Here is a 70,106-nt window from a genome sequence, read left to right as displayed (position 1 = left end):
TGAATATATGTGGAAATATTATGATCTGTCGACATAATAATATACAGAAATTATAATTAGTATTTAATGAAATAATATAATGGAAGCCACAGTGAAGTAAAGTAAAATATGTGGGAACGCTGTAATCTGTGTCAGGTCTGCAGGGGTAAAATTGATAGATTGTAAATGAACCGATTTATCATTTCATTTTAATGGTATATATTGTAATAATCAATAAAGTTTTATGGATATTTATTGTTATTGTCTCGCTTATTCTGAGTTGTATACTTCATGTTTTACCTGCGGTTAAAATAGATATTTTAAAAGGTAAGGAAGATCTACATGTATGTATATCCAAATCCAACTCAAGTTTGAAACTAGGCCATACCACTGGGCCTTAACACCGAATATATATTTATCACAGAAAGTTCACTTGGCTAAACACTTGAAGACGTCCTTGATAACTCGGCCGCCCTTACCTCATGTCTCGCAATTGCTGGAAGCAGTAAAAGCAACAACTTTATTTACTTTAGCTTATTACCAGACCAAAATAAGCGAAGGAATTAGGAATACAGGTCTCTAAGGGTTATATCAGCGTTCATCTTAGGAGATCAAAGTTCTGAGTTTAACTAAACTTTCTATATATATATATATATATATATATATATATATATAACTACATGTTCAGTGGTCTTAATAGAATAATTTATCCTCATAAAGAATTAATAAATCAGTTAAATAATTATACAATAAATAGGACATGACGTTGCTCTCTTTAGATTGAGTACCTTTCTTTATATTTCATATACAATTGAGTTTTTCTGGAAAATCCGATTTAATTTGTGCTCGTAATTTTAAATTGCTAAAAAGGTACCACACGGGAGCGTTCCCATAGCTCGGAGAACCGAACGCCATATTACAACCATACTAAAACTCAAATTCAAAATGCACCTCATGTTTTTTGACCCATGAAAGTCTACTCCAACATCTAGGCGGGTCTTTTCGGCCTAGATCTCTCTGTCGGAGTTGGTCTGAAGGTTGGTATCCCCCGATCGGACTTCAACAACCGGGTTAGGCATTAGTAGTTACAAGTTATTAGGAACGAAAATATAATCAAAGGACATTTACTAGATTTTCTTAAAATCGTTAAGAACATAGTGAAGAACTCTGATACTCGGCAAAATTTTGTGAATTAAAACGTAACTGTGTGCATTAAAACAATTATCCAGTTTCTGATCAACAAGCATCTATCCAACCAAGAAACAACCAAATACGATTTTTTTAATAAAAGAACATGATGGTGCACATATAGGGCCCTAATGCCCCTAAAAGCCTCAAACTTTCCAAATTTAATAATGTATCAAACACAAACTCGTTTGTGATGGAATCCCGAAAATGGGAAAAGAGGGCTTTCCGGACCGAGAAATTCGTGACGACGAACTTTTTCTATAAATAAGGGTCATGAATAAAATTTGTATGAGCTGCGAAAGGGTTTTCGTTAGTTTCGGGGTGAAGTTTAAAGTAACGCGGGCGATTTACGGCAGTTAGCTGAAAACCATGTTGCTGGGAATGGGTTATTATGTAACAAAAGTTTGTGCAAAGCACCGACCAGGGGGTTGTACACCATATACTGTTTGGCTAAAAATTACCCTGTTTTCTTGATTAGCGGCAGAAAACAATGCGCCCGCTGGAAATGAATCGTAAATCTCTCAAAGAAGCCTTTAATAACCACAACTCCACCTTATCTAGCATTGTTCTCAGGTGTCGGAACACTCAAATTCAGTTGTTGGGCAACGGCGTGCACGCATGCCCTTGCCTTTCTGCACAATAAAATGGCCAGCATTTAATTAAAATCTAATCTTCTTAATTCCGCTCAAGAAAGCGAAATGCATAAATTACGATAAATTCACGGTTAAATAAATCACGATCCGTTTAAATAAAACTCGCTCGGTGTGTTGGCACGACTGGCAACTATTTTCCGCAGGGTGATTTTTCCCCGCTTAAAATAGTGTTATTTGCCGTTCAAAACAATCCCAACGTCAAAGTAAATCAGACAGAGACAAAAATAAAAAGAAGGGCGAGCTAAACCTGAGTAAATAGAGGGCGCATCGTGAAACATTTAGTGCTGGGCTGTTGACCACACTGGTTCCTATTTATTTCATCCAATATTAAAAGAGACTGAATGGGAAATGCACGGATTTCTTTCTACGTACACACAATTAACCGAGTCCAGAATTTATATTTTATTTTGGTTTATATAAATTTGTTGGAAAATTCTAGTAAGGTACCTCAAACAGACCCTTTATTTAGAGCCTATCAGTTAGAATTTCCAGAGAACGTCTGGGCAATGAAAATTTAAATAATTAATTTATGTTCTATAGTAGTGGAAACTTAAGCAAAGTGAGTCTCAGCGTAACGGTGAAATGGGAAACAGGAAATTTGAGTCACTAGTTAGTTTTAAGAATTGGCTGTTGCCGAAAACGTGTAACTTCTATTAAATCTGGATCCACTTCATAACATACAGAAACATTCGCTTATGTGATTCATTCGAAGGCAACTGTCGAATCGCATTTGGTGTGAACCGTCATATATGACAGATACGACTCCAACTTTTAAATATTTTTAAATGCCAACTGTCAAATGTGACAGGCGTGACGCATAATTCTTTCTCTTATTCACGAAGACGTTTTCTATAGTAGAATTTTCTCGGTAAGACGAATCCACGATTGGACTTCCCTTTAGATATCAAATGTACATTTAATTTCAAATAAAATTTTTATTTCACTTTCAAATTTTCGCTTTCATGTATCTAAGTAATGTGATTCGGTTCTCGAAAAATTTTTACTACATAAGGCGATTTACTATTTAAAAAATCCCAAGATTTTCCAAAGCGAGATTTTCTCCAGAAGGTGAATCCGAAACTTAAATGTCGGGTTAGCAGTACGAGCGTGCGGTTAGCGTGCGAGCTGAAAATAGCACTTAAGCTTGGTCTACCGCATACAAAACCAAGCGGGCAGCAAAGTGAACTTCGTTCGACTTCAATCAGCGTGCGGTCAAGTATCACCTTACGCACTTGTTATATAGGTAAATAAGTATTACATTACTCTGGATATGTAACTAAGTCCTCGTTGTATGAAAGTCGGTTTGGCTCATCCAGAACTGATATTTGAACTATCCAGTAAGAGTAGCATTGATGTCAACACATGTCTGAGGTGTATCTAGAAGTTTAATATGGGGTCGGGAGTAAGGTTTAAAAAGTCATTTACATTGATTGAATATAGATGAATCGGGAAAAAATTATATCGATATATCAATGGGTTCCAGTAATAAATTTAAGGGAGTGCTGACTGTTTCTAGGGGGGCAGGGAAACGTACAAATTAAATCAACTGTTATTTAATTAAAATTTCTCTTATAGGACGGTTAAAGTGTGCTCATTCTGATTCAGCTGAACCAGCATTCATACAACTGAGCCTCCAAGGATCCATCCCTATAGATCAAGATGACAATAGAGCACTTATTTGATCAAATCGTTTTCCCCCCATTTTTACATATTTTTTTGGCTCACTGACTCTCGTATCGCTCTAATAAGAAATTCGTGAAATGTGTCTCGTTCCAAGTGGAATATGTTCGATATATATTTTTTTTGGAAGCGATAATGACCAAGACAATTATAAATGAGTTGCGTGGGTATTAGCATTATAAATGAGGTCAGTATTTAGTGGAACCCACGAGGATTGTATAAATTTAACTTTAACATTCGCTTGTATGAATATAAATTAGACTCACAGTGCATTATTAGCCCAAATCGTTTATGAAATAATATTAGTTAACATTATTTTACATTATATTTATTGGATGTAATATTCAGTTTTACAGACTTGAAAAAGGATAATGAAGACCATTTCGCATTTGTCAAATTAATTGTATTCAACAATTATCCAATTTCGTCCGAATCGTTATAAATTTTTTTTTGCATATTTTGCAATTATACTAGAATTTTCAAAAATTGCATTTTTCATCGCTTTATTCGCGACTATGTCAATTACCAGCAACTTTTTTGCCACGCACTAAATGTAAATGAAATTTAAATAAAATAAATGATCAATATCCCATTTCCTGCAAATTAAAGTTAATATTTGAACCAGTCGTTTCGCATCGGTCCCCAAGCGATTACACACATATAATTTTCATGTCGAAATTGAAAATGTAACAATTTCACCGCAATCGAATTTGGATTCGAACTATCTGATACGCTAATGAATATTTTGGCACTGCTAAAGTTGTTTTGTGGCCAAAGCTGAACGGAATGTAATTCACGTTTACCGATACAAGAGATGTCTGAATTGCCATCAATTATTACACGCACCCTTTGCCCGGAATACGTCGGAAGTTGATAGAAGGGCTAAAGTGGATCAATCCGGGGCAAATCGTCCTGCACGTGACGGGCGAGAGGCACGAATTCACAATGGGTGTCAAGATCTCCAATTCCATCCTGTTTTGATTACGATTACATGGTAAATATTGATGTGACATAAGCCTAAATATGGTCTAGACTTTACCATAGAGCTCGCGATGAGTTACAGTAAAGACCAGTTCATTTTAATACTGCTAGGATTTAACCATTATGCCTTAAAAAGAAGAAACATTTTTTGAGAGGAAATGGGTGATTATCTTCTCGGTTTCATTCCTCATATCCCGTTTTTTCAGCCGCAACGTCTGGTACAGGGTCGTCCAGAAACTGTGGAAACGTAGTAGAAGATTCCTGGCCTGCGAGGTCCAACAACCTCGTAGCCGGGGAATTGTTCTATTCAAAGGTTAAATTATATTTTTATTTTATTTCATATTTCCGGTACAGGGGAAGGGGTTTCGTGGCGCGGGAAACAAGAAATTATTATCTATTTTATTAAAGCTGATAGCAGAAGTTACGCGGTATTTTTCTTCAACCTTAAACTATTTTAAAGTTAGAAAACTTACAACCATCATCACTCTACCATTAAAGAGCTTCCTTGCTTTATAATTATGTCGGCCTGAAAAAAATACGGTCCTCTCCTGAAAATGAGGATTTTCGCACCATCGATTTGTCAGAGTTATAATATGAACATGAAGCATAACAATGAAGACCTACGTAGATACCTGAAGCTTATGCTGAATACCACACGAGACAAAAACAATTCCTTTACAACAATACCGGTTAAAATCCTCAGTACATTTAAGGGAAAAAGGGACGCCCTTAAGCAGTATACCAGGCCTAATCCGTTCCCTTTGCGTATAAAAAAAGTTTACCCAAAAACTTACCGTATTCAAGTAAACACGTTTGCTTAACTGTGCGTTCGGGCAACTCCATTAATGCGCACATTTGTCAAGATTATGTGGCCATTTTCACAAATTGGGTCTGGATTTTCAGGGGGGATCTTTGTTGTTTTGTTTTATTTTCCAACACACTCCTAGAACGCAGAGTTATCGTTCTTTGTTTAAGCTCTAATTGGTAGTGTCCAGACATAGTTGTCATCGTAATACTAACAAATATGCAAAAACCATCACCGTTGAGCCAGACAGACAAAAAGGTTGATAAAACGACGGCGACAGGTAGGAAAAGGCCATCTATGCAAAATTAGCCAGTCCCTGCAGAAATCGATGATAGAGTATTCAACATTACACAGCTCTGTCCCTCTAATTGGGCTTTCCCACACGCGGCCAGATGCCGCCACCTGTACGAATTGTTTCCAAAATAATAAAGCCCATAAATTATCTCTTCTACGTGGAAAAAGCCGGGCCGACTCGACTAAGAATCGGGTTATAAATTTTGTTTTTCCTACTTTCATTTTAAAAAGATTTAAACGATTGTAAGTGAGATTGGAGAATTCTTAACCTTTTCGCCTCAATTGCCATTGGGTTCAAAGAAGAAGACCGAAAGTATAACAGAAATGTTATTTTTCGTCTAATTAGTCCTGGCACTGGCTTGTAGGTGAAAGGAAAGCACACTCATGACTAAAAATAAAAACTCGAAAGCTTTGTTAATTGGATTAAAGACATTCAATTTAGGTTCCTTTATTGGTCTTTAGAGACCCTTAATGAGATCTATTATTTGCCTTAAGCCTTTGTTCAACCAGTCTTTCTCTCTTTGTCCCTCTCTTTCTTGTCTGGAAGCAGCTAGAAATCAAATATTGGCTGGGATAAAATTGGTGAAATGAAGGGCAGTCTTTGAGGTGTGACTTACAGGAAATGTTAGGAAGCGAATAAAGTATTTTGGTCTTTCATTAAGCACAGATCAGATGGCGTTTGAGTTAGTAATTAACACTTAAGTACTGACATCTGTAATATTAGTAAATAACCAACGTTCCTGTAAGCGAAACGATATGAGACATTACAGCATTTAAAGATGTATAAAGCTGGTAAGACTTGATACATTTGTTCCTGACATTTTGTCCTTCTTCAATGAAGTGACCTTCAACGCTTTTTTATGATGACAATGACAACAAGCTAGCAATTGGTTCATCTGTTGCCTGTGTATGGGGGGCAAGTGTACGCTCAGACATGCGCAATTATGGAACGAATTTGGTACACACGATGTATAACGTAGTACACGCTTCCAATATAAGCTCAAAGCTGTAAGTTCTGCCTTCCTAATGAAGTTGCTGTTGGATTAAAGTTTGAATTTCTCCATAGCCTCTCTGACTAGTTTAGGGTAATCCTCAATGTGTGTACGCTAGACAAGTCCGCCCTTTTATATTTTAAAGTTATGATTTCTTGCAGAAAAATTTATGTGACTTTTGCGTTGCCTGAAAATTCTTTTAGATGAATATTTGAAATATTAGAAGGCCGTTTATCATTGTTTTCTGCTCTAAAACATCTTATATTTACCTCTTCTATTCAAAACTGAACATATTCAACAAAATCCCGTGTTTCTTCTAGAAATGCTATTACAGCAAAAACATACCGTGGATGCTTTTTTGTGACAAGAACGTCTCAAATCAAATGGATTTACTTAATTTTATTACTGTCAGATTAAACTGATCCTAAAATTCTCTTGATCCTAAACTTTGATCAAAGAAAAGAATTTATAGCCCCAAAAACTTGCCTGAAGTTTAATACGATTTCTCCCTAAAGAAACTCCCAACTATCTCCGAATTTTTTTTTATTTCGTAGTAAATTATAATTAATTCCCAACGGGGTGGCTGTTATTCGACGATTTATAAACTTTCATTGTTTTCCGTTACATTTTTCCCTTTTCCTAGAGACCTACTCCGTAGCTCCTTCGAACCTACTTCACATAAATATCAGGATTCAGCTCTTATTGCTACGACATAATTTAGGATTTCGCTGAGTTTCTTTAGCAGTAGAGCCGGAGAACGGTTCTTATAGATTATAGTGGAAATTTTACGAGGACATGTATTTGTTTCGAAAAGAGAAAACTCTGCTGAAACACACTTCAAAAGCAATCCGGCCTATTAGTCGCTTCCGAATTAAAGTATCGTTTAAAAGCTTTGAAATGAAAGCCCTTCGCAGAGCCGGAACGATTAAAACGAGATTTGCCTTTCGAAAGAGCCCTTTATTTTTAATACCGAGCGACGTAGTTTATGTGCCGAAAGAGGGGATCTTTCAGAATTGGATTTTATGATAACTTTGGTCCGGATTGCTGGTCAAAATGGATATAGACACATATCAATTACAGCCATTCGTTCGTGCACTAAGCTGTTGTAAGAGCAGAGCCCCGTTTTTTCGTGCATAAAATTGTTGAGAAAAAAGTGTAAATAATTACCATCCAGTGTGAATAACGTGCAGTACATCCATCTACTCATAATATGAAGTGCTCGAGCTGGAATAAGACAAATAGCTTCAATTTGCATTTATGCAAATAAGAATATTGACTTGAGGAAAGTAGGCTGCCAGCAAAAAATCGTGCTGACATCTGAAAATTATGACTTATAGTTGAATATAACATAAAAAATACATATTTAAGTAAATCCTAAACTCACTAAAAATTGATCAAATTATATTATACAAGACGTGGTATCGGCTACGCATTGAAGTTGAATAGTGCTGAAGGCTGTTCTAGCTTAGGAAATTACCAAGTTTTCAAAATTTATTCAACTGAGTACTGGTTTGTTCTGGTCATAATCGAATCAGCAATGTAATGACTATAAATCAACATCGATAATCGACATAACGTTGACCACAAAAAAAATCACTAATAAAATACAAAAGTTGAAAATAAGCAAACTATAAGAAGCACTGCAAGTTAGGAAACATCAGAACCAGTAAGTGAAGATATCAAAGAAGAGGCTGATAGATGAAGAAAAGTGACTTCGTCCAACTCGTTAAACCCACCCTAGAAGACGAACCCGACTGTAACAGTAAACAACTATAGTTCATTCGGCAAAAAATTGAAAAATCAGAAAAATTGACGCTGCAAAACTTAAAGTGCTCACAACTCTGTAGAGCATGATATACCGTTTTTGAGTCTTAATTATCTTGCTCTCGAATTTTTAATTAACCACCTGAAAGTGCTCTGGAAAACATGAATCGAAACACAACAAAACAGTTGTCAAGCTTAATTGTCGAGGGCGTAAAATAAGTCGTGCTTGGGGGCCTGGCACGTAGAAAATTTAACTTAGCTAGTCAGATTTCATTTAATTAACTCCAGAGTGGTCCCGTGGTTAGACCAACGTAATTCTAGGTAAAACCTTGTTTTGCTTAGATTTAATCGTGACCGTGCTATGGAATGAGCTCGAATTTGCGCAACAAGAAAACATAAATGCACCTTTCTTGCGTATATGCACACAATCAATTAGATCAAGGAACAAGATTATACCAGGGCTTATAGGGGAAGTCTTAGAGTTAGATTAACTGTAACCGCATCAGTGGAATTCATCTTTAATAGGAATGGCGTTCTTTCAAGTGCAGGGAATTCCCCAGCGGTTTCAAAATAGCCGAACAATGATTTTACGATCACCGATGGGTACATAGCAGGGATTTTATAATACTCATAAACTTAAATTGTAACAGGAAATTGCAGCGATATTGTATTTGCCGAAGGGAGCATTCTTTTATTACTTCCTCAGATCCCCGACAAGTGTTGGAGAACAAGTTCACCCCTCCCACTAAGGATTTCCCATGACTCAAAATATCGTGCGAGTATAATTTTCTTTAAAACGTTTTCGGAGAGAATTCTTCAAATTCAATTCCCACTCTAGACCACCGAAATATCCTGGAAATTTGCCTTGACAGCTAAAAACAAAGAATGAATCCATTACTTGGCATAGCTTCAACCGAAATGGAAATAACACTAATTCCAGTCACACTCAAACAAGGCACAAGAGCGTCCTTGTCTTTAATTTCAATTACCACAAATAGGGATTTATTAAATATTGTAAGCGATGGCGGTTTTACAACCAATTATTTCGTATCCAGAGGCCTGTTCCGGATTATGCCAGGCGTTAAATTTTATTTTCTCCATGTAACGTCGTTTGCGGTGTTCCGGTGCGCGTCAAAACTCAATCTCGTCGAATTAACGCGCAGAGACGCGAATACTTTTCAAACGGTGATGCTGTTCTTCTAGTTTAGGCGTAATTTTATTCGGATTTGACTAGGCAGAAGTCATTAAGTTGACTATTGTTGCCAGCTGAAATGGAAATATCTAGGGTGTGATGATTTTCTTTAAGTCGTTGTAAATGAAAAAGTTTTCATCGAAAACAAGAGCACGACGTGCCTGGTTGGGGCAAAATCAGTATTGAAATATTTATCAGATTTGAAGATCGTACATTTTTTCAATTGTGAACAAAAAACCCTGTTCGACTATATCACGTGAAATTCTCTCGTCATGTTTTAAAGCTGCACCAAGGAAGAGGCCCCAGTTTCACGGAAACTGTTGCGAGAGCCAGATTGAGATTTCCCTAAATCTGGGAAAAAAGATGTACATCTTGACAAAACTGTACTAGACGTTTTCTCAAACTTCTCCCATCACAATTGCTCTAAGAGTTCTCCGGGTGTCAGCGCTTTTTTTAAATATGTACCTCGGCCAGTATGGAAATTTTTGAAGTGTGGTTCTTAAGCGAAAGTCTCAGTCATTCTGTTAGAGAGTTAGAGATTGCAACTGTTGTTAAAATGTATCCATTCTTATGAAATGCAGGTATCATTAATATTGCCGCAACTGTCGCATTTCAGTATCGCCTAATATTTGTATAGTCGCAGATTCAATTGCCCTTTCGTCACCTTCAGTTAATTTGCTTGGTTATGTCCAATTACTAGTATTATCCCTCATAATTCCCACGATTTGAGGAATACTGACTAGAATAGACATGAGAAAATGGCATTAGGACGTTTATCGATTACCACACAACATATTAAGCCTATATCGAGCTTTTCATCTAAACTGGGTCTCGCGTCTCAATTCGTGCATGTCTTCGATGCCTTATTGCATCGCACATTCGTTCAATTCCTTCAGTTCCCGCTTTATCCCGGAAACCCGTTTTATTTAAATTGCATCCCGATATCGGGGGATTTCCATCGACGATATTTAAAAATAAGGCACGATTAAGATATTTTTCAGCATTCGCGAGGCTAATTTGCATACGCGGAAGTAAAACGTAAGAGAGCTAAGAGCCACATTTCAGGATCTCATATTTGAAATCTGAAATTTAAAGCCCCCGCTTCACTTCCTGGGTAACCGGAACGCTCGTTTTAAAAGTCGTTGGTTAATGTGAGATTTTTAATTCTTTGACATAAGCTTGCGGATTTAAATGGCAGAAAGTCTGGAGGTTATTATTATTCAAATCCGATGGGAAAGGATTAGGCTGAGCCGTCATAGAAGGCATCTTCGATGCTCAATTTAGCTTGTCAAACTTGCAAGATTTACATAGCCTTTGTTACGAGACGTCGACGGAACTAGTAAAGTGGAACTAAAATTAACTGCGTAATATGCCAAACTAAAGTAAATTGCCCTGTCGAAATTCGGGCCCAGTTATGTTGATTAAGTCGTTAGCGTGACGCTATGGTTACGGTTTAACCACCCTAAGTTACTCTAATCAGCGTTTCCCTAACTTGTTTGGCGACTCGAGCCACGACTGATTCAATTACGTCTCTGTCTTATATCGAGTTACCTTACTACAGCCATTTTTTCCATTGTCTTCCCAAAACAGCAAAAAAGTCTATAAGAAAAATGCTAATTTTATGAAGGGAATAAAACAGATCTGGAAACACATAATATTCATGAAAGCTGAAATAAAATAACATGAAGGACTGCCGTATAGATCACTACAATATTCCAGTTTGAAAGAGGTCTTTTTAGTTTTTGGATTTCCTATTGCCGACCTCTAGGATTTTATTGTTTTGTTTGCGAGCAGCTACCGAATGCGGTTTCCTGTATTTTATCGTCAAGAACTAGAGAAATATAGGACTTTTTTGGGTCTTTCTCTTAATAAAACTAAATACATATCATTGGAAATGCTTTTTTGAGGGTGCTTGAACTTTAACTGGGACCCTCCCATATTCCGTTTGTTATTTACTGACGTTTAGGAACCTTATTCGTGGAAAAAAGTCGTCTAGAAAAACAAGATCGTAGAGTAAAAATATAACAAATATAATAAATGTACTAACTGTAATAAATATATAATCTTATAATGGAACACAGACGGTATCATCTACTAATCGGATAACAGAGGCAGTAATACCGTAAATGTGAAAATTGCAATTACAGCAACACTGTACGTACATCAAAAGCTGGCTTTATCGAATTGCAAAAATTTAAATTAAAAAGTGCCCACCCCAAAGGCGCTAATCCAATTTCATGCAAGCATAAACACCCGCCGGCTGGCGGATGTCCCAGTTGTAAATCAATTGTAATAATTAAGGAAAAAGCACAGCGAAAATTTTAAATTCAGATTTTAGTTGATTAGTACCGGACCCGGGGAAAAAGCGGAACGTTAAGAGCCCCCTTAGAACAGTATATTAATTTCATTAACAACTTTGTTCATTATCCCTTGGAATAAGAAAAAAATACAGCCGTGTCACACGATAACGCTGCTTGGCAACATCGTTTAATGTTACGACTCTATTCCATTTCTAGAGCCAGAATCTTTATCGCATTGTACATTCATTTCCTTCAATACGCGCGCGCCCTCGAAATCTGTTCAAAATACATTAACTTAGATTGGATTCGGGTATTGGTGTCTGCGAACATGTAAAATGCAAAGCGAATACGAGTGACGTGAAAGTTATTGAATCCGAAAGGATTATTTGGTAATTTTGAGCCTCACACTGTAAGCAGTTCTCCGAGAATCGATAAACTTATTGTGACGACAAGCCAATCGCGTATTGTCAAGAAATTTCAAATTTCCAATTTTCTCTTCTGCTTAACAGCAGTAGTATATACTCGGGCTTTCACTGAAGACGACTAATATTGCCCTCAGATGTCAGTTTTATTTTATTTTTACCTAATTTTTAATTTTTCTATTTACTCGAGGTGTCTGCAGCATCTCGAGTGTTTGTGTGGCATTCTGACGAGAAATTTCACGCTGTAAAGGCCCGGAGCGTCGAATGGAATTGAGTAGGTAGAGCAGCGAAAGGTTCAGTTGTATAGTCACAAGTATTTCATGTGTTAAAACCAGTAGAGTTAGACGATAGAGTCGGACCAAAATATGGAAAACGGAACATTTAGATAGATTTTCAGTAATTTCAATATAATTTCGTGAAGTAATAACCATGAACCTAAACGTAACAGAACAATAGACCAAACTTACTCTTGAACTGTTGGTCCAGCAAATCATGGAAGCCCCGCTTGTGGTACCCCTTTTTAGTTTCAAATTATAAATTGAAACGGAGTTTTTCCCTTAAAATAATAATTAAATTTCATGGCTCCGGAACTTGGTTTTGGATTGGCTTCGTGGATTAAGTCTTCAGAGCTACAATTGTTCATTGGCTTCATCCCTCTAACGCTTACTGAAAATAAAAATGTTAAAATTCTCATCCTTCATCACTCTAAAAGACAAGTGAAGTTATAAATCGCACAATTAATTTCTTTTATTCTCTATATATCTGTAATATAATAATCATTTCGAATCAGTGGAATAACTGCAAGCAGATTTGCTTGCAAATCTCCATTTCGTAATTTTATTACTTACTTCATATTCATTTTACCTACTTCTGCATAACCGCTAAAAATTCCAAACTTATGTTCCCCAAGTGATCTAGGCAGAAGTACAGCGTCTGGCCCATTTCCATTTAAAATTTCGCCCTCGTCCTATGTGAACTTTTATTAAGTTCGTTTGAAGAACTTTTATTAACCTCTAGGAAATAGTCGAAACTCACTAAAAAATTATTATTTCCTTCCTCAAACCAGCCAGAGCGGGTCGACATAATGCTTAATGCTTAGCTAGTAAAGAAACCTACCTGTATGATTTTTTTCAAGTTTTTTTAATAATATTTTACATGTTATTCCTTTACAATCAAAAGGGATAGGAAAATGACATTTATGTTTTAACTGAAATAAACAGAAAATTTACATTACGAGTATAATCATAATTGTAAGTTCAAATGCTTAAGTGAGAGGTTTTTTCTTTCATCTAAGGGATTCTAGCATGCAAAATTGCTAATCAAATACGCGTTTTCCCCAAAAGGCTGGAAAAATGTGTAGCATAGATATCTTTTTAAAAATAACTGAAAATAATTGAAAAAAAATTAAAATTAAAAACTGTGTCTGCTTTATTGCGAAATAAGATTATATCCTGTACGATTATAAAGGTTCTTAAATAAATAGGTTGAGTTTAACGAACCGGTGAAGCTTTTCTCGATTTTGATGATTCTTTCAACAGATAGGAAGAAAATCCCTACAGTTTAATCAGTTTTATGCAGCTTTCAGAATAAATTTAAATTTATACGTATTATATAGGAATAAAAAAATTATATCTTATTTATCTGGATTAAAAGTGCCCTGTGGTGAATTCAGCTTTATAGTGCCATTCAAACAGCTTACATCTAAAATCATTTTAAACCTAAGTCAATGACGACTAAGTTTTCGGTAGTAGTTATTATTTGATTGGTTCTTGGCACTCCAGTATTTTGGCCCACTATATAGAAACAAAGAAGTACCTTAAACTTATAGCTTCCCCATTTAAATGATACATATAATTGCTTACTAGGCTCTAAAACGTGCATTCTAGCTTCTTCAATTTCGAGTATATGAACTTCCAAATTTGCTTCAATTTTGGTGCAGACTTTTGGTTTATTCTTGGTATAGGTACCGCTACTCTTGCCGACTACTCTTAAATTAAATGGTATACAGAACCAATATTTTTCCACTTAGAAAGGTATGTAGAGATTCCACTTGTCTCTAGAATGAACATTCTAGATTCTTCAATTTGAAGTATAATAATTTGGAAATTTGCTTCTACTTTGGGGCATAATGTTTGCTTGATCCTCACTCCGTTCTCCGTTAGCATTAACAGTGGTACGAATTTATCAAATTCGTCTACATCTTAGCGAGAGGCTCTTCAATTTGGTCTTATGTGTGGAGTATTTTTAAGCAACTAAAATACATAAAATTAGTTTTGCTTGCTCTTATTATCTCCAACACTTGCTATAAATGAGCTTGTCAGATTATTTTTCACTCTAGGTTGAATGTATAAGAAGTATAAGGGGTACAAATAAGTTTCTGCCGTTTGATATCAAAAATTAGGAATTTATTGTGGAAGAACGGTGCATTATGTTTTATTTAAAGTATTGTCCATCGCTAGCCACTACTTTTTCCCATCTTTCTGGAACATTCGAATACCACGTCGGAAAAACTCTTCATCTTTTGAGACTATCCATGAATCGACCCAATCTTTGATATCTTCATATGATGTGCTGCTCCGACAGAGCATGTGCCATCGAATGGAATAAATAATAGTCGGATAGGGCAAGGTCTGGTGAATATGGCGGGTGGGGTAGAACTTCTCAATTAAGTATTTCCAAATAGGTTTTGACCAGCACCGCAACATGCGGACGAGCCTTATGTAGGAGAACAATTTTGTCGTGTCTGGAGTAGTAATGAGCGCGTTTTTCCTTGAGTGCTCGGCTCAATCTCATTTATTGTGTTCAGTAGAAAATTCCAGTAATGGTTGTGTTCAGTTTGAGCAACTCATAATATATGACATCAAGCTGATTCCACCAAATACACAACATGAGTTTTTTTCCATGAATATTTAGTTTGGCTATCGATAAATTATATGCTGAAAACCCAAGGCTTCCAGAGGGATTATTGATATCCATACAAATCATTTTTCGATAGATTAAGAAACATGGGCATATACAGAAAAAATCTTCAAACCGGACCTATAAAGTAATATTGTTCCAGCGCACCAAACTAATCAAGCCAAACCGCCCCATTTGCATATTATATGTAACGTTACTAATGCCAGCATTAGGTATTCGCGCTCTTTGTTCTCTTTAATATTAATTATTGTGCGTAACACAACATAGCCAAACGTATTAAGCAAATGGTGCCATTGCGTGCCTCAGCAGATTAAGAAAATGTCCCTCTGGACCTACCTACCCCATATACATCACTTATTCCCACACTGTACCTCTGACCCAACAGCATTGATATGCACATGGTGAAAAAACATACAAAAAGAAAGAATGAGTTTAATGTATACTCTCTGGATTGGTTTATATTTCTGGATCAGCCCAAGCCCTGTTGGTAATCAACAAAAAAAAATCAAATGGATATAATCCAAGCGTATTGCTTTAATTCAAACCTTGATAGAGACTGCGACCAATAAAATCGTTGTCTGGTTCAATCACTGTGTCTCTGGTTCAATCACTGTAGGAAAATTGCTCTCCCTTTGAGTCCGATGGGATTTTGTCAATGGGTTTAGTGCTGTTCACATTTCCCCTTCCATTCGGAATTCAATAAAGATCCGCATAAAGAAGCGGGTCGCCGATGCAAATTAGGGACAAATAACCCCCGGACAAGTGATAAAAAAGACCAGGGGATGGGGAAGCTATGAAAATATCTAGGACATCATTGCGAAAGTTCGGAGCTTAAGCGGTTTATTGGGGTAAAAAGGGGAGAATGTTTTGTTCTGTTATTACGGCCCTTGGTTAGTCTGTAAATCGCTGATTTGAAGCCACGGAATTTCCTTAGTCTCATGGTTTTTTGTTCGTCGAAACTGATCACAGTACTCAGACGTTAATAAGGCGAAAACGTGAATAATCTTGAAAATGGAATTGGCTTAAATGAAAAATATTTCAAGTTCTCCCTAGCGAGAAACACTGGCTTTTTTCGACATTTTTGCAGTTTTTTCGAATCTAAATAATAGAAACCAAATAGGATATACTCGGAGAAATAACACTTGTATAGAATATAAATTATATTACTTTATCTGCAAATCAGTCCCATACATTCCAATAAATCTTTATTTTTACATGAAGTTTGCTGTAAAGCGGTTATTTACATTAATATAACACTATCGATCATTTGTCTTGTTTAATCATATTATATTACAGACGAAGAAATGAAGAAGGGAATTCGAACTAAAATTCTGTTTTTAAGGGCATTTTTCGAAAATATCCGTCCTGTTATCTTGACTATAAGAAACCATTCAGCTTAATTACCAAAAATGTACAAGTTCTCTAGAATTACACGTTGATTCGAATATTGCGTCTAGTTTTGGTATAATTTACAAGTTTATAAAATACATTTATTTTCTCTAAAAACATCGATATTTTTAATATATAAGTCAAACCATTAAAAGTATTTTTTTTTATTTGCAACTTAATGCAATTGTTTGCAGTATTCAAAATAGAAGATTAAGGGAATTTCCTTTAGATTGATCGAAAAGTTTATGAAAATTTACCGATCGAGTCCTTTTCTCCCTTTACGTGTAGTTTGTTCGATAATAATTTCAAAATAAAATTAACTCTGCGATAAGTTTATAAATGAAAATTTATCCAAAATGTTTTATTTTTTTAACTGATTTTTTCTGCATGTTTTGTTTTTTAAGTTTTATGCCATTTTTCCTGATTTAATGCACATCTTGCTGCTTTTATCTTCAATTGCCTAATTTGATTTAGTGTTCTACTGAAATTGCTGAAAGTGGCACGGTATGTTGCATACAGAAAAATAAGCAAAAAGATATGAAATTTTGGAGTCTATAGGAAATCTTTATATAATATTTTGCTAAATAGTTTTTCAAATAATAAGCAAACATATTTATGAGGACCTACAAATTGCAGGGAACTTTTTCTCTATTTTCTAGAGTTTTTTAATTCTTTATTCACAAGACATTCAAGTTATCTGCACTTTCGCAATTCTCAACAGCTGTATGAACTTTTTCATAAATCTCCACAGAGCTTTGCGAAAACTATCACTACAGATAATTTTATGTGTTATTCAGAAAAAGTTCTGTTAATTTATAATTTTTCTTTTCAGATTCCTATTATTGCAAAGTTTCTCAGAAAGTTTTTAATCTGTTTTTTAGCTGTCTGGACAAATCAGTTCAGAACTCACCGTGCAGTTCTCAAAAAATAGAATTTGAAGAACTTCTCTGGACATATAAGTATATGCTATGAAATATTTATTTAAAAAAACTAAAATGAGTCATTTAGGAATTTTATCACTCTCAGCCTTTAATCTATCTAATTATACCTACATGGATCAATTCGGTATCTACAATTAAATAGACTTTTTGCGTTTAAAAAAATTAATCCATCTCCCGTAAAGAAATGCTATAGGATAGTAGCTCTACACTCGGATACCATATACGAGAAAACAGATTTGGAAACGTTAATTTAGTATTAAAAATGGACATGGTCTCTCAGCAATCTTGAAACAATCAGGTCTTTATCGTTTTTTTTTAAGAAATAACAAAATACAGTAAAATTTACCAACCCATCTCCAAATATAAAACGATTGAGAGAGAGGAAAAATTATCATAAAACTGCGAGTGACGACTTGAACTAGCAACTGGAACCTAAATAAAATCTAAAAGTTAAATTTAACATAAAATGTACCTAAAGGAAAAATTCACTTAAAAACTTCTAAAATTCCAGCAATATTCCCGATGCCTTCTTCCTCTCCCGCCTGTTCTATAGCGAGAGGCAGAAAAGGCGATATAGAAATTTAAACAAGTAGTATTATACAAAACCCACAATCATTCAATATTTAGACAAATGAAGCCCTTTGGTTCCCTACAGACCCTGGAACTTTAAATATAGTCGGTCTTTACGAGAGCAAAACACACTCAAGACAGCTCTACTTCCTCTCAAGGAGTAGAGGATGTTAAAGAGAGTAGAATTGCAACGATCAGACTACACCTAATACATAAATGATTCCAAAGAGGAACTAGGATAAGTTGAAGTACCAAGAAAACTGGAAGAATTTTTGGGTTATGCAGCACAGGAAGTTTCTAACGGAACCATCGACGTACAGAGCCCCATTTCTCAAACGGTTAAGCAGACAACAAATAAGACTTGCCATAGCTGTTTACTAGTCTACTTATACAAAACCAAATGGTTTACTAGGTCAAAATGGCATAGTTTCCTATTTAGCTATTTTGAAAGATGGGTCTAACGAATATAAAGTGATTTGAAAGCATTAAACAAATATAAACACTGGTATAGAAAAGAGAATAGTGTTATGACAATCTAGCTTAATATAGCCAGCATTGGTGTAAAAATTATGTTCCGAAATGCCTCACAAAGTGTCTTGAAAGGCATTTCTTACCTAAGATGTGAGGTTTTAATTCATATTTCAATCTCAAAGCTTGAAATTGCGATATCAATTATTTTCGTTAGGTGTGCTATAAAATGGCTGTACCGCACGTGTGTGGCAAAAAGCTGTACTATCGGCAAATTAAAATGACATATGTCGTTGTCAACACTTTTGTGGATATTTGACATTGAATTATGTATGATAAAATTTTTTGCCGCACGTGTGCGTATACCGCACCTGCATATTTATTTAATTCTACTTCCAGAAAAAAATTAAATTAAGACATATGCATTTGCAAGAAAAAAATTGCATACAATACATGCGTAATTATTTTACCGCACTCAATTGCTAACCTAAAGTCCGCTTCACATCACGTTCGGTCAACTAGCGTGCAGTAAAGAATCGTATTCCGCATTTGATAAGTAAGTAAATCACTGTGAAGACGGAATTCTATCCTTCGATTTATTTGAAGGATAAAATGCAAACAAGACATCATTGATATTCGTTTTATGGCGTTATAAAAATTAGTTATAAAACTTTTCATTCGATTTAAAATTTTATGAGGAATAAATTTTACTGCAATATAACAGATATTAATAAATTCTTATCCTTCGTCTGACTGAGGAACAAATAGTTTCAGGATTCAAATTCAATTTCCTTTCGTAATTCAAACACACGATATTTGTAGGAATTCATTGTGGGTGTTGTCTTAATACATACGTTAGAAGTCGACTAAAATTGCTTTGATAACTATCAACAGTTTTTGCGTGTTCAAAATTCAACTTAAAATTAACTTCTATTATAAAATTTTAGCAATAATGGCGAAACTATGAATTTTTATTGGACCCACATTTAAGCAACATTTCTACCTGTTCTTTTACATCATTTATAAGAAACATCTATATTGACTTCTGGAAAATCATCATCTATAAGTATGTAGCATAAATTATTGTTTAACTGCATTTTTGAGACTTTCTTCTTGCACAGTTCATCCTAAAAAAAGCTCATAAAACTCATCAATTAATTATTCTAATTAGATTTAAAAATATGTATTTTAATATTTACATCCCAAGTGGATTTTGGCCTAAAACTCTTTATCCATTTGTTATTTAGCTTAATCTCCTTAAGACCAACAACACCAAAATCCCCATTGGTATACACGCCTTCGCAACAGTTGCAGCACTGGATGTCCCGATTCCAAAAAAACCTTCCAGGGTGCTGGGCTCTGCAACAAAACCGCATGAATTTCCTTTCAACACTCTTGAACTTAACTCACCGTTTTTATTATAATAATGCCGTATATCCGTGAAAGCAGCATCTGGAAAGCACCGAAAAAGTTATAAAAAAAAACCACAACAATTAAACCAACAAACCTCTATCTGATGTCTGGAAGTTGAAAGCCTTGGACATGGGACTCCAACCAAACTTATTTCTAGCCTGTACTTTGGCCTCATATTGCTGGCCAGGCTCCAGTCCGCGAATCACATAGCTCATAGTCTGGAATCCGTTGTTGGACACTCTGGACGCTGGCAGAATTACATTTCTCCAGTCGGAGTGACCCTTGGATGACCGGGAGTAGCCGAAACCTACACTGTAGCCTACAGCTGAGTACGTTCGACTTTGCTACAAGAGAGAATTAGCGTTTTGAGAGAACTCTAGTTTAGCTCATGACAGTCTCGAGAGTATCAGTGATATTGATAGGAGAAACACTGAAAACTTACATTTTTAAATACTGATTGTCTATAATTTTGATCATATAAAGGCTGGAGATGCTCATTGTCACTCCCCGTGAACCCCTCCGGAATTCTCCTGAACAGCAACTCGTACTCAGCAATAGCACTAAGGCTCTCAACCTCCCAGCTGATGTTATAGCTCTCTCTGTAGCTGCCTACTGAAGCGCTTTTGAACGTGACCGCCTTCGGTTTGCCTTATAGTGGAAGGGCCAGTGTTTTTTCATTGTTGTGGATAAATTTAAGGCAATAAATCTTACCAGTTAATTGGATGCTCTTCCTCGTTTTCCCCAGCTGATTGTCCGCAACGCAAGTGTAATTTCCAAAGTCGGTTCGATGCACTTTACGGATAACGAGCGTGTATTTGGACCCACGTGACTCCATTATCCTTCGTTCTGTTGTGTCGAGCTGCATCGTGTCACGATACCATAAAACCTGAAACGAATTTTATGGTCTTGGTCGCGTTTGATGGTAAAGGATTACGTTGTTCGTGATAAGTAACTAGTCTAGTAAAGATAACTTAATTCTGGAGTTAGGTGGGATTTATAGGACTGGAAGGTTTTATGTCCTATTTGCTGGAAAAGTAGAAAATCTGAGAAAAATGCGGCTGAATTCTGATGGATGATTCAACAATTCCAGTATTCGCAGGTTTAAGTTCCACTTCAAATTTAATTTCAATTTGGTGTCTGGAAGTCCTGCCAATTGCTCTAAGGGTAGCTCAACTGAACAATTCGAAAACGAAAAGGAAGACACTAATTTTAAATAATGATGGAGAAGATAAATTGCTATTTACTAAAGCTAAAATCAGGGAGAAAAGGGGAGACAAAGAATTGATAAAGCATTTCAATCGACTTTGCATTTGGTGTCACTTTGATTGGCAAAGTCCTCATTAATCATCCAGCGCAAGTTGACTATTCAGTCACAATCGAAAATATCAATCAAAATGTCACTTCATCCCAATGATTTGGAATGACTGGATGTAGCAAACAGTTTCCAGTATTCCATTAAAATTGGTCCTATTTTTAACGAGCCATTCGGCAACATAATTGATGCCTAGACACATAAAGCAGGCACCATATGGGACATTTTTTTACTTGTGAATTTAGGTTAATTTTGCTTTCTGTTTCTACTTCCAACATTATGAAAAATGGCATTCAAAAAAAGAAAAAATAAATAAATACAAACGAGAAAGAGTATTTCTGATCCCTTTGGTCATCTGATTTGACGGGGGAATTTGATAGGTCCTGGTTAATGGCATTATTTTAACACCTGAAAAACCTGCCTGAAAGATCTTCCTTAGATGATGTCATGATACCATTAAAATTACTTTCCGAGTTTGTTTTCTCTACTACCAACTTTCGCATTATTAGTTAATTGAACAAATATTGCAATTTCCTGGATTTTTAATGCATCAAAGGCATAAATCAAATAAGATATCAATCAATTTTCGATTTGTAACTGTAATGACAAAAAAAATTTAATAACCACCTGAAGACCAAAGCAAAGAAATCTCAGTAATTACTGATTTCGCCTGAAAGCCACATTTGTCAAACCCTTAAACGTAATATCAAATTTCATCAAGGGCCGCATTAAAGAGAAGGAAAGGCAAGCGAAATTGCTCATTTGCGTGACAAAAGAAACTTTGTCTTTTCGAGCGTTCGCTGCCCTAAATTAACTATTTTTTCCCTTATACCTAGCAACATACATCTTGATGCCTGTAAATTGGTGTCGAGCGAAGAAGTAATTTAGATTATCAGAAGTGTAAGAAGAGACAACTTACAAGAAGAAAATGTGCATTTAAAATGCAAAGAGTAGGAACCTTGCGCACGAGAGCGTTTTGTTGTTTTGAGAATTGGGGAGAAATTTCGAAAGGTTTTTGATGCGTTGGAAACATTAAATTTTTGTTTAGTCGCATATTTACAGTTGTCAGTAATACACATTCAAGTAAATAAAATATACATATATACAGGGTATTTCAAATGCGGCCCTCACCATTGGGATCTCGGAAACTAGAAGAGATACGAAGAAGATTAAATGGGGGAAAAATTGCGTTATCTAGCGCTTGATCGAATGCCATTTTCAAAATTTTAATTTTCCGAGTACTTCCGAAGATATCCGAGAAAAACTAAAAATTGGAGAATCCATTTTTATTTTTTTAGCGTTATTTGACAAGGAAGGTTAAATCCATAAGCACATTTTCATTGCCACTTTTTCTCAGCTACACGATGACATATTCAGATTTGCCATCCGACGTTTCGTCTTTCGGCTACCATTATCAACTTTATTTTTTCTTATGGGCGCCATATTGAATTTTTCGACAGAAAAATAGTGCGTATCATTCTAATTTCATTGATATAAAACTTCTTATAATTTACTTTTCTAAAAGTCGAAATATTGAAATAAAAAGAAATATTACATAGTTGGCCTTGACTCCATCGAAAGACTTTCTTTTGTTCGCGATATATGACAGAACTCCTCCAACGAGATTAGAGCGTGTGCAGGTTTCCAATGAAAATGAGCTTCAGAAATGAAGAGAAACGAGATATGTTAAGACTTTATATTACAAATTTGATAGAAACAGTACGAAAACAGCTCAAATGTATTTTGCGTTATATCCGGGAAGACAACAGCCGCATAGAACATTATTTAAAACTTTGGATGAACATTTCAAAAGCACCAAACTAACCAAACTGACTAAAAACCTAAAATGAAGTATGAAAGCAGAAGGGAAGAAGATTTTCAAAGGTATCAAACTCAACTAAATGTTCATTTTTAGTTAAATATTTCGGCTTTTAGAAAAGTAAATTATAAGAAGTTTTATATCAATGAAATCAGAATGAAACACACTATTTTTCTGTCGAAAAATTCAATATGGCGCCCATAAGAAAAAATAAAGTTGATAATGGTAGCCGAAAGACGAAACGTCGGATGGCAAATCTGAATATGTCATCGTGTAGCTGAGAAAAAGTGGCAATGAAAATGTGCTTATGGATTTAACCTTTCTTGTCAAATAACGCTAAAAAAATAAAAATGGATTCTCCAATTTTTAGTTTTTCTCGGATATCTTCGGAAGTACTCGGAAAATTAAAATTTTGAAAATGGCATTCGATCAAGCGCTAGATAACGCAATTTTGCCCCCATTTAATCTTCTTCGTATCTCTTCTAGTTTCCGAGATCCCAATGGTGAGGGTCGCATTTGAAATACCCTGTATAGCATTAGAACTGCAAAAATCCTATTCATGTAAGATCAAATTCCTTCAAAATAGACGAGAAATTCTAAAGATTCCAAATTACTTTAAAGATACGGAGACTTTTTATTCCGAATGATTTAAAAGTTGCCGAAAATTTGTCCAGATAGGACCAAATTTTCCGCTAACCAACCAATACTTGTTTAAGGGTTAATCAAAATTATGACTCAGATTAGTTGACCTTATGGGATATTTAGTTATTTTCTGCACGTCTATTTTCAAATCAAACTAACTAGTTGAAAATGTCCGATATTTTCGGTTCAAGTCGATCTCCATTATTTGCAAACTCATTGTCACACGATCCGGGTTCCTGCAGAACTTCTGAATGTTCCGGTCCGAATCGATCCAAATTACTCGAAAGTTCCTCAAATTTCCTTTTCATGGCGATTACTTAACATTTACGAAAATTTGTCCAGATTACTGTACCAAATTATTGGAGAGATGACGAAAAATTAAAAATATGGAAGCAAAACTGGAATCTATCAGTCTGAAGAGGATTTCACAGCCGGTCGAATTATTCAAAATGGAAACATTCCAATTTTTCACTGCTTGAAATTGCTACGAAGTACAATAATTCCTATTGAGATCTGTCTTTATTCAAACCTCCTATGAGTTCAGGTTGAGATGCGTGAGATAGAGAGAAGCATAAAGACCCTTTTATTTCCATAGAAACAAAGCCTTCCGGGATTTCGTTATTGTATTCTTCAAATCGCTATGTTTTCTTCCTATAAAGGCCGAAAGGCAAGAAACTGTTCAGCGAGCCACGGCTGACGATAAAAATGTATAACACATTCGCATGGGAAAGTGATTCCTTATCCGATGCAAATTGCTGAAGTGAGTGATCGTCACAGAATATTTGAAATTTCGCAAATAAAACTGTCATCTCATAGATTTTTCTTTCTCAGAGAAGACTGCAACAAACTTCAAGATGTTGAATTTTATTATGAAAACAGTTTTCCATCCCGTCTGGACATTCGACTTTTCCCTTCTCGAAAATAGACGTTAGACAGCTTTGCGGCTGCATTTTGGTCTGTCTCGTTAATATTTTACACATGACAGAAATCTAATTCTCGGATATGCATCGACGCGTCAGCTAGTAATCCTTTTTGGGATTCCACTATAGGATAACTTTATCCAGGTTGTTTCCTGTTTGCTCCTGCTGATTTTTCCAGCCCCGCCCGGGAAGTTGATTTATCGTGACTCTATACTCTGGCCAATACTACGAAACTAAGGCCGTTAAATTTATTTCCTTGGCCGGGTCCGAAGAAGTATATTTAATTAATGAATTAAAGGCCTTAAAAGAGATTTATTTCCCTTGGCTTCTATTAAAACGTTTCCGCTAATGCTGGCAGCAACGCACGGAATACAAAGTAACGAAGATTATCGCATGTTATTAGGGAAAAATTAAAACTATCTCTTCAGTTATTGGGAGGCTTTGTGCTGTGCCCTTTGTAACTGCCAGTGAATTATTATTAATGTCGTTCGCATAAACAGGGCGTGTAAATGAGTCGGCATGCGACAGATTTACACGCTAATTGTTTGTTTGTGATCCAGTCTACATGAACTATAGATGAAGTTTATGTGTTGCGAATAAATTCCTTACCTCTGGCTGATTTTCCCCATGCACTATACAGACCAATTGAGCTTCCAGGCCTTCGGCTGAATGCACTACAGGGTTCTCAACGGAAATCTCTGGAGGGTCTGGAAAATATTAAAATAAATTGCCAACATGATTTTTTTCGTATACGCAAACTGAATTCTCAGTCATTAGGGGTAGAAAATCATGGCAAAGTTTATCGAATAAAACTTTTAAAATGAATTGTCGCATTCACCGGAAAGTGGAACAAGGATTGGGTTTTAGTTACATTAAAATTTAAATGTTGGATTAAATCAGCCCTAATGCTGTTATTCGCTGACAAATTCACGTATTATTTATGTATAAACCCACTGAGGGGGAAATCAATCGTGTCTAAATTACTTTTTTAGAAGATGTGAGTTAAAAAGGGGGACAGTTTCATGTCATCATAAAAGTGGGCTTTAATCGATTGGAGGGTCGGTGGCTTAATTACTTTCTTCATGACTGATTCTACGAGTACCACTATTTGAGATTCTGCTTAGAAGAATATGTGTGATAGCTCACAATAGTTGAGATTGAAATGGCAATTTTATAGACTAAATTAGTTAATACAAATTGATAAAGATAGGTACATTTCAAATTGTCGTAACTTTGCATCACTGCGCCCAGTACATATTAGGAGGATCTTAGTGGCCTCCGTTCCTGAAGTATCTTCACATTCTTAACAGCTGCGATGTCAAATCCTACATGTCGAACCTTTCAATGTAGATATTTAGACCGTGAGTTGCTACTTTATTCTTGATCGCGGTATTTCTGTTGGCCCAAGCGGCAAGAACATCGCATGTAATCACAGTTTCTAGACCATTTCATCATCCTGTTAGCGTGGAGGAGACTCTCGTGCTTTGGGTGATAGTCCGCGGTGTGGTTTTGGTGCTCAACGTCTCTATTGTTCTTGAGTTATAAATCACATTAACATTCCGAAATATTGCCCTATGGAGGAAACAAAATGTTTTTATATCTTTGTTTCCTGTATTACTTGAGTAATAACTCGCTTGGTGACATCTTCATTCGCCGCTGCAAGCAAACAAATTCTTAAGAGGTGATTACCGAGTGGTTGACAAAACATCTTCGCGACGAACAAAGGGGATATTAAAAACCGTCATTCGGGGTTGGGTCTTATTAATCACCTTCAAGAAAGCGCCTGGGCGTCGAAATAGTGCCATGAAAAACGTCCCCTTTCATTTCCTTAATAGAATTCGATGTGTTTTTTTTCGCAAAAAAATTAGTTCGCCTGTGGATTTGTTTTATTGCCCGCGGTGGCTTTTAAGCGATATAAAACTTAGATAATTCCTTGCCTGTCAGAAAGATAAATTTCCTTTCACGAAGGCCGTTTGTGACTTTTCCAACCGGGAGAATTTGTCTAATTGATGTTTCTCTTGATTAATGAGCTCGGGATTTACAGGATTATATTATTCCCCTTGTTAAATTGAATTTTTCGGTGTTTTAACTATGTGATCTGCAATTCGCAGTTCGCACTGGCGCCCGGATAATTGATGACAATGTACGATCGCTCGATAATTCGCTCGAACAAAAAGCCGGAGCTCCCATAGAAATGTTTAAAACATAGACGGATTCAATTTTGCATAGCAAATCCCTTACAACCGTATTGTTATCTTGACAAGAAAAATTGATGGGTAAATCAATAAGCGGCCATAAATAAAAATATTTCAGTCCGGGTTCGAAACTGAAAAGCTGGGGCGAACAATAGCGATAAGCGCCAATAATTTAGCGGAGAATGCAGCGGTTTTATCTCCTGTCGTCAGTTGCAGATCCGGGGAAACACGGCTGAAATATATTATGCGTACCTGAGATTGACATTGTAATCATACTGGGGGTGGCTTCGTCATTATGCCACTTTGACGACATGAACAAACAAAAGCAGAAGCTTGAGCTGACAAATTGTCAACAGTTTGCTTTTAAAACCAGCTTATGTATACTTCAATTGAAAAGACTCTGTCGCAGATACGACGACGCATTATGCGCTCTAATGAGTCCCACCACCTTTCAAATTTCCATTGAATTCCCGGATATAACATCCATGCATAATCGATTTCCGCTTTCACGCTAAAGTAAAAAAATGGGAATTAAAAATTTTCGTTTACGGAGGCGGGCATATCACCCACGAACATATTTAGCTATTATAGCCCGATTCGAGCAAACAACTTTATAATAACGATTGGTAAATACCTAAGCACAATGGAGCTTATGCATTACCTTCGAGCAAACCTCATGGTCATTTTTTGTTGGTTTCGAAAGCGTTATAGTAAACACGTTTCGATGTCAAAAAATTGGTAAATATAAATATTTCCTTGTTTTTACTTGGATTGTTTAAGTTTGATAAGGATCTAATGACTGTCAGAGATTGACAGAGGGAAACAAATTGGTGTGACGCTGACAAAAATAGCACTGACACTCACTCGAAATTATTCGTATTTCGGAACGTGTAATCAACACCACGTTTCATTATTAGACTCTGAATTTCATTAGGTGTCCGGAAACGAGAAAGGTGTATTTCCTCTGGGCCTTAAGGGAAAAGTGTAGTTTCAGTGTCGTCTAATAAAAAAAGAGTTTTAAATATCTTTAAATTCTCTTGTTACAACTGTTTTCTGTATATTTAAGGTGGATCGATCATTCTCTGTTCTATTTTTTGGGAGTAGCGCCTCACACAAGTAAACCAAAACGAAAATTACCAATAATTCTTAAGACGTTTGCACTGCTTCAAATTATGTTGAAAGAACACGAGTACACGCATTGCACAAGTGCTTTTTTAGTTTAAATCGCACGAGTCCAAGGTTGACGGTCAAAAATTACAAATTCGTTTTCGTTGCGCGAATTCTATTTAAAAAGAAAATTTCGTCAAGAATTCCCCTGGAAAATTGTCGCGTTAATTGCACTAGTGCACACTGCTGCTGTAACTCGCTAGTGATGATTCCAGCGTACCCATGAATGATGAATGAAATACTCGCGACAAAATGTCTATTAGTACCTGTTGGTCACGATTGTTAATGATGAAATACTTGATTTTTCATGTACAACAGGTGGCAAATGAAATTGTCTCTTTATAAATTATACAACCGATACAATCAAATTTAGTTGTGTTTTGCTTTATGTTGATGGTGTGGAAATTTTTCCAGTGGTGGTTTGGGACGACTACTTGGAACTGCAGAGCGAGTTGAATGGTCGCGAATGGTTAGATCCATGGCATAGATCACCCGACTCTCATTCATTTCAAGATTCTTAATAATATTGGTAAAATACCGTGATTTTCTTCACTCCATTACACTTCAATTCCTCTCAAAGTTGTCTGCAATGGCAAATTGTTTGAAATTAATTTCCATCACACCTCATGGAATATTACACCAATGGAGTATACAGTCCTTTATCGCGTTTATGTAGATTAGCAAATGATTATTGTTCTCATGTACTATTTAATACTAATCTGACGTAGCTCAGAAATAACATTCCCGATTCAGAATGATAATTAGATGATTGCGTTGATTTGGATGTAGATATAGTGGTTTGGTATTGTGGTGACATGTTGATTGCAGCTTTTTGTAATCTCAACACTCTCTTTACTTCACTGACTTGTAATTAAAGTATGCTCAGCCTAATTTTCTTCTAAAAAAACATTGTAATTCTCGCACATTGCACATTAATCGCCATTAATCCCCGATTTGCTTTCAGGGCCTGATGACAATGCTTTTAATAGGAATCCCAGGTATGACGTCCAGCAGGTCTGTTAAAATCGGCTTCAAATATGTCCACTTAGGCTTTATTTTGGATTTCTAAAATTCTGGATTGTCCTATTTCCGAAGTTCCCACAAATGATTACCAATATTTTAGACGCAAACAATACGTCAAAGTTGTAATGTCTCCTTAGAAGAAAAGGTTTGAACGTAGTATATGTATGTATTCTTTAATATCTACTTGCTAGTTTGGGTAACCCCCAATAAACCTTTATTTCTTTATTTTTCCCGAAACAATTCTATACTATTTTCTGCTTCGCCAGGTTCAGCCCCTGAATGATCCAGGTTTTCTGTCTCCACCTTCCGAAGATTCAATATCGACCACGATTTATCCATATCAGTGGAATAATCAGCGAAGCGCGTGTAGCTAACCGCTGTTCCCTTAAGTTATCGGGTTAATTAGTGCCCACGGGACCCGTTAGTTTGAGATACAGCTATTACGCTGAAAATCCACTGTTTGATTTAATACCTTTTAGTTTCCGTGAGCATGCAGCTCCTTCTTTAGAGCCGTTCGTCCATTTATCAAGTGGCCAATTACGGGGTTTTAAAGTGAACACTATCGGGGCAGCCAAACAATGCGGGGCTATTTTCAGTAATGCTACTCTCTAAGTTGCCGCCATTGCTGCCTAATGTTTACGGAGACATATTTATTCTTGTCACCTCTGGAGGGTATTGTTCGCAATTAGCTTTCCAACATAATGTGCATTTCCAGAGAAGAACACTATGTCAAAACATTATTGACAAAACGGCGGAACTGATCTCATTTTTCTTGTGAAACATTATTATTTGCTTAGAGTCACCAGACTGATTCTTAACATTCATGGCTCGTCTTAAAGACACAAGTTTGCCGGCCCATTTGTTCCGTGTAGAACTAAAGGATACAAATCAACCACGCTTAGCGATTCGATCTAGTCTAGAACTAATCTCTTCCTTTGACACCGACCTGCTCTATAAAACCAGCCCTGCACAGTTCAATGGTTTTAGCATTCTCGTTATGGCCGAAGAAATTTAAGGCCATTTTGTATTGATTTAAGAGTAAACTACACGATCCATTATCATGTGGGAATCGTAAAAAGTAATCGTAAGGTTGTTTTGCGTCGAACGGTCTAGACAGTCTTTATTAGTTTACCCCCAGAAACATTTCTGTAATGGATATTGACCTTTAAGGGCTATTTCTACTTAAATTGTCTTTCAAACAAAGTGACTTTGCGGGAGGCAGGCGGTATAGTTTATTCGAGAAGAAATTTGTTTTAAAACTTCTCTTAAACATAGGTAAAACCTCAGAAAAAGATAAAATGTCTGAACTTTAAAATAAAATTTTACAGTCCCTTTAGGTACATTACGGCAGGTACGAGTACGTCTATGCTATATTTCTGCCGGTAAAAAGATATTTCTTGTAGCCAGAAGCTGGCTTAATAACTGAGTAACCGCGGGCGGTTGAATATTATCCTTGGATTTGTGTATTCTCCATTACTTCTCGATTCGGTGAAACGATATTGCAATAAGCTGGAGGTAAAACGTTTTCCATTTGGTTTTATTTTCCTCTAATGGGGACTGTCTAGATTCGTCGATAAAAGACCCGGAGAATTAGCAATATCGCCCTGGGACTTGAGTCAAACCCAGACATGTAAATTTTGATGTAGAAATATCACTGTTTCCAATGCTTGAAATATCATGCTTATAAATCCATGTTAAAGGTCCATATAAGATATGACTAGTGTCACGAGAATATCTGAACAGAGCTTGAATTACGAGTTTAGATAACACTAGAGGAAATTAGGCAATAAATGCATCTTTGTCAGAAATGTGATACTGTGTCACTTCAGACTATTCAATATTAATTGCATTATGAACTAATTACTTACAGAGAACATGTAAGACCACCTGCTTGAAAGCTTCTGGACCGATCCCATTGCTTGCGGTGCACTGGTAAGTTCCAGCATGATGTCTGTCCACTTTGTCCATCGTCAGGACAGAGGCGATGACCGTTTGATCTCCTCCAGGTAAAAGGTTATTTTTCCTGGACCACGTTATTTTGGGCGTGGGGTTTCCTTCAGCTCTGCACTCAAGGAACACTGAAGAGCCTTTCTTCACCTCCACCCGGCCGTTAGAGGAAACGTGAATGATTCTTGGAGGGACTGAAAGTAGTAATAACGAGGTATTATTTACTTGAAGGTCAAGTGGTACTTGAGGACACGTAATTAACTTTACGGTAAGTAACTACCGTGAAGGTATATGTGAAATAAGGTATATGACTTAAGTTATAAGCAGTTTTAATTGTCAAGAAATATACAGGTAGTACCAATGACCTAAAAGGAATGTATGTAGCAAGTAATTGCTGACATTCTACAAAAATCGATCATATTTTGTGAATGAAGTGCCGTCATGTATTAGCATTCTTGTGAGGTCGTTTTACCATCAGAGGTGCCTCAAATGCCGCCGTGGATTAGGGTCTAATTTGCCAAAAAGAGCCAACGAAACTGTAAAAAATAATGTTACATCCACTTCTTCTACTCGTAGATCATTGTGTAGTATATATTCGAGGATCCCATGAAAAATATCTTAAAGGAAATTTCACGAAACAAAGGCATTGAAAAATTGCAGCAACAGAAATTAATCTTCTACGTCAACGAGTTTCGATGAGAGATGTGTCCTTAATGGAGTGTATACATAACCACCATAATATTTAAGTTGAATTGAAAAGGAAGGCAGGGAGGGATGCAGGTTATGACATGAAAATCGCCTTTAGCAAAAATTTAACAAATAGTAAATGTTGACCTTTGATAAGGGCCCAAACAGTACCACCTACACCAATAGATTTCAGTGCGGAAAATTCCATAAATACGGAGAATGAATACTGAACTGCCGACATAAATAATAAAGAAACCGAGGCCAAGAGGAACTGCATTTGATAACATGAAAACTACAATTAAAGTCCAAAATAATATATGACAATGTAAATTTAAATTAGACTGACGACGTGAATGCAAATGTAGCTTTGTACGAAACACCATTGTTTTTTTTTCAGGACAATCTGGAATTTCACATTACTTTTGGTTTGACCGGAAGCGAGTCTGATTTTAATTGAACTGAAGATTTATTCTCTGTGAGACAAATTTTAGGATTCGTGCTCTGTAAAAGAAGGGGAACATGAAACAAACGCACTTTCCCAGCTTCAGAAAGAGATTTTTAAATAATTTCTCACCAGATCGAGCCATTTTGTAGAGGGGATGGGCTGAGGAGCGAAAAGGATACCGCCTCCTCTGCCAACTGAGAGAATACACAATAATTGTAATTTCTAATTAAAATTGATTAATTTAGTTTACATTTAAGTAGCTTAATTTGACCAATTTTTGAAATGAAGAAACGAAGAAAATAGTCAAGTTGATCCTGAAAGCCTGGGGCGAGCATAACAAAATAATTAGAAATACAAAATCGTCACAAGAAAACCGCGATTTACATCGCGTAAACGGTTAGAAATAATTTTGAGAAACGTTTCGTTGTCTGACTGTGCTATTTCGATAGACTGACCGTATGTCCACTCATCGGCTTGAAAATAGACATAAAAGATCCGATTTCAGCATTCAAACTATTAATTCACAATTAATTTTCCAGTCGCCGAAACGCGGGCTTAATTCAAGATCTACCTACGCCATTCAGGAGGGCTGGCTTTGTTTCTCCATGCATGCGGCAAATCTCTAATGCGTTGCAGTTGAGCGGATTTAAATCTCCAGAGAATCAGGACGACAATATCACACCTCGATGAACAACGTCAAAGCCTCTCGAGCTGTCTTTTGAGAGCCAAAGTTGCGCTAATATCATAGATAGAGCCGCCTCTTACCGATTCAAAACGTTATTACAGTTAATTTGCCCTTACGATACGACCGAGTAAACAGGGTCGAATTTCGCTTTATGTCCCATAGGCAGGTCGTTGGTATTAAAGAGGTTTAGAGGCTTACCCAGGACCTCCAAGGTGTGGGTGATTTCCCTGGGTTCAAGGGTGCCGATTTGGCAGACGTAGTCGCCAGCGTCTTGTTGGCCCACCTCTCGGATTTCCAAGTTGAAGCCGTTGATTAGCTGCACCCTGGGATCAGGAGACACTTTAACTGAGCCTGCAGATAGCACCGCTATCCCTTTCTTCCAGGCTAACACGTAAGGACCTGGAAATATTGAAAATCCTTAAACACAGGAAGTGAAGGAGATATATGAGAAGCCATAGAGAGATGCAATATTGAAGCGCTAGTCTGTCATAGACATAATTTGGCCCTTGAATTTATACCTCACAATAGATTTCCTTGAGCCGACACCGACGCGGCGATAAGAATGTAATTTCAACATTCGACGCACAGCCGAAATTTTAAACATTCCTTTCAGCTTTATTCGTTTTCCGCGGTTAAAGGAAATATACTTATAGTAGCGGAAAATAGGTTTTCCGCTCGGCTCGGAGAATGAAGCAAGTCAACCAATACGGGGCCTCGAAGAGCGAATTGATTTTAAACTCTCGAATAACATCCCTCTTCGATCTAATTTTACGAAAATATTTTATTTTCATTTCTTTACGTATTCGGCATATGACAGATATTACCGAGGTGAATAAAGGAGAGAGTCAACTTCGAGTTTTCATTGAGATTAAAAGCCCTTGGGGATAGATAAAGCCCTTAAGCTTCAAAGGGCAACTCAAAAATTAATCCCTAGTTCGGAATAATCGAAACAATAATAACGAGGGAATAATTATTAAAGGGCAGTTGAGTCAGCATTAGAAAGAAGTGAAAACTGGGATCAACTTCAGTGAACAATTTGTTTACTTGGTGTATCATGACTGCTTCGTCAGACCGTCTCGACGTCCCTTTCGAATGCTGAAAATAACGTGAAGATTGCTCCCTGATTAGGGTGACTAATATTTTGAATATCAGTTTGATTGATATGTGACTGATACTGAAAGACTGACTCTGATGAACACTGATATTCGTCAAGGGGTTTTTATTTTTGTTAGTCTTGAGCAATTATTTTCTCCTTCTTGAGATCTATATTTCATATTCGTTAATTGGACTTTAGTCGCTGCACTCGTACATCTTTATTTCCTAATTCTTTATGAACTTTCTATTTTTAAGAGAGGTCACTTAGTGTGATCATCCTTTTTCCATTGAGTCACAATTATCTTTCACCGTGGTGTCCCTGTATGCGCTTCTTCTTCATCATTCCTTACCGCTCTCAATTTTTTACTGCTTGTTCAGCGTTCTTTATGTTTCAATGCTTCGTGATCTTCGGAGTTTTATTAAACTTTCTTTCTCTGCCGATTGTCTAGGCCTCCCTTTCCTAAATCAAAAAGGTTGCCATTACTCACTTAATGCTACTCAGCCATGAATAACAAACTAAAATAAACGATTTACTGTCCGTTCTTCAGACAACTTGGCATTTCAAATTTCTCCCCCAAGAAATTCGCCTTCGGAATGTTTTACCAGCAAACACTTAAAAACCAAGTTTATATTCCTCGTGCATCCCGAAACCATTCATTGCCGTTTGATTGAAATCTTATTGCTTGCTCTATTGCAGAGCCTGAATTTCGTTAAATTGCCTTTGGACAGTATCTTTTATTCCTTTTAAATAGTTCCAAGTCGTGATATATTGTGATAAATGACCGACCCCGCTTGCCTCATTCTATACCTGACCTTTTGTCTAGGGATGCACTTTTTTAAAGATTTCACATTGGACTAATATTTGTCCTTCGATATATATATAGTATATATATATTTATAATATATATATTTCAGCTAGACATTGAAGTATTACTTGTACGTTTAATGCGCTTTTTTAGGAAAAGCGGAACTCCTGGCTGCAAAAGCAAAATGTATGTTTTTGCAAGAATAAAGGGCCATTATTCACTTACCAGGATTTGTCACTTCGCAGGGCAGGACGACTCTGTCCCCGTCTTTTACTTTAAAGACTTGACTGGATGTGAGGAATGTTGGCAATGTGGCCGGATCAACTTTGATGTTGGCTTGACACGAGCCTGTAACGAAAAAATGCGGAAAGTCGAGAAAACAATTTACTTCGATGGGGACGAAAAGAACATTTTTCATTCCGGTTTGTTGCTTAAGAAAAAATAGAATGCTTGAAAGACACTTGTCAGCCTTAAGATTTTTTTGCAATAAATACCCTTAACATAATCTCCAATGTGCCTTGAAGGCATGATCAATTACGTCATCCCCCAAAACAAATCCATCAAAGCTAATTCTAATCCCGTATAGTGCATTAAAAATTAGGCCTCGTTTCACACCCCGTCAGTCTATTTGCATTAGGGGAGTTGAGCCCTATGGGCTAATCAACGACACCCTTCCGGGCACAGTCTTATCTGCGACTCTAAGGAAAAGGGCATTGTTAAGGGGGTGAAAAGCTCTGAATGCTATTATCATCATATCAATGCTGAAGGGCCATGGAAACGCGTTTATGTATTTATGGCATTATTTCGTATTTATCTCTGAAGAACAGAGAAATGTGTTATGAGTCACTGTCGAATTTGAATAGAAGATTTACAATACTTTCTACCTGAAATAATTGGATTTTTTAGCATTTACTACTACGTAGCTTAAAATCTCCATTTGTTGTTGTATCTAAATTAGAGGTTTTTTCAGATTTCTTTACTGGGATTCCAGATTTAATATTACTTGTGCTGGAAAAGATTACCTGGATGATATCTGAAATTAGTCAAACTCGCAAGAGTTTTTGAAACTTTCAAACAAAAGGCCCAACACAATCAAGTTTTAAGCCCGAGAGGGCCGCATTTTGATACCTTCGCCCTTGGTGGCACTTCAATCTGAGTTTTAAAAAAGAAGAGTCTCATACCTTTAAGAGGGCCTTTAGAAAATTATTATTTCCAAGCAGTATTGCTCAATAAAACTTGACTTCTGACTTTGGAAGTAAAAGAGCTTTGAACAATTTCGCAGGAAAAATCATATGAGAAGAAAAGCGTAAGTGACAAATCACCCTTCGACTCTCGGATATTCGAGAGCTTTCACTGTGTAAAATAATTCAAAATCGAAGTGTTCCGGCTTTGCCTTTCAGTTAAATGAAGCAGAAAATTGAGTGCAAATTGTGCAAATATCAAGATCCAAGGGAAAAGAACCGTTGTAAAAACCTCACAAATCAGGCTCATCTGGATCTAATTAAAATTGCATCCAGACTGGCTTCCAGCTACCCCTAAACCAAATGCTTTCTCTACCTCAAAACCTTAATCCGAGCTTTGTTCAACGTTATTAGTCTTCGTTTTAGGATGGCCCTTTTGTAACATAATTTTCAGTTTCGGGTCACAAGTAATTATTAGAGCGCTCCCAAACAATTTTACTAAAGGTGAGGGTTAACGGGAGTATTATGTTCCGGATTAGGAATTCCATCTGACATTACATTCGGAATGGCGCTCGCCTGTATTCGGTTTAACCGCTCTACTCGACGGGGATTAAGTCGAACTTTGTCCTGATTGCTATGTAGCTGAGAAGACCAAAAATATGACAATAACTCGACTTTCAAATGAGTTGGTCGTGATAATTTAGTCCCCTCAAGGTAAATTCAAGACGAAGTTAATAATCGAATTATTGTCTAGGCCCGGAACTGGGTCTCACGTTGAGGTCCTTTAGTCCCACCTGTCACCTGGGGCACTTAAGATTTCTCGGGGGTAATCAATAACTTTCAGACTATGAAACTACTAAAGGCGTATGAAGGCATAGAAATGACAAAAGCGTCTTGCTTGATTGATCGAATTTTATAGTTTTAGAATTGGCTTCACAGTTTTGATTAAGGTAATAGAGTAATCATGGCAGTAAAACATAATCAGTCTTGGCAAGGAAATTGAATATGAAATAGAAAGAAATTTCACGTAACTGGGGGGCTACTGGAATTAATAGATTGTTTCGGTTCCCTTTTCTAGGATGTTCAAACTGCTGTACAGAAAGTGTTGCCATTAAAGCTTTCTTTATATCAGGAACAGTTCTTAAAAGGTTTGTCCTCAGACAAAAGGAAATTTCCATATCTAATAAAAAACTAATAAAATATTAAAAATCTCTAACATTTTTAGATCTTTTTTGCTCTTTCTCGCATAAGAAGAAGAGACCACATCTACCAATATATGAAGAACCAATACCTCTGTTCCTTCTTAGTGCAGAAAACTGAGAAAACTGATGTAGGAGTTGCAACTCATTGCCTACCTTGTTTCACAAAGCTGTACAGTATATTGTGGTTTTATTATAGATATTACAGGATATCTATATTCAAGTGACTTCTATTCATTTTTTTAGGTCTTTAAATCATATGCCTGCCTTTTAAAGCGAGTAAAATACCATTAAGAATAATATATCTTCAACTTTTTTCTGCGATAAATTAAAATTATAGTTCTTTAATGTCAACTGTACAAAGTCAACATAAAGGAGCAAAACCCTCAGGAATCAATAATCCACTATAACCAAAACAAATAAACTTCACTATTAACCTTTCGCAATTGACCCATATTTACTGCCAGAACTGTGTTAAGAATTAAATATACGAGTACATCGGAGCATATCGTATATATGTACGTACATCCAACTATTAAACGGTTTTAAACGTTAAAATGCAGTATATCCCAACCATCTCCGAAAAGATTTTTTCATGTGCCGATCTGGCGTATAAAAGTTAAGTTGCAACAGCGTTTACGAATTTTAAAAAAGACCTCTTAATTTGGAACTGAGCAACCCAGTAAAAAATCTACTTTTGGGACAAATCTAGAATAAGCGCAGCGAAGGCAAAATCTAGTGCAATTTTCTAATGCATGATTTTCTCACTGTTCTAGTTGTTCTCACTTAACATGAAAAAGCCTTCTTCGTGTATGTTATTTGAAGGACCTACATATTTAACAAGTAAAAGATTGGATCGCTATTAAGGCTTATAATAAAATGAATCCAATACAAACAACCGTTTCTGGCTCTAGAGTCGACAGTCCATTACGGTTCTATTTCTACTTGTGTGTGAAGCTTTATTCCGAAATAGAACAAAAAAAGATAATTTGTTATCCACACCACTGATCTGGATTCGAGCCACTGAACTCTTCAAAGCTCAAATCAGAACTTGCAGCTCGACATTCGTCTTTCGCGTGACTCAGAAACCTTCGATACGACGTGCAGATGATTCAAAATTGTTTGTTTGCACCCTTGCAGAATCACCTTCGGCAAAAATACCAAAATAATCCGATGCGGAGACACGCGCTTGCAAAAATCTAGATAGTGAATAAGTAGGGGAGTTTTTGCTACTGAAAATAGGTCTTAAGAGTATTTTGCTGTTGTTGTGGATCTTATGAACACCACAAAAATCAGAAGTTTCACGATTATGAGGTGTTAATTTGTATATTTCCATATCCGGGAAATTATTTTTATGTTTTTCATATGACACTGCGATACACTCATCGCCTCAACATCGAAACGAAACAGGCACCCTCTGCAACGAAATCAACGTGCATAGTGATTTATTCGAATTTGAAAAGTTGGATCTCGATAACTTGAAACTTCTTCTCGCTACACTGCAATGAAAGATCCACATTACCATCCATATCGTGCTATTATTCTTAAGGAAAGCAAGACATCCGGTTTGTCAAGGATCCAAGAACTTTGAGAAGATCTTTCCGAATGAAATAAGAGTTGCTGCCTTACTCAATCTCTCACTGCAATCGTAACAATTTCTTTATACAGCATCTATGCTATGATAAAAGGATCATGGTGAATGAATGAAGGATCCTCTTACCACTATAAAGGACAAGTTTGATCTGGAGCCCCATGAATGTCTCCCATTAAAATCATTTTTTGAAGTATGAATTTATCCATCTTGAGTGGAAAGCTGCGAAACCATTAATCTCCAACTAAATTAATTAAATTTACAGTGTAACAATACATTTCATTTATTGTTGTAATTTTACGTATCTAATCAGACTCTGAAGTTTTTCGAGGTAGATAGGCGCGTTCTCAAGCACTCACATACACTCATCATACATACTCAAGGTACTTAAAATAATGTTAACAATTAATGATATGATTGATATTTTTTATTGCTAGATAAGGAAACATGAGTTCTTGATGCATATCACCACAACAAGCACTTACGGAAATTAGCATTAACCATGACGATCAATGCTTAGCCCCTTGACCTTAGCTACCTCTAAAACATCAAGATATCATTAGGGTATGCTTTCTAGCAATTTGTCTTCCGAACAGACTATGTAAATTGCATCACTTTCTCACCCATATTTTAGATACTTTCTTCTGCCTCAGGTCTCTACAATCGCCATTCATAGGGTGAGTGACTCAGTCGACGATCCTACATTCTGGTCACAGTTTTGTTAATTCCAAATGTACTCCTCTCCAGTTTTTTTCTGTATCCTCTTCGGTTGTCTCTTGCCAAGTAATGAAGAATCTCATTGTAGTAAAGCGACTCTAATTGTCGGTAGCGGGGACTTGCACATGCGAATATTGCGACGAACGAGACGCCTCACATATGCAGCAGGCAATAGAACTTGATGATACTCATGTTTCAGAGTAATCTACTCGTAACATGCATAATATATATGCAATACAATCACTCAAGTATTAAACAATAAAAGTGTTAGCATAAAATAAAGCTTTATATTTAATAAGATTTCACTGCACCTCTCAGGCGTGAACAGGTTGGTGAAATCTTATCAGTATCCTCATTGGGCTTCCAACTTTAAGGATGTTATATAACAATTCGCAAGTGGCATAGCTTTAAAGTCATTATAACAAGAAGTCGGACGACTTAAAGTTTAATTATTACAGCAGTAATTGCGATCCTTTATCCTTTAAGAAGGCAACTCTATTGTCCAAGATGAATGTTCCGTTCCCAGCACGCCGCATGATGGCTTTCCCTCGGGATAATACACGTTCCTCTCTTCGGAACTTACTTTTCAGCCACTTTAATTGCCCCCCCTTTAGATAGTATGACCTTTTAGTTGCAGCGGTCCCGGATATTTCTCATTTCATTCAAAGTAAGGGGAAAAAGAGGTATGCGGCTGTCTCAATTTAATTCTATGGAATTTGTTGCTGAGTTTAGTAAAGAACTACTAATTGGGAACCGTAAAACACTTATTGCAATTAACTTTATGATTAATTAAAAGACAGGAAACTAAAATTACGGAAAAGTATCTCCAAATCGATATCAATATTTTCAGGGTTTCTGCATAGGGTGTATGAATATAATAATAATAATTTGCCGAAATTTAACAATTAAATTAATAACCCCTAAAATTTACAATATTTTTTGACTGACTACTAAGGTAGGGATAATATATTAACATTATACAAATAATAACCTAAATAATAGAGAAGAAAATTATCAGCTATTAAAAAGCTTTGTCTTCATTGGTTGGAAAGTTTTGAGCGCAATTGACGGCTTAAAATCTTCCTAAGAAAATCTGATTTCCTATTAGGGTGAAAACGAAAATTCGCGTAGGCAGTTTTTAAAAATTCGAAGATGTCTTGAGATTTTGGATCTTGGTTCTAAAATTTGGGAAACTTACTGAGAGTAAATTGGTTGAATAAGGACCGTTTCGTCAAGCACCTTTTAAGAATAACTAACAGTCAAGGATAACCATGAGTTAAAGCGTCCCTGTTAATTTTACAAGGATTTTATAGAGCTGCCCTCCTACAAATCGATTGAAAATGTGCAGCGTCCACTCGCTAGCCAACCCGGATGTTTGAATCTGTCCATCGAACAGAAATTTCTGACTACAAAAATTTACGTTATTAGTCAAAGTCAAAAATGAAAGATACATAGAAATCTAGAGCACTTGACATATAAGAAATGGTTGCTCAAATGAAAGAGACCAGATTGTTATACGATTCTGTCATAAATGGACATACACAATCGATGCAATCGTACTGCTGCAGTTAAAATCCGCCACCCACGATCGAACGCCGCAGTACGATTTGTTCGATGTGTCTTAATTGACTACTTTTGATCGTGGATGCACGCAATCGTCGGTATTAAATCAAATTAGACCGCAGTTAAAATATTTTAACTGCGACGGTACGATTTTATGGAAATGAAACGTTTAGATCTAAAGCACTATCATTGGAATTTATTGTCGAGTTAAGCTGTCAATCGCAAGTACGCCAATCAGGTGGATTTATGATTTTATGTTTCTTTAGTTTTTGAGTTTTAACTACCCATATCGCACCTGTCGCTAAACGTTTTCATGGTCTGGAATTTTTACTACACGAAAACTTTTAAACTGCGGGATGGATCGTAGTGGCCGCTCCACATTTCCAGCAAATATGTACAATTTTTTATTGAAGCAGAAGACAGTGGGCGGCAAGCTTTAAAATAGAACCGAAATTGTCCAAATACTCAATGTCTTCAACTTAACTGGGTTTAATTTGACTTTCTCAGATAATTCTTTCTATTCTACATCTAGAGTTTGAGTTTTAAAATTATAATAAGACAGCTAATATCTAATTAAGTACGACGCCTTCGGCGTCGTGCTCGAAACGTCATTTTCACCCTTGATGTATAATATATAATACCATTTCTAACATCTCAATTTAGTGCGTTTATTCTAAAATTCTAATAGATATCTCACTAATTATTATTATATATTAAATTCACATTTCTAGATTGGTTTCATGAGGTTTGTTCAAATGGGGCCAAGCCTACTGCTCGGGCGCCTATAACACTATGTACATTCTATCCTAAATTGAAAAAATGCCCTATATTTGGCCCTACAAAGAATATAATCCGATAAAATTTGGCAACACGCCAAAGTAAAGCATCCTCAACCGCGGCAGAACTTTCGTGTTTCTAAATGTAAATAAATGCCTTAAAATCATTTGTGGGTGTTCATGGTATTAAAATCTAAACGCAATGTGTGCTGCTAGCGAAAATCTTTTTACTGATTAAAAATTATGATGAAGTATCACGCGCGAATATGCTCATAGTGCGAAAATGCGAACACAATTTGTGCTACTAGCGAAGATTGTTTTTCTGTTTAAATTTGTGACGTAGTATCGCACACGAAAGCGCTCATAGTGTGCGAAGTCGAACGCAATGTGTGCTGCTAATGAAGATCTTTTTTCTATTTAAATTTGTAATGAAATATTACGCGCAAGAACGCGCATAGTGTGAACACCCGAGTACAATGTCTGTGTTCGATATAGATAATGTATGTTAGATAAAAAGAAAAACAAAATTATTCGAGAATCGTGAAACCAGAGGCATAAAATGTGTCCAATATAAGGGACACACTGTGATTTCTAATACCCTCATATGTATTTTTTTAATTTTAATTCTCACTAAAAAGCTTGTCGTATGCCTACCTGAAAACAGAAAAACTGAATAAATATTAATATAATTACCTGTAGCCGTTCCCCGTCCAATCTTCGTCTTTCATTCAAAGTATTATGTTCCGCTGAACAAATTTGTTATCTTGGAAATTTAATTCCGGTGACTTGTATGCACGTGCGGAATATAAACTTCGTCTCCAACATTGTGTCCCCGACTAATAATCCCGTATAGAAAAATCCTCGGAGAAATCTTCTTCTAGGAAGTAGACTTTGATTATTCCTGAGGTAATTGCGATCCTTTGTCCTTTAAGAAGGCAGAGCTCCATTGTACGGGATGAATGTTGCGTTGCCGGGACGCCACAAGATGCCTCCTTTCCCGAAGGATAATACGCGCTCCCCTTTTCCTCATCGGACATTGTTCGTCTTCAGGAGGCGACATTTATAAAGTTACTTTAATTGTGTCTCCTTAATAGCCCTTATTCGAGTTGAATGGATCCGAGTATCGGACATGGCTTTTTGTAACGGATGTTCTCGTTTGCCCTTTTGTTTCCTTTTACAGCTTGTCTGGGATTTAATTACGAACTTTAATTGACAATTCATGCGTCTTCAAGATCTTCGTGTTTACGGATTTATGCTGCGGCGAAATAAATTGCCGCCACTTTTTACTAAATTGGATTTCCTGTAACGGCAAAGTATACATTGCATGCACAAAAGTTTCATGTAATGTCACCATGGAAAAGTTATATAGTCGGTTTAGCGTAATCGCGAGTTTCCGCATAAAATATCACCACAATCTGTATTATGAATTATATGTACATTTTCTATGATTCTAAAACATAAAAATTATGCGTTTAGCCTAAGGGGGCCTTTCTTCATATGCAAATGCATGTCCATAAACATGCTTGATTTATTCATTCATTATTTTAAAGAAAATTCTCAAAAAGATGCAAATGGGAGATGGTAACCCAGCAGTGGAAGTAAAGTAGAGGCAAGCCCGCAAAGGAATTGAGTGTTCAAGTGTAGAATTCTGACGATCTCGGCCAACCCTGCGACACGTGGTACTACTTACTTTCTCTCTAACATAAACCCATTGACATAGTACTCATTTTCAGCCAATTTTTATATATATTTTTTATTCACATTTGGTTTTTTTACAGCAAGAGAGTCGTCAATCTAAAATTCTTGAACAGTTTCACTCAAATAATACATTTCGTTACGAGCCCGGAAAATGTTATTTTCCCGATTTCCCGATTCCTAATGTTATTTTCTGGTGCGCGCGTGACAATTTCCATGCAAAGTCATATAAACACGGGAAAATACATTTCGGACGTGTAGAAAATGACATTTTTTCTTATTAGACGCTGCAAACGACAAGCAATATGTCGAATTGAGACACCTAAGTACTTGCTCCAGAACTTAATTTTATTTATTTGTAAACCACCTTACAAGGAAAAAACCTACCTCGGAGCTTCCTATTGAACACTGAAAATCTTGCACACACAAAGAATATTTTCAAGTTCAGAGAGATCATTTAAATTTCATATCAAGTCAGTTGTGAACTTTGTTGAAGAATGTATATCGATAAAAGTAAATAAAGCAACATAACCTCACTCGGCTCCTTTATTAAAAATTAATTTGAACGACATTTTGCGGCATATGATCAAGCTACGACCTACTTTTTGTCTTCTATTTCTCTTGTATAAAATCCCACAGTTGGCTAGATGTGAAATTTAAATGATCTCATAGTATTCTCCTTAATTTTAAAAATTCTGAGGGACTGATTAAAATATCACGTAGAAAATTACAGTGTGACGCATTGATGTGATACTAACAAAAAGAGCAATAACAGTGGTTTGAAGTACAATCCTAGTGCCTGTATTTCAGGACATGCAATGAAGGACGCTTTTCATTATTAAACTCTAAATTTCATGAAGAATCCATAAATGGAATTTTTCTGTGCGCTTACAAGAAAAATGGATTTTCTCGGGCCCTTACCGGAAAGGCGTATTTTCAGTACAGTTAACTAAGTAGGAAATATTCGGTTGTTGTGTCGTATAATGAAAATTGAGCTATTTACTTTTATATATTTTATTAACCTCCTTTTCAGATCCTAAATCTCGTTTTTTTTCCAGAGCCAGAATGCGGAAATTGCTTGACAAAGTTATATTTTGCAAATGGCTATTCTTCGCATAAACTATGCTTGAGTTGAGTATAGTAATAAAATTTATGATACCTATCCAAATATATACATTTACAGCTTTCTAGGCTCCTATTTATTTCAGGTTTGTATTTAAATTTGTGTTTAAGGATGTTTCAGGAACTTTTAAATTGAAAACCCCTGAATTTTCTCTCAATAACACAACTTTGTTTTCATTTTCCTTTTACAGTGAACTGAACTGTCCTCAATTGATTTCCTTTTAATTAAAAACTTAAAAACCCTTTTCAATCTTTTTTTACATTAAGTAATGAGAAATTTCGATTAAACTGACTCTAATAAATGTTTAGTTGCCCAAGCCTTATGAAGAAAAAACTTAAAAAAGCATTTTTTAATTGAAACCCTTTTCATCGATAATTTCCCCTGGAAGGTTATTTATTTTTGATTGTAAGCTATGAATTTCCGGATCAATATAGAAATCACATGACACCTAATCTCTAAAAGTGTTAAAATGTCTGAAAAAAATTGCAAGGCTTTAAGTAGCAACAGTAAATTCTTCTCCACACCTCCCTATAAACGGTATACGTATATTTAAATGGATCACGTAATATAATTGGCCTTCAACCTCCGTAAAACAAGTGTTTTCCAAATGGATCCTAATTGAGAATTCTTGTTCCAGAAGCCAATCCCTTCCTTTCATCCAGAGTCCCTAAGTATATTGATACTTCGGGAACACTTTCCACTCATTACGTTCTCCGGGTCTCTGGATTTACGATTTCCACCTCTCGAAACGGTTTTATCGAAGAGGGAAGTCCGGTTTTTTGATGAAATATGCATGTCGGACCTTTTTTCGTTATACGGCCGGGGTCATTTGCAAGCCCTGAATGGGATTTTATGATGAATCTGCGAGTTTCATTTGAGAATAAGACCAGAATATGGCCCCGAATAAGCACATAATGGGCTGCAATTTGCATCAACTTGGACCGCCGTAATCCTAAAGCTATCTGGACGACGATTAATCTGAAATAACAATATCAAAGGCTAAACATTTGTCTGGAGAGGATTAATTCCTGTTTCCGAGTTTCTAACGTTCATGTGCCTGGAAGTAATCCCAATTATTAGAGGCTCTATTTGTAGCTGCTGTCAAGGCTAGTAAATGATCGCTCCATTCGCGTTTTTGTAGCAACCCCCGATGGATGTCCTTTTTCCTTGAGCAATGACGTGTTGTGTCTTTGAATTGGCCCATTGTCCCGAAAGCAATGTCTTGCCTTTGTTTTAAGTGCCCACAATAGCAGTTTTCCCAAGATAAGGCTTGAATAGACTTGGTCTCTCTGTGCTCTAAGAGGCACGCCATTTCTTATTGTTCGATTTGAGAAAACGCCTGAACAAGATGAAAAGATGATGGACAACAGAGAAAACTTTTATCTCCAGGAAACAGAAAAGATTGCAAAATAAATTTAATTAAATGTTTCATTTCAAGTGTTAAAAAACTCGCAGCCTTCATCGACGTAACATTTTTACATTGTTTGAATGCTTGACTCCGCTGCAATCAATAAAAAAAACTCTACTTAGAGCGTAAATACATTTTTAATCGCACAAAGGAAACTGCAGGAATTTTCCATGGAATAACTTTCCCAAAAGAAATCGTTAAGGTATCGCATCCAAAAGCAATGATTAATCAAAACCAAGCCGGAGGGTTTTCAGCGATTTATAAGCCGTTGCAAACCTACAAGTTTATCCGTAAGGGAAATTACAAAAGCTCGGCATCCCAATTAGGAAATTCTCAGTTCATAATACAACCTATTTATTTCGGGAACACCGAACAAATGTATTTCATTTCAGAACTTCTAAAGGAAACAGAATTTCAGGCGAAATTCATTCCGTAAGTCACCCGAAAATATTATACTAATCATAATATAAAATTTATTGATGGTTCAAAGACAACATCCAAAAGCATCTCCTAAAGCTTGAGCCTTGTCCGATAAAGTACTTAAGGCCCTCAACACCTAACGTGTATAATATGCGCATAGGGATTGGGCTTTAAATAATTCACGTGCAACTAAGTTACGAGCAACTGAAAGCAACAGAGGTTGTCGTGGTGGCGGGTCTTGTTAATAAATTATCCTTATTTAAGGCAAGAAAGTGCATATATGAGTTTAGGGACCAAATTTACACCTCCTCTATCTGGAACCATTAATCTGACTTATGTTGTTCTTATTAGAATAATGAGGTCAATGAAGTGGAGCTTGATTCTTTTCAATTCGTGGTAATGAATTATTCATTAAATGGGCTGATTGTAAATAGTTTCTTTACCAAATGATGAAAAAAACATAAATGGATTCCATTGTAGGCTAAATGATCAAGGGGTGAATAAATTGATTAAAATGATTGCTTTACGGGCACTTAATTTATATTGTAATTAAATTAATATTGAATTGAAGGAATTTACGTTTACTTATTCTTAATAGAATTTTCAATGTTTAATAAATTGAAATTTCCTGTAAAGGACATTTTATTCGTAGGCGACTAACTAATTTTATTTTCCCTTACAATCAATTGCAAATAAAAAAGCTTGTCGCTCTTTCGAAGTATGTAGTTTTCACGAAAGTTATACACAACAGATTTCGGGAAATCGTCAACGGTTTATCCGACGGGAACGATAAATTTCAATCCACCCGGCTCATTTATTCTCCACTTTCCTCAGCAAATAAAGTTTAGATCGATTAGCCTCTATCTCCTCTTGTTTCTGTCCTATATAAACTTAGTTCGACTGTTCTAGAAACTCTGTACATATATTTAATAGCCCGCCAAGATAGGAGGTTGTCTCAAAGTTGACCTGAGAAACAAAGGACAGGAGCATTTATAATGTCCCCTTTCATCTTGGGTGAATATTGTTAAATGAAGCGTGCAAAGGAAAACGTAATGAGGAAAACCACGTCACGTCTACGTTATACAAACCTTGATAATGGCTTATTTGCAATGCTAGACTGAGATGCACACTTTGCATTAACCTAACAGAAAGTTGTGGCTTAGTTTAATTAATAACGATACAAAGTTTTTATTAAATTTTTGCACAATTTGTCTACAAACGAGTTTATGTTAAAAACAAAATTTATGAGCGTAAAGCTGAGATTAAAGTCTTTTCTCGTCGATGATGAGATTCTGGCACACATTTGCAGACTCTTTAGCATTAAATAAAAACAAATAACCGATGATATTCAAAAGATGTTCTTATTCGGCCTTCGGTCATTGATTTCGTCCTCTCTCTTTAAAGTCAAATTGCTGTAATAACATCCAAAAAATGTTTTTTCTAGATCGTTTTTCGGGACAATATTTCCCTTTTGTCTGTATGGACTATAGCCTGCATTTATGCCAACAGAGAATCGATGATTTCTCGTTCTCTCTTCAAAGTCAAAGTGATGTAATAATATGCAAAAACTGTTCTTCTCGGGCCGATTTTCGGGTAAACATTTCCCTCCTTGTCTCTACGGACTATAGACTGCATTTATGCCATAGGAGGATCATTGATTCCTTAAAAACTTTCCTGATTAACTTGGATGGCTCAGTCATCAGGGAAGCAATCTAATAGAAGTCAACAAAAAGTGACGCAGGTTAGAAGAGAGGACTGACGGAATTGAACTCGGGACACGTTCTTTCACCCTTCTCAAAGAGACTGCAGGATTTATCGCTGTGAAACTCTGCAAACCTTCATTATAAACAGTTACCAGATATAATTTCCGATTTAATTCGTGTCATTAAACGAACTGCTATAGTTTGTAGCGTGACTGCAACCATCATTCGACGCAAGCGTCCATAAATTCTTCATAATGCGTGTTAACTATATATTTAAACGAGCCACTAAGATAAATATAATATTTAGGTCAGATAGCTGACATAAAACGTCGAATCTGTTACAAAAGCCTGCCTAATAGTACTCATTAGATTAGGGCTGATTAAGGTGCAAAAAGAAACGTTCGAGCATAATTAATTACCTTTGAGTATGCAACGCGACAAGAAGTTTTTAACTGAAATTAAAACTGCAGTTTGGGCTTTAAGCTTCTAAGGTTTTCTGTTACAGTCGAAGGTAATGCATCTATTTGTTGCTCCACCCTGTGCCGTATAGATTTATTTGATAAATTCACCATTGGAAATACCCAAAATGTTGGCTGAAATTGGAGTAATCCGCAGTGACCCGCAAACATGAATATTTATTTTACTATTTATCCATGCAGCAATTAATTTTGTTTGATATAAATATTGCACAATTTTTGCAGAAAGGTTTTAATATGTGCACGCATAAAACGGGAATATTTTCGGACGCCATCCGCAGTTTCATAATAGATCGTTTCCTCGGCTTACAAATTTAATTTGGCTTTAAAGTGTCTTTTTGCTCCTATATTATACATGGTTTTACATAAAAAAATTGTTGATTCGTATTTTATTGAAATATATTGATAGTCCAAATGCAGTATCAAATAATGGTGAACCAGAACAATAGTGGAATAAAAGTACAAAAACCAACAAACGGAGAACTTCGTTGAGCAGTGTAAAAATAAGGTTTGAAGATCACGAAGAGGATCAGTATGCGTGAATGAGCAGAAATTAACAGTTAATTCCATGTCAAACTAAAAAAAAGGGGGAGCCAAGTAATTTCTCTAGCCCTGAAGGGAAAAAGCGCTAACCAGCCATAAACACATAAAACATTAACACATGAGAGATGCTGATTCAGATTGCTTACTATAATATTTTAATATGCATAAACCGTTTTTACCAATTTACACAAATTCCATTTTCAGAGTGCGATAAAGTTTTACAATTTTTATTCAAAACTGCAAAAGTTCGCTGTAAAGTTTTATAATGAATAATATGCCTCTTTTTGTGAAGCAATATAGTAAACAACTTTCGATTTACGAAAGCTCAAATGGACGCTCACATGATCATTACATAAAACCAAATTTTTATCAAGCTCAAGTATTTTTAATCCTTGGAGACAATCAAGACCAATTTCAATAATGAGACTACAGGCATTATCGTCTGTTATATTGAAAACATGCTCTATTAATCTCCTCAAACATTTTTTGAGACATGGAATAATTGATATCGGTTCTATATTGACATAAAGTAGGATGGGGCATCGAATGAAACTGCGGGACCTCATTTCGCGCGTTCCGCAGAATGCCCCTCGTTACACGAAACTATATATTTCACAACTGGTTAGATAAATTGCCATTATTTTATTTTTGGAGAATTTCTCGGAGATTAACAAGTTATTGTACAATACTTAGAAATAAATTCACCAACCCCCGCTTCCACCGACATCTGCTTACTATCTAAACCAGGCTTAATGTCGACTCTGTTACTGTTAATTGTATTTATTATCTGTAGTTTTATACTGATACAGCTAAGCGAAGCCTAAGTTGATGAAGTGCAAATGGAGGCAAATAACGTTAAAACATTCTAAAACTGAAAAATTATATTTACATCCTTCCATCTATGTAGTTAGTCGAATCGGTTTAAACTGAAATTATTAAACTCACCAACTTGTAGATATGCAAATAAGCAAAGATTGCAATTTTACTTAAATCCGCGGCACTTTAACGGATTAAATTCCAACCAGATAAAAAGCGGTAGAGATTTAGTTAAATGCGTTTCAGAGATTTCCACATTTTGCATTTCCCCGTCCCTCCACAAAACCCCTAAAAATACGAACCAATGCTTTTATGGGCAACTCTATTTCCTTTCCAGAAAACCCTCTAATTAGATTATTTCAGCATGCATGTAAAAAACAAACTCATTCGTTTGAAGATTGCTGAGTCCCTAAAGCGCATTCTGGCTACAGCTTCAAAGGGACTCTTAAAGCTGCACTTCAGAGTTAAGTTCCTTGCGATTTTCTCTGTTCGGTTAAGACAGAATTGAGAGTGTTTAAGGGCAAGGTTCACGGTTTTCCCGTAAAAGAAAGCGCAGGTTCTTTCGACTGAAAATATGTCAATGGAGGCAAACGGAAACATTGTTTCTGAAGGAGTTCAGATTGTGTCTCTGTTTACATAGCAAATATTAATGCCGCAATGACCAAGCCATGTTCGCCATGTGGTTATTTGGTATTGGGTTCGTAGATATTTTTACAGTGCCATTAACTAAAAAATCCGAAATAAGCACCGAGGTTTTTTCTTCTTGAAATTTTCTCCAATTATTGAGACAGAGAGACACTTTTCTCTTTCAAATTTTCTAATTTCTACTCATATGTAATATCACCGGTGCATTGAAAATTATGGATAAATTTCAGGATAATATGCATGAATGCAATTTGGAAATGCATTTTTCTGATCCAGATGGCATGAATGCATATTGGTCTAAATTTTCCTAGAACTTTCAATCCAAAGGTTATATTCGGAGGAGAATTTCATGATCTAAATGTATTTGTGATCTGTTTGCAGAATTTTTTGCTTGTAGACATTGACTTCTTCGATAAAATTTCTTTCAGTATGTATTACTGTGATAACAATGGCTACTTAGTAATGAAATCCCTGATTTTTAGTCGACAACAGGTGGTGAATAAAATTATTTAATCAATTTGTGGCATTATTTTGTCCAATTCCTGGTTTATCCCCCTAAGCACGTATTCTGCTATATACTTGAAAAATAAACTTATAATCGATTAGAATCTGTTGGTGGCATAAAGACACGTCCCAGGACAATGCATCCGAAGCAGCATTCAATTTGTGCAACGGTCGTCGATATCCATAGAACGAAACTCACATATCATCGGCAAATAGAGCGAATTCGACCGACAATTTTTTATCTCGAATGCGACTATGTGGAAATTTAGTAATAATCAAGGCTGATAAGACAAAAATACCGGACACTTCATGCGGAATGGACATGGGCCGTTATTTCCCTAAAAACGCAGGTGAGCTTTGTTTCAAAATTTGCCGCGCCATCGGGCAGATGTTGGAAATTTGCATCCAGATACAACTGGATTCGATTTGGTTAATATTCGAAAGGGAAAATTCGGATAAAGGGTTTTAGCGGGATGTGCGAAATAAAACATTTTAAATATGCGAAAAGGGCTAAAAGGGGTGTAAAAATATAAGAGAGTTTTATCGTTTTTATCGTTCATTAGTGCTGTACGGAATAATTTTATTGCCTCGTTGACGTTGTAATTTTGTTTCATCCACTTATCATGTAATGGTCCATTGAAACAAGGTAAAAATTGGGATTTCATTAATTATCGCATTACGATGCGGGAAGTGAAATCGATATAATAATACAGGATGATTCATAAAGAATGAGAGTTGCAAACGCGAGAGATATCACAGGTTATACGGTCGTTAAGCGATCAGCTGGGTTTTCAATGTAAATATTAACTGTTCACACTGGCACAATCTCGCTATTAGAAGAGTCGTATGTTTTACGACAACAATGTTCAAAGAGGTATATGGCCATTTTCCAGACAAATCGAGGTTTGCCGAATGACCTGTAAAATAGCTGTTTGTATTAATTAATTGCCCATGCATAAGATATACGTGCTATATATGTATAAGCAAGTTGTTTTTACTGGAAAGCTTCTATTCGTTGCACATTTTCAACTCAAAGACTTTTTCTAGTGGACAATAAATTTTCCAGATTCGGGAAGCTGACATCAAGAAACAATAAACCAAAAAGCTCATCATGGTTGAGTGAAAGCAGATTTCTAGTTAAACCAATCAATATCGTATTTTTCTAATATTCTCTGGAGCCATTTAGTGAAAAAAAGCACCTTCAATCACATCCCCTTAAAAAAGCCTTCCTGTTGAAAACCCTTTTTGTGGATCGAACCATTTTTCGTTTTGTCTTCACCGCAACAATATAGCACGGCTTTTGCCGCTATTAAAGGAGGAGGTTTTGTATTTTCTTTTAGCAGTTTTTGTATCTTTTCTTTTCCATTTTGCTCGTAAGTATTGTAAAGGTAAATGAAAGCTGCCGAACACAATGGTTTCGGTTTTACCTACAAGGTTTACATTAACAAAATCAACAAGGAGCCGGTAACAATGTACACACTATCATTTTTCGATAATATAAATGAAACATTGAAAAATACTGTCAATCTCGTCTCATAAGGCAGAAAAATTGGAGTTTCCATAAAAAGTTTCAGGCGAAAGAAAAATTCGCAGCTCAGGATCTATAATCCCCAGAATACTAATATTGATGGCAATAAAATTAAAATTGGCAAGGTTTACCCAATCATCGGGGTTCCAAAATTCAATTAATAACACAATTATTTGATTAAAGATGAAGAATCTAACCCTAAAACGTTACTGAGTTCAGCGGCTCTTCACGACCAGCAACATTTATCAGGTATTGTAACCATTATACAAAGACCGGAGGGCCACACTACGATGAACGTTAAATCTAATTGAATAGGTAATTGAAAAGCCATTTATTATACAGTTAAAAGTTTTAGTCATTTTACAAAGCAGCCGAGGTAAACACACCCACACATATAGAATTCACATTCGTGTGTTGTGACGGATTAGTTTGCTTGGCTAAACTACATATAATAGCAAGTTTAAAGTGGCTATGATTGCATTGTGTAAAAAGACTATTTAATATACCTAGTGGATCAAAATTAATTCGATGGCATATTTTTGGGTTAACTTTCCATTCCCGTTCAGGCAACTCTAAGTTTGCTCCAATGCTGTTTTGAGCCGGTAGCAATGTACACATTATCATTTTTCGATAACGTAAATGAAACATTAAAAAATACTGTCAATCTTGTCTCATAAAGAAGAAAAATGTTTTCGGTAAGTAACGAAGTTCCATTTTGCGTCGCGAAGAAACTTAATTTAAAAATTGGAGCAGTGCGAAGGAGAAGCAGAGACTTTTGTCTTAGCGGTGCTTTTATGAGTAATTCGTGTCCCAAGTCACGCCTTTAACAAGACATTAAGTGCTTAATGTTTTGTCCTCGCCTCATTTACACTAAGTTATCGGTGATATTCAACCGTTGGCATCTCACTTCCTCCTCTTTAAAAAAGAGGTAGGGAGTAATGACGATCGATGATCTGAACGTGCTTATTGCTCGGACGCGAAACGAATGCTTGAACTTTCGACAAAACTGTTTTAAAATTGCATATTGTGCCGGAACCTGACGACCGGCTTTATTGCTTTTATATTAACTTTCTTCAGAAAGTTTCTACGCAGGAGGGGATAACTATCAAGGGACTTTTTCCTCCTCAGATACATAATGGCATAACAGAAAATATCCTTGGATTATTCTCTCTGCCCATTTCCCGCGGAACATTATCATCGTAAATAAGAATAATATCCTCCGGAGGCGGAAATGAAGGACCTTTACCCTGATTTATAAGATTAATATGAGGATCTCCGAATAGTGGCCTATAATGTCAGCGAAATTCTTTATTTGCCCTATTTTTGCAAAGGGGTCAATATATTACCATAATGAAAATGGGGAGGCAATCTCGAACATCCACCACATTTAACACGTTTCTTACAAAGCGTTGAAACCGTTCTCCCAAACGAGAGCTACATAGGGGCAATGGAGGAGATTTTATCCACCTGTATGTATACTATACACCTGTGTTCATATGCCCATTTTCAATCACCCTTTTAGCGTGACAATAACCCTTGGATAATGTGCCCCTGCTCCATTTACACTTACTTACAGGGAGAAATTTTATTATCTAACGGCATTTTCCCTATAGTATAAGGGGAGTGGCTAATTTATTGTTAACGATCGATGATAAATGGGAATTTGACCCTTGATATCGGAAAATAACTTTTTTTGTTTCTTACGTTAATATGTATTATAATGACTAACCATTAAACTCTACTAAAGTTTTTCAGTCGGAATTAGGCATGTCCAAAATAATACGGACGAGAGGAAGATGCTTTAGATGATTATACAGCTAATTTCCACCAAGAAAATATATATGTATACATAAAGGTTCGATTTTTAACAGTTGAAGACATTTTTAGTGTTTTGTGATGAAGAAAATAGCCCCCTTCTTCACCAATACAAAGACCACTTCGACGACACAGAAATCGACAAGCTTTTTACATTATCATTATCAAATCTTTACTGGAGGTGATACGTTGAGAATACACTTTACCTTTTAAACAACCCCAAACGCAAAAATCCAGAAGTGTCAGGTGTGGATTGCGCGGGCCCGCTTTATGGAGTTATGATGACATTTCCATGCCCAAATCATTTCCATTTAGCTGCGCAGTCATATGACTACTAGTATAAGCTGGACATCCATTTAATTGAAACCTAGGTCAATAAGAAAAATAACGTTTTCAAGCCATTACCGATAACAACAGTTTAAATTTCATTACTATCAATATTGGCATACTTGGAATTCAATAGACTCGCGCTCGAATTTTCGCTTTAGCCCGATTTTTTATGAAACCGCATTGAAGCTTAATAGCTGATTGATTGTGCCAGACGGGCCAAATATGGATTCTGCCAATTATGCGTTGGGGCACTCCGGAACGAGAAATAGGACGCAATAAAGTTCATCCGTCAACAATCCAAACACCATCAATGAAATTAATCTCGTTTGAGGGTGCCGAATTGACAGGATAATAAAATTACCATTTGCTAAACTGCAAATCACTGTCCCCGACCTAGTTGTTTGCGTCCAGTCGTCTGGAATAATCTGACACGAACTTTTCTGGATTAGTCTACTAGAATTAAAAAATGCCTTTCTTGTGGGGACGAAAAGGGTGGATTATTTGTCATGCGACGACTGGGGATGATTCAAGTAAGTATACTAATGGCCAATGAAAGAGTGTACTAATGGGCAATGAAACAGCCATCTAAGGAGGGCGCTCTGGAAAACGACCCTATATAGAAATTCGGCAATTTCCGTGGGATTATGAGTAGGGTGGAGGAGACTCGAATCGAAACTCGTTCCTATAACACTCACAGCAGTGCTCGCTAAGCAATTTCACATCTGAATTGTACAATCGACGTGAGTGTAACTTGGTTTTGATGATTGTTTTCCTGTTTTATTATTCCACTCGATTTTAATGATGTGCGCCGTTTAGGCTTAACGAGCTTCCGGAACTGGGATTGCTGGAGAAATCGGCTTCATGAATTTACGCGATTTTTCAATTTCGAAGGGCAAATATCGGGGACAAAAAATTGACAGCCGGATATTTTAAACATAAAATACCACTCGATAAATTGTTAAAGCTGGAAGTATTCCCCAAATAACATTGCCTTCGGGACGATTTAATTTATCGATAAATTCAACATGCATCATGTACGCAATAGTTTTTGAGTGCTTCCAATTATCAGCAATGAAAACAGCGAAATTGAATTATTTAATTTGACATTTGTCTCTTAGGGACAAGTGTCAAATTAGCAAATGTTCGGGTAAGCATAACCACAACTTAGAAGAAATAGTAAATTACACCATCCAAGTGTAAAGTGTTTCTTTTGAGGTTAGCTATTGTTCGAAACAGACAATTCCTGGCAGTACGTATTTAGGAACATATTTAGGAACTTGCGCAGAAGATGCGCAATGTGAAAAGCAGAAATTTTTAACTTATATAACTCATACTATTCGACGCACGACAAAAGATGGCCTCCGCGCAGCTCAGATCTAACATCTCTGAATTTTAACATTTCGACTTACCAAAAAACTAAAGTGTATTCTCAACTTATCAACTCCAGAGAGGAATTGATAATGGAAATACATTAAACTTGTCAATTCATGCGGTAAAATCCACAAGAGTTTGCGCGTTCTGTGAGGTCTGCGTGTCGCAGAAGTAGTCGGTGTATTCGAGAGGAAAGGGGATATTTTGAACAGTTTAAGTGATAGTAATAGCGAATAGTGACAGTATCTATCAATTTATGAGAGAGCCTTTTCGTGGATACTTCCCACATTACATGCATAAAGTGGTATGAGAGTCCCACAGGAGTTTACTACATCTTTTAAGTATCATTTGACATTCAACAATGTTGAAAGTGACATGCACCCGGGTAGAAAGTCAGAAATCAGATAGTTTCCACTTAAAAAGAACGTAAGAAATAACATCATTACATACAGCTTGTAAATAAAATATTTATATTAAATTACAAAAATCAGAAAGTTGCCTCTGAGCTCGTAAATATGGGTACATTAAAGGGCGCTCTACTGTAAATCGAGTTACAATCAATTTACCTTTAACCACTCTTTCCTAAAAGCCTTTCCCGACTGGAACTTGCTTCATTTCCCATATGGCAAAATTCGACGTGAACGGTTAGACGTGCAGGTTGTGAATTTTTTATTTGGCTTTTTCGTTAAAAAGATATATATAATACAATTACTTTAGTCGTTAAGTCACTGGCTAATATCAGGTAAAGTGAAGATACCTGAAGGAAAAGGGAGGGAGGGTAGTAGTAAAGAAATACAAAAAGATAAGGGAGTAGTAAATGACGTAGTTATTAAATGGAAATTGATTTTTAATGGAAAAATTTAAAGTATACTACGTGACAAAGAAAGGTAAACACCCATTAAAAACCATTTTATTTTGATAATTTTTTGCATGTTGACTTATCTTAAAAAAAGAAAGAAATGATCAAAATTTCAAGTTTATCTGTTAATTTTTTTTGTTTCCATGGGTCGTTCCTTAAAAAAATAAAATTTTGTTTAAACATTTTTGTTCACATTTGCATCGCAACTTTTGTGAAGTGTGTTGCAATCGGTCATAATTTTTACTCGTTATGCCTAGAGTGCGTAGAATTGAACAGATCCGTCAGCTTAGTGACTTTGAGAGGGGGCGGATTGTTGGGTTGCGCGAAGCAGGTCTGTCGGTCAGAGAAGTGTCTAGAAGAACTAACAGATCCTTAGGAACCATAGTGCGGTGTTACCAGGCGTGGACTCAGGAAGGTCGTGGGCACAGAGCCAGAGGCACTGGGCGACTCAGAGGAACCACAGAGCGCGAAGATCGTCGATTGCGACTTTTGGCTCTTAGAGACCGATGTAGCAGCAGTCGAGCTATTGCAAATCAGTGGTTTGAAGAACATGGGAATAGGGTTGGTATGTGTACAGTATATCGCCGAATACGAAGTTTTGGCCTTTTGTCCTATCGTCCGCATTGGGTGCTGCCTCTCCCTCGCGAACATCGATCTAACCGCTTACAATGGTGTAGAGAGAGGATTCAGTGAGACCAAGAATGGACTCAGGTGATCTTTAGTGATGAATCCCGCTTCTGTCTGGGGATGAACGACGGTCGGGCAAGGGTGAGAAGGCGACGGGGTGAAAGGCGAGATCCACAATTTGACAGAGAGCGTCATGTCCACCGTACTGTAGGCGTTATGGTATGGGGTGCTATCGCGTATGGTAGCAGGTCACCCCTAGTTTTCATTAGAGGCAACATGACTGCCCAACGCTATATCCAAGAAGTGTTGGAGCCATATGTGATTCCATATTTTCGAACTATCCCGAACGCTATTTTCCAGCAAGACAATGCTAGACCTCATGTTGCTAGGCAAACAATAACGTTCATGGATCAACATCAAATCAACCGTTTACCCTGGCCACCTCGATCGCCGGATCTATCTCCTATTGAACATGTCTGGGACATGATTGGCCGCAGACTGTTGAATTTACAGCATCCTCCACAGACTTTAGCAGCCCTTACTCATGAAGTTCAGATTGCCTGGAATGAGATACCTCAAGAAGACATTGACAATCTTATTAGATCCGAGCCCAAGCGTATCAATGAGTGTATAAGGAACCGTGGATGCTCAACACACTATTGAAAAAAAAATGAAGTTCTTCCTCTGATCTTGCTGAAAATGTAATCATTGAATAAGTATGTGGTACTGAACACGTACAAAAAAAATTATCAAAATAAAATTATCTTTAATGGGTGTTTACCTTTCTTTGTCACGCAGTATATTTTAACCCGGATACAATATAATTTAACACAACATAATGTTCACAAGTAATACGGCAGATGAAAATGAGTTTTCTCGCTCTAAGCCACGAATATTTTAAGCTTTTCCCCGGCTATTAACAAAGCTCTGACGACTAACAACATTATTTATCAAATGAATTTATCTTAGCCTTGTGGCTGAATTCATTTAATCAATAAATAGTAACTTTTAAATTCTCCTCTTACATTTTAGATCGCTGGTAGTTATTACTCTTCTCCCTAACCAAACCGGTATATCCTTGATCAGCTCTTTGATACACGAAACCCCGATTAAAAACACGTCATTACAATAGTTAACCTTGCGATATAGCAACACATTAATAGCCCCTATTGACGTAGCTAATGGCAGATCGAGGTTCGCTTTTAGCAGTAACAGTGTGAAAATATTTGTGGCCTAATGATTTTGGGCATTGGCGGTACTTAATTGAAATGAAGTTAATACAGACAACAATACCGCCGCTTTTGATCTCGAATCGGGCAAACATACTGTGCATAATAAACCTCTTCGTCTTGGTGCTAACTAAAAAGCACCTTCGGGAAATTCCAGACTGCATGCTTTCCACTTCTACAAGAGAATGTTTTTCAATATCTGTTGCCGAGCGAATTTAGGCTAAGGGAAATTTATGCTAAACCTTCGTGTGAAAATTCCTTAATATTTGAGAACTCGCCCCCTAAATCGCTCTATATATTTGAGTGGTCTGGATAGAGTCACAAACTATTAACTACCAAGGGAATGGGGAATTGCCCAGAAAATGGCGATATTTCATTGTCCACACATATACAATATTTTCACTCGAATAGGAGTTCACATCTTTGGGTTTGTTTGCTTATATATCTGCAAAGCTTAAGTGCTTTTCCAACGCCAGAAAAAGGTCAGAAGGGCGTAAATATTATGACTTTGCGGAAAGCCTGAAACTCGTGAGTTCCACGCTTTATGGGCATCCCCTGAATAATAATTTTTCGGCGAGAACTTCTCGGATTCGTCTTTTTATTACAGTTATATTTAAAATTATTCAAATTGAATTAAGCGCCTTAGGAAATATTTTTTGATGCGTCCCATGCGCCTCTCCAGGCACATGTCAAGAAATTTTCCATTAAGAAATCGAATTGTAAACACCCCTCCGTTCGAATTTTATAATCTTTTTTATGCGAGTTAGACGAGCTAAACCAAAATATGTAAAGTTCCAACTTTCATGCCAGGAATAGAATGAAGCAGTAAAGGAGAAACGGATATATTTAGCTCTATATCTTTGAAGTCCCCCAACGTAACGTTATAGTTCTTACACCATTCGGCGCTCTATATTGGATATCCTTCCTGAATTCGAAATATACGTAAATGGCAATAATTGAATTCACAGAATTTCAATTTGTCTCAAAACACGGTTATGCTGATCCTCCACGAGGGCGGTATTTTTATCGCCGAGGAATTTTTCCCTCAACGAACCGAAAATTTAATCCACCCATTTTAACTCCATTGTTTTATTAGATTTTTCGAAGGTCGAAGGGCCCAGATGCAAGGAGAAGAGCGACTGGAATCTCTTTATTGACATTTCTCTATCTATTTCGATCTAATGTTATTTTTGGAGTGCGGAGAATATTCCAAGAGCAGCGATTGGGGTAAGAACTCTTTAAAATTCTTAGAAAGAAAAATGAATTCCTGGATTCCTAAGACCGCCATCAATACGCCGTAAATGCGACTGGAAAAATCTGCAGGTATTTTTATTGGTTTTGCTTATTTTCCGATTCCACAGCCGGAATTTCTCATAACGAGAAGACTCAATAAAGGCCAAGGTGTGGCGAGGAAGCCTTAATGAGCTCTAGCAGAATATTTTCAGCCTCTCCTTCACCTACATGCATTTAAAATACCAATTATCTTTACGGCCCTAAAACACGAACTATTAAATGAAAAGTCCGAACTAGAATAATTAAAGCAGCAGAATCGGAGTGGAGAGGACAAATGCTATATCCACAACATCGACAACTTAGCAATTTCATTAGATTTTAGAATTAAAAGACGGTCGGAAAGTTTAATTTTCCACTCCCTATAGAGCAAAGATAAATTGGAATTTGATATAAAAACACGCGATTGGAATCCAGAGTCGATGTTCAAGTGGAGGTTTCGGAAATCTGGTCACGATGCACGGGTTAATTAACATTGGCCAATTTGTGAGATTACTGCTAAAATACCGCTTCATCAAATTTGTTTAAGAAGGGATACTTTTCACTTTAATTTAAATAATGAAATACGTCAATGAAAACACTAATGAAAAATTGCAGGCTCAATTGCGGTATTTTTACACCAGCAGATACTTGCTACCACTCTGTGTCTCATTCATTGTAGGACATCTTCTATATTCACATCTAAAAAATATAAAGATACTGATGCCATGGGACGAAACATCGTAGATAAAATTCAATTAGAAGCAGAAGCAAACTCAGTAAAACATGACTTTCCGGTGCACTGAGGTGCTGCTAATTTGGGCTAAAAGAGGAAAAGAAAAGCTCAGCAGCAAACCGAAGTAAGTCAAAACGAAAATGGAACAATCGACCTTGTTGCAATTGCTTAACCTTAACCTAATTTAACCAACCCATTAACTCTTGCCGTTTCCAAGATTCCAATTCTGTTGCTAAAATTTGAAACATCTTAAAAATTTAATAAAATGCTCGCTGGAAGACGAGCCAAAAATTCATGTAACATACTCCCAATTTTACCATGTTCGCTACAAACAAACATATGAACAAGAGGAATATTTAGCCTCATAATAAGTTTATATTGTTTTATTGAAAAGAAAGCTTAAAGAAAAGAAACTTTAAAAACTAAACGAGGTCGTTGATCCATTGAGGTATAACGATAACTTGTTTGGGGTTTTCATGTGAAGCTCAGTTTAAATAAAGGGATAAAGCTCCGGATATTGGATGGGAGCACGTAATTAATCTACCCTCACCTCAAGTTTACAGCCAAGCGTGCGGCTAAGCATTTAACCCCTCAAACATAAGACATTGTGTGTTTTATTCGAAAGGTCGGAAGATGTGGTGTTTTATTAGTAGAAAATTACGTGTTGTTTCTTCCATTTTTTCTGAGCAAGCACAATTAAGTTTGATGGCGGTTATGAGCAACAAAGTTGTTTAGGTCCTTAAAACCCCAATTATCCATTATATGCCCAAGAGAATTCTTCGCCGAGCGCCGTTTCAGAGAGGACCGGCATGGAAACATTATGAACGGACCACTTAACTTGAACGCCTACAAACGCAAAAGGGAAACTAAGGAAATATTAAAATTGCAACACAGGCACAGGCAAAAAGGATTTGGATAGGTTTTCTGTGTCCTGTAACACAAGTCAAATCTAAATTTAATTGCATCGAATGAATTTCGAAACGACCCTGAATTTTAAACTTTAACAATGATCTAATGGGTATGCTAGTCTAATAGCGACTGAAGTGAGTTTTAATGGCCAATTTGCCTAATGTAGCTCGAGTGTTGTAGGTACTTTACTTCTTCTACGCCTTATAAACTAGACATTTCGCTGCTCTAAATGAGCTCTCAATCACAACACACACTCAATTATAGCATAATTAGAGTAGTGATTAAAGCGGAGTGATTCCATCGAGACGGCACATTTCTCCCGAGACGTTAATCAGTATTTAGAGCATTATCTGCTCGTTTAAGTTCCTTAGGGATAACCGTTTCTCATTCCATTACTGCAAATTATACAGCACTGCACCCGGCACAGCCTCGTTAGCTATACTTGCTTCAGCTACTAAGTTATTTAAAAATGTGATTTATAATCTTATTTCTTTAAATGCAGAGCCAGAGAGGCTTTTTGCAAGCAGAACATGTCGTGCGATTCCAAGAGATTTATGCTAAAGGATAAAGCTTGCTTTTTAGTTAGTGGATTAGGAAGGAAGGTGATGCTTCATAAACGTCTTTTCAACTTTTTAAACTTGAAAATATTTGGATTGTTAATACTTTCGATAAAAGCACTCTATTCTGGATTGCTGTTAATAACTAATTCGCTAATATCAACGATCTATGCAGAGGAATTCCATCATATATGCATTAGAGATAAACTAATTTGCGAACAATAATAGCTATTATTATAAATTTGTATAACGTTCTGCCTCTGACGTTCCAAATTTAATTCCGGCATGATACGAGCCCCAGGCCCATAATTGATATTGAAAATCGATGTGTCAATGAAAAGGTGTACTTTACAAAAATCACGAATTCTTTGATGGGTGAATATGAGCTTGTAGAATGGAGGTCCAAAGGAATTAATTACGATTCTCCTTGGTCTCAGATGTTTATATCTAATATCGTCCACGTCTCAAATTGGTAACGTTGAAAATTCTGATTTGTCTCCGGTACATTTCGTAATTTTGAAGAACAAAACTTAACAGCTCCAAAATATACTATAAATATGGCATCAATGTCTTACTATCACAAAACTACTCTTCCTAGACGGTGTAAAAGCCATATAATTAGCAAACAAGGTAGTGTCGATACCCAAAACTCTCACTCAATATCGTTAATTGAGGATTTGCCCTGATTTTTTTTTATTCCACTGAACAAATAATTTTTTTTCAAATATGTTAAATAAACAAAAACTTCGATTTATCTGCTCCCCGTTCATCTCGCTGCATCATGCGCAGAGGTAATTAAATTACATATTTCACTTCATCCTTTTCGTTTAACAAAATGTTTTGATGGGAATTTTATAGGTTTTTTGTGGTAGCTGCGCCAGAAAAAAATCCGAAACATACAATTAAGTTCATGTTTAAAATACGTATGCACAGGACGGATGAAACTACAGGGGACTCAATTTCAGAAAGTTAAAATATGTAATTTCCCAGAGCTTAAACTTTGGGTCTCCTCAAGAGACATTATTATTGATCTCCGATTTACAGATATTGGGTAAAAGTGTTTTCTTCAAGACAGAAACATTTACAAGCGGTTTCTGGAGACGGCAGAGTTTTAACAGAAGACGCTAGAGTGGGGCAAACTTCAGAAGATAAAATTGATTTCATAGATCACTAAATGTGAAAATTCGAAACTCTTGAGGAAACGATACTTTTTGGGTTCTGATTTCTAATAACCTTTGGATTTATTTAATAAAAAATCATTAACTTTTTTTTACAATGTCTACCGCTCTTAATAAGAAACGTCAACTTTGGAAAGGGAATGAAAAGCAGGTTAGTTATTATTAGTAAATGTAGACCTATGTCTATGTGTAATAAGGGAAAACTGAGCTATAGATGAAGAAAGCAAAAAGCGTATACGGTTTTCTCATGGGCGTCATTACAATGCTACAAATTAGCTCGCCCCGTTAATCCTCAGTTGTTAAGTCATTAGAGGCTTCATTGTAGTTTCAAAGTAAATACGCTCGCATTCCAAGAGCAATAATTAGAGTGGAAATTATAGCAAAAGATGTTTCCCGTTAAAACTACGTCGAGAGTCTCTGGAAACTGCGAAAAACAAACAGCAGTGCTTGTTTCGAGGTCGCTCGGCAATGCTAAATTTTTTCTGTTAGTTTTTAATTAGTTAGGTCGGGACAAGGAAACGGTTTATACCCAATTTTCGTAAACTAAGTTAGCATTCGTTTAGGCGAGCGTTGCATGTTAATTTTAATGTTCATCTTCCTCTCCATTAGAGTAATATTTATGTCAGAGGAGGTTCTCGAAAGGAGGCCAATTAGAACGTTCCTGCTCGTCTCTTATTATGAATTTGAAAACTTTCCCGAATTTGCGTTTGGATTAATTTCGTTTAAGAGCGTGCCGAGTTTCAGAACGAAATATTTACTTGAGATGAAGTTCAAATTACAAACAAGACTCCGCTCCAAGTCGCTCTTTAAAGCCTCTCAGCGTAAAGTAAGCAAATTGTAAAAAAAGCTGCTTTAATTTTCTCTTGTGCCATAGGTCAAAACATCTTCAGTGCTTCAAAGAAGCAGTTTCTGTGGTACTTTTTTACTTAATTATCGAAAGCAGAAAAACACAAAATCATGTCTTCTATTCATTGAATGCTGGCTGCTCTATTTCATAAAACTTTTATTGTTAATACCCTGGCAAGAAATTTAAAACCCAATAAGAAAACTATACTCGAGTGGGTCCTTTCGAAATGAAAAGGCAGCATTTCCAGGATCTTCGGCAATGGATTTAAAGCCTGTGCTCTTCAAATAAAGCGAAATGATTTCGTGGCGGAAAGCATTCGCTTGTTTTAAGTGGTTTTTCACCGGTAAATGGAATTTGATTTTTCCTCAAGATGGAAAACGAATAAAGCCAGCAAAATGGAGTTTAGACCCTTTATACGTATTGCATTTAAACCATTGAAAGACTCGACAAAACAAGAATCATTATGATAGCAACAATAATAGGTTAAAGCCTAGTATTTGCCCTTGAGCTATTTTGCCTTCGAAATTATTGCAATTTTACTAATAAAACCACAGCTATCGATGCAATTATAATGTTCATCAAATAGATACGACCTACTCAACAGCATAGCACGATTAAATGTGGTAAACACCAAAACTTTAATTATGTTAATTATCTGCATGTAAAAATAGTTATTCATGATAATGCGATATTATATTTAGAGGATTAATGAGATATAGAGCAATTCCTAATTATCTATTAACCATGGCACCTAGTATAAACTTTGTGCGTATTAAAACAAATATAATTATGTATTTTCAATGTATAGCAAAATGTAAATTATTATTAGTAAAATAAATATTTTCTATTTGGATAATCATTAAACTCTAAACAAAACCTTCAATGAATTATAGCCAATATAATGTACATGTCGGCATTACGACGATAATCACACCACTGCCCAAACTTGCCCATCAAGAGTGGAGGTTGAATTTTGAATCTACATATATTATATCTTCTCCGAATTTGGAATATACTTTAACTACTGCTGGCAAATGAAATTTTCAGGATTTCAACGGGACCAAAAATCCTCATTCGCACGCAGATTCTGGTGTTCGATGACTATTGATATTAGAGATTGGGGATTTTTTTAATTTTAACCTTAATTTATTGCTCAAGTCTGATGCTACTGGCTAATACCCGCAAAATCCTATTCTTTGCGAGCACTTCACAGAGTAAACTAACCCTAGTAAAAATTTGTCAAGAAAAAATAACCCTTATTTCGTCATTAACGCAAACCACCTTGAGGGCATTTAACTGAACATACGCCTCGTAAAAGCCGCGAACACTTTCATCCCTTGAAACCTATTCAAACAAGAAGCAAAAAAAACGAAAAGATATTGCACTCTGAAAACGCAGAGACAGTGATACTCCAAAGGTTTTTACTCCTTTTTCCTTCTCATTAAATTCGTACCGGGTTTATACGGGGAGGATATGAAAATAATTTCCTGGTGGGGTTGAAGAGGGCCGAGGTGCACCCACTGACGCTCCAGATTCTTAATGAAGAAACGTCATCTCACGGCCGACGATTTTACGAGTGCAACGGGGACTTTTATTTCATTTTTTGAGTGGCACCTGCAGGTTCGTAAAGCAGAAAAACGCCTTCGTCTACCTTTAATAAATCTAGGGCCGAAAAAAAGGCCAATTTTCGGCGCAGTTTGCACGACGTAGCATAGGAAAAGGTGTCTTAAAAAGAATATAATGTAAGTGCTCCTCGTCTTATTACCAAATGGTATTGTGCACCAATATTTCTACTGCCACATTATACTTGCCAAAGAGATGATTGATGGGCTTTCGATTTTGTTTACAAATAAACTGCTAACAAAAAAACTGATACGACACATTTTTTCGTAATTTTCAAGCCGGAAGATCTCATAGACGGCTTAGTTTCGACTCATAATTTAACAGGGATCTGGAAGACCGTTTCTTCTTCAAAATTTTGAATCAAATACCGGTCAGTTTCTTTATTTGTTTTGCTGTATAACAATATTTTAACGTGTTACCTAAATAAGGCAAATTAAATCTACATATAATATATATGTATATCAATGTATAGAATCAATGGCACAGAGCGCTTGTTAATAAAATGTTGCTGCTTAGTCTACAAATAAGAAAGCCAATATGTTAAATGTTTCTTAGTTAGATCCTTTTTGATTGTGACTCTAGGTTATCGTCTTTGAGATATAACGCCATGAAAATATCGAAAAATTTTACTGTATCGATTTTTGTTAGCAAGTTACCGTTATTTTTATTCTTATATAAAGCACCTTATTGTTCTTTCCTAATTATTCCAAAGCATGAGGTAAAATAGAAACATGTATGAAAAATCATTAGTTTGTGGAGAATATTTGGCTTGGAATCTCGAAAATGTGGCGAATATACTTGCTACCACTTTAAGGAACTTCTAAGATACTCCAACAAAATTGATTGTATATAATATTTTGAAATTAATTTTTTCCACTAAAGAGTGCATTTAAAACCAAATCCAGCAATTTGGAACCAATAAATTCTGCTCTCGCAATAAATAGCCATTCTACCACACACAATGGGATTTAAACCCTAACCTAATATAACTTTAACTGCACAACGCTTTCGGGGTGCATAAATGTAAATAATGCCGCAATTCGCAAACGGTTTCAGCAATATGGTAGTAGAAGGTATATTTGGGGCTACAGTTTTCAGGACAAGAATATAAAAATGTCTTGTTTTCTTCCTGCATAAGTGGCGTAAAGCATTGTTTATTGTTAGTTTTATAGGGTTTTGTTTTGGGTTAACCTCTAAATGGGATATGCATAACAGCGATGTAAAAATCTGAGGTTTAAGAAAATATAGAGGTTTTGTTCTCAGTCCAAAACCTCTATGTTTTGGCCTGGGAATCCGCAATATAGAGAACGGGAATTCCATACCGCAATTTTATAATATTTAGAGAAATAACGATTGTTAGGAAAATATTAATCGGGAAAGGGTGAATTATTTCTGGCCTCCGAGATTCCCAGACTTCACTTCCTAGATTTTTTTATGGGATTATGTTAAAGAAATTGAATCATATGCATAAAAAGTAGTATTTGCTGATGCTTCAATTATTTACTATACAAACGAAGCATCTACTGCAGTTAAAATAGGTACATACTGCACCTACGAAGTAGATATTTGAAGCATTGGCAAATTATGTTCTATTTTCATAGATACAATCCACTGTTTAGTAGGCTTCTGCACGCATAACGCCAACTCCTGCAACTTGGGTATCAAATAACTGTATTCTTATAAAAAATTATGTCTATATAACCGAAATAAAGATGAAGGATAAAAAATCCATAATTTGAAGTTACCTTTTGGTAGAAGATAATGCATATCGCAAATAAGCACATTTCCGGACTGTTCCAAACATCTCATGCAGAGTTGATATTTCCTAGTTTCGCCTAAGTTATGAACTAATTAAACTAGCACACAAAAGTGTACCAATTTAATAATACAATCCCAAACTAACCTGAACTAACCTGACATCTGATACAACATAACACATACACATGGTACGTATACTCAATTTGACATGGATGTATTCTATAACAGATAAATGTATTAATTGAATATTAATTTACCAGGGTTTGCAACGAAGAAAATCGAGCCTTTAATAACCTCCGTATTTAATAAATAATTCATTTAGGTAAAAGCCATCACAAGAAAATGATTGGCAGGTATTGTATATTAGAGCTTTTAATGGCATTAATGAAAAACTGGCAGTTTGACTAAAACCTATTAGAATATTAAATATGAACTGCGGCAATTAAACTCTGCGATAAATAATGGAAAGATACGAGCAATTTGTTTAACAATATTGGAAATTATGTATGACTTACCTTCCATAAGGGACAAGAGTAACAGAAGGAACGCCTCTTTCATTTTTGCAGTTGGTGTTAAGGTTTTATACTGGACACAAGCTGTGGCACACACTTTTATCAGGTGGAAATTGTTTACTTTTATTTAGTTTTTCCTCGCAGGTAACGTCTAAAATTGTTAAGGATTAATTGAATGAATTAGTGGTAAAAACCAGAATGAAAGACAAACTAATAATAATCACAAATAGAGGCAGTGAACTAAGCCCTACAGTGGCAGTGAGATAAGCCCTCTTCAGACTGTTCAGTAACCTCTCCCAGTATTGACGTTAAATTGCGAATCCTGTATAATTTTATTGAATATTAGAGTTTAGTAAACTTCGTTTTAGTAAACAAACTTGTTTAATTTCCTCGATGATGCTTTGGAAACAAATCACAGCCAGTTACAAATTACGTTATTTGTCGGGCAAAGAAAGCCCGGGGAAACTTCTTATTTACTGTTTCTCTATAATTTGCTCTACTAAGAATTTCTATTATAAATGATCTATCAAAAAGTTAAAATCTTAGTCGCACATTGATAAATTATGGTCTGAAACTTGAGTGAAACTTTCAAAAACTATGGGGACCGAACAATTTAAATTTTGCCTCAAACTTCCTTGACTCACATTTATTAATAAATTCCTATTACAAAATAACATTTTACTTCTCAATTAGAAACTTTTCGTAATCTTCTTTATGCGCGTTAAACGTGGGGTTCGTCTTTAGAAAATAGAAAGAACCAGCAGCAGGGAGGGAATAGAATTGGATCGCGGGAACGACACGCGAAGACTGAAACGCGCTTTTACCGGCCAACTTTTGAACTTTTGGGGGCGCAAGCGCCCCTTTTCTATTATTATGGGGATTCTCTTGAAGAATTACCGTGATAGAAAGTTGAAGACAAGCTTACAGCACTTTGAAATATTTAAGTGACTTGGAAATTTGGGGCTGAAAGTTCGGAGTGTGAGGTAAGGACGCACTCGTTTAAGCATAAGATTCAGCCATCCTCTAACTGACGGTAGTTTTGTAACGCAATTGCTGTCATTAAGAAAATCACATTTCTTTGTTTACTTATTTATGTAAAAATACATAATATGGCTTAAAGAACGAATCGCTATACTGCAAATAAATTAATAAATGTACTATCAGAGATACACTCACTTTCACATGAAATGCACCACCCAGTAATAATAATAATTAAGTCTTGTAATTTTGGCAAAATAATGCTTCATAATAGAGTATCAAATGATCAGACTTTCAGTTAAAAGATACAACATTTGATAATGAAAAAATTAATAATGAGTAACATCGCCTCGTACGGCAATGCAAGCACGTACTCTTCGCGGTATGCTTTGCAACAAATGATCAATATCTTCCTGGGGTATTTCATTCCATGCTACCTCAAGATGATGTCGTAGGTCATCCACATTGTTTGGAGGCCTCGGTAAATTTCGAAGACGGCGACTCATCATATCCCAAAGATGTTCGATGGGCGATAAGTCCGGTGACCGTGCAGGCCAAGGCAGTATTTCCAATTGTGCTTCTTCCAGGTATCGTCGAGTAATGTTCGCACTATGTGGTCTTGCATTATCTTGTTGGAAAATGCCATTTGGTAAAATTTGCATGAAAGGTACTAATATTGGCCTCAGAACATTGTCAATGTAGCGACGTGCGTTTAGGGTGCCTGGAACGAACACAAGAGAAGATCTTCGGCCAACACATATCGCACCCCAGACCATAACACTAGGTGTTAAAGCTGTGTGGCACCTTTCAGAAAATTGCAAATTTCTTCTTTCACCTCGGTATCGTCTTACTCTTCTACGACCATCATTGATCCATAAACAAAATCGCGACTCGTCACTGAAGACGATATTGTTCCACTCATGATTC

General features: G+C 36.2%; 1 protein-coding gene across 1 annotated transcript; it reads right to left on the bottom strand.

Annotated features, from left to right (window-relative positions):
- Nucleotides 1-18,514: 18,514 nt before the first annotated feature.
- Nucleotides 18,515-69,017, bottom strand: LOC136415232 (limbic system-associated membrane protein-like). The gene is made up of 11 exons (XM_066399720.1): nucleotides 68,846-69,017; nucleotides 68,205-68,352; nucleotides 34,919-35,041; nucleotides 32,991-33,191; nucleotides 30,897-31,169; nucleotides 25,253-25,350; nucleotides 20,662-20,836; nucleotides 20,393-20,598; nucleotides 20,045-20,294; nucleotides 19,948-19,989; nucleotides 18,515-19,896 (listed from the first exon to the last, which is right to left on the bottom strand). Exons 2-11 carry the CDS (start codon nucleotides 68,245-68,247, stop codon nucleotides 19,781-19,783), a joined length of 1,527 nt encoding a protein of 508 aa, XP_066255817.1. The 5' UTR covers nucleotides 68,248-68,352; nucleotides 68,846-69,017; the 3' UTR covers nucleotides 18,515-19,780.
- Between the last annotated feature and the right edge of the window lie 1,089 nt (nucleotides 69,018-70,106).

Source organism: Euwallacea similis, chromosome 19 (genome assembly GCF_039881205.1).
Source record: "Euwallacea similis isolate ESF13 chromosome 19, ESF131.1, whole genome shotgun sequence".
NCBI classification, from domain to species: domain Eukaryota; kingdom Metazoa; phylum Arthropoda; class Insecta; order Coleoptera; family Curculionidae; genus Euwallacea; species Euwallacea similis.
Note: the sequence above shows the minus strand (reverse complement) of the source record. Positions and strands in the feature narration are given on the sequence as shown.

Coding starts and splice junctions, on each gene's coding strand:
- LOC136415232 (XM_066399720.1), bottom strand. CDS start 68,247: ATGAAAGAGGCGTTCCTTCTGTTACTCTTGTCCCTTATGGAAG. Junction 35,042..68,204: donor ACTCTTGTCCCTTATGGAAG/GTAAGTCATACA, acceptor TTTTCGTTACAG/GCTCGTGTCAAGCCAACATC. Junction 20,295..20,392: donor GACAATCAGTATTTAAAAAT/GTAAGTTTTCAG, acceptor TCTCTCTTGTAG/CAAAGTCGAACGTACTCAGC.